The 72,089-nt window shown below is 38.6% G+C and overlaps 1 protein-coding gene across 1 annotated transcript; it reads right to left on the reverse strand.

The window, feature by feature from the left end:
• Positions 1-36,400: 36,400 nt before the first annotated feature.
• LOC131166821 (plant intracellular Ras-group-related LRR protein 6-like) lies at positions 36,401-41,029 on the reverse strand. Its single transcript, XM_058125407.1, has 3 exons — positions 40,441-41,029; positions 38,523-38,692; positions 36,401-37,465 (listed from the first exon to the last, which is right to left on the reverse strand). The coding sequence occupies exons 1-3, from the start codon at positions 40,798-40,800 to the stop codon at positions 36,757-36,759; spliced, it is 1,239 nt and encodes a 412-aa protein (XP_057981390.1). The 5' UTR covers positions 40,801-41,029; the 3' UTR covers positions 36,401-36,756.
• Between the last annotated feature and the right edge of the window lie 31,060 nt (positions 41,030-72,089).

The following is a 72,089-nucleotide window of genomic DNA, read 5'->3' on the forward strand; positions in this document are numbered from 1 at the left end:
ATGTTCCGCGTTTTGTGAAAATGCCGAGTTGGAATAAGGTCGAACGTTGATGATAATCGAAACGTGCCAGCTTATCCCCGAAGGCTTAGATGTGGAAACGGGTCGGTATAATACCGTAGGCGGAAGGTGTGAAATATCACTTTCTATACGAGTTGATCACCGAAGGGTGTGGGTTCACCAGATATCGTATCGGCAACCCATGGGAGCCTGGGGCTACACCATATGTCGAGGACGCCGTGTAATGCAGACCGGCTTCATTGCCGAAGAGTGTGACGACACTGGATATGGATCATGTGTTTGTGAGATATACTAGAACTATATTGTGATTATATTGTAACTACATTGAGAAAATACTAGAATTGTGTTATGTTTTATGTCAAAATAACACTCATACGCCACACACTGATATAACCTGATTCTTCCTTACTGAGAGGTGTCTCACCCCTATCGTACGTACATATTTTCAGGTCCTTCGAGTAGTTGGAACTAGCGTCCTAGTGTTGAGAGCGTGGTTGTCGGTCTAGTTGCGTTTGGTACTAGCATAAGTACTGGATTATGGCTGGGTTGTCGTGTTGAGTTTTGTAGACACCTGGGTTTTGTTTTGTATTGTGGGACCTGGATGTTGGGTTTGTATAGACTTTAGTATAGTATGACATGTTATTATAGTTTGACTATTTTCCGCTGCGTAACTATGGTTGTAAATGTGATTAGGGTGTACGGGAACCCCACGGGGTCAGACCCTTACGTTGTATAGTATCATGTGTGTTTGTATGATACAAGGACATGTTAGGTTACTAAATCACCCCTGGGGCCCATTCTCGGGTTCGGGGCGTGACAAAGTCTCTCCAGATCCATCAGGATCAGATGCTAAACCTCCATAGCTATCGGTGCTGGTCCCACTGATTTCCTACTTAGAGCATCTACTACCACATTCGCTTTCCTTTGGTGGTAACTAATAGTGTAGTCATAATCTTTAATGAGTTCTAGTCACCTTCTTTGCCTCATATTCAGCTCTTTTTGGGTAAAGAAATACTTTAAGTTTTTGTGGTCCGTGAAGATTTCACATTTCCCACCATATAGATAATGCCTTCAAATTTTTAAAGCATAAACCACTGCAGCTAATTCTAAATCATGTATAGGATTTTTCTTCTCATATTCTTTAAGTTGTCTAGATGTTTAGGCAATGACTCTTCCATGCTACATTAACACACATCCAAGACCCTTCAAAGATGCATCACTGTATGTCACAAATCTATCCTCCCCTGATGGAATAGCCAATACCGGTGCTGAAACCAACCCCTGCTTTAACTCTTGGAAGCTCTGCTCACAATCATCAGTCCAATCAAACTTCACATTTTTCCTTGTGAGTCGTGTTAGTGGACCTGATAATCTGGAGAAACCATCTACGAAGCATCAGTAGTAGCCTGCCAAACCCAGAAACCTCCTAACCTTTTGGACATTTCTTGGCCTTACCCAACTAATCACTGCCTTTATCTTGATCGGGTCAACCGATATACCTTCCTTGAAGATCACATGCCCGACAAAAATAACCTACCTTAGCTAGAATTCACATTTATTGAATTTTGCGTAAAACTTTCTTTCTCTCAATATCTGCAACTAGCCTCATATGATGCTCGTGCTCCTCAAAACTTCCCGAGTAGACTAGTATATTATCAATGAAAACCATAACAAACTGGCCCAGGTAATGATGGAACACCCGATTCATTAAATCCATAAATACTCTTGGTGCATTAGTTAACCCAAACGGCATCACCAAAATTTTGTAATGTCCATATCTGGTTCAGAATGCTATTTTCAAAATATCATCTACTCTAACTTTCACCTGATGATAACCCAACCGCAAGTCAATTTTATAGTAGTCCTAGGTCCCTTGGAACTGATCAAATAAATTGTCAATCCTGAGAAGAGGATATCTATTCTTGATTGTCAATTTGTTTATCTCCTTATAATCTATGCACAACCTCATGGTCCCATCTTTCTTTTTCATGAACAAGACTGGGCCCCCCCACGGCGACACACTAGGCCTGATAAATCCTTTATCCAGCTACTCCTGCAACTGATCTTTTAATTCCTTCAATTTGATTGGAGTTATACGGTATGGTGTTTTAGACACTGGTGCCGACCCTGGTAGTAGATCCATGGTAAATTCAATCTCTCGGTCTGGTGGTAAGCCAAGCAATTCTTCTAGAAAAACATATGGAAATTCTCTAACTACTGAAATATCAGTATGTTTTACTTCTTCTTTTGGAAATTCCTTTATGTAGGCAACATATCCCTAGCAACCACCCTGTAGCAGTCTCCTCACCTGAATAGTTGACACTAGCTGTGGCGAGGCACGCACACGTGAACCCACAAATCTATATTTTTGAAAATCACTTCTTTTTTATGACAATCTATGCTGGCGTGATTAGTTGCCAGCCAATCCATACCCAGTATTACTTCTAACCCCTACATATCTAGTATCATGAGATCAGCTGGTAGTACTTTATCCTAAATGTTTATTGGAAAGTTCCGAAGTACCTTCCTATACCTCACCATAGATCTTGTCGGCGTGACTATAGACAGCTCTACATCTAATAAATGTGCTCTACCCAAGTTACTTTAACATACCCCGCCAATATAAAGGAATGGGTGACACCTGTGTCAAACAAAACAATAACTTTATATGATGATACAGTAACTGTACCTATAACAACGTATCCAGTAGTCTCGGCGTCTCCCGGCGTCAATGCATAGACCCTCGTCGGTGTTGTATTCCTCTGCTGGCCTCCACGGGGTGCCTGATAACCACCCCGGTTCGGTCTGGGAGCTAGTGCATAAATTGGAGGTCCCTGACATGATTGAGCCATATAGCCTGGCCTCCCATAATGGTAGCTGACATTCTCCCCCAACCAGCACTCACTTGGATGTCTCCGTCCACATCTGAGGCAGGTGGGATAAGACTGCCCACCCTAAAATCCACTAGGCTCTATCATCTGCCTCTAACTCCCACCGAATCTACCTCATCTCCAAGGGCCTCTGCTGGAACCCGCCTGAAAACTTGAAGGTGCAGCCCTCTTCTTTTGGCTCTGTATCCCAGTCTCTCTTGGAAAACCCTCCTTTGCTATTATGGCCCTGTCAACCAGCTCTAAGAAATCCTATATCCTCAGTACTGCCACCTATCTATAAATGTCTCACTTCAAATTCCTCTCGAACATCCTGACCTTCTTAGCTTCATCTGGAACAATATAAGGGCAAAAATGTGACAACTCAATGAATTTCGTCGCATACTGCTGGATTGTCATCGATCCCTGGGACAAGCTCAAAAACTCCTATACTCTAGCCTCTCTGACTGAGGCAGGATAGTATCTATCAAAGAATATGTCCCTAAATCGGGCCCAGGTCATCGACACTGGAATTAATCTCTGCTCCTCTAGTAATCTAGTGGTCATCCACCATCTATCAGCCTCCCCTATCATCTTGTACGTGGCATAGAGGACCCTCTGCTCATCGATGCAGTGAAGCACCGTCAAAATCTTCTTTATCTCCTGCATCCAGTTCTCCGGACCTGTAGGATCAGCGGCTCCTAAAAATGCTAGTGGGTTCATCTTTGTAAATTTTTCTATTGTACACCCCTGAGCTGTAGATGGACCTCCCTGCTCCTTGGAGCTCCGAGCAATCTCAGTCATAACCTGTTGAGCCACATTGTGTAACACAACATCTGAATCTCCGCCTCTTGCACTAGAAAGCCCTGCTCCATCATCGCCACTAGTGTAAGCACTGCTACCTCCTAGGTCCATCCTGCAATATTACCAAATTATTCTAAGTATCTGCACCTTACAATACTATACAAATAAAATACCCTTGCCTCTTATCACTAATTTGAAGTTTGACCCTACTATATGGAAATAGAAATCGACGATAATTTACTATGATTTTTCTGAAATCGTCACCCCAGGAAAAACATAGAAACCACCCTGAAACTCTACCTCCAAACCGCATAATAGAACCCTAAATTCTTATCCTAATTCCCCAACATTAATTCACTGATACTTTTTTCTATCTTTCTCCAAACTCTATTATAATATTCTGGTATTGTTTTCGGCTATATTCTAGAGTCTATAGAACCTAGCAACCTAGGCTCTGATACCAAATTGTAACAACCCAAAAATTACATCATTTTTTTCATATATATAAATTACTCTAATACCCCTATAATACCTGCTATAACATCTCAGGCCTCAGATGGGCACCACGGTAACCTTGTACACAAATAAACATACCTATGCAACGAAAAACATAAAGTCACACACCCATATTTACAATACCAAAATTCAATGTTTCCAAACCATATATACTTATTTACACATCACCCCAGTTTCATATACTCCAAAAATACATTCCCCTGAACACACTTACCCTTTAAAATAGGGCAGTACAAAAGATCTCTCTATTTGTGAGCCTGATCTACTCACCTAACTGGATCACCTGAAAAATGTTAAACCACTGAGATGAGACAACACTCAGTAAGAGAAAATATGTTATTACTAGTGTGTGGAGACTGAGTTTCATAAATATAATAAGTACAATATCTGAAACTGTATAAGCTGGTAAATCAATATACGGTATAACTCACATTTATCATAGTTTAAAGTATAACTATAAAATCTGAGTTTTCTACTTTTCATACTTCTAGTATTATACTATATTGTTGATATTCTGTAAATCTGTATGCATATACATAACTAAGATTTTACCCTGGAAAAATGTACGTCATGATTTAACCCCTCATGATAAGGTTGTGTAGCCGGTAGGCGGTACTTAAACTTGGTTGGCCTACTAGGTAAGTCAACTATACTCTACGAATCCTCAATCCGACCAAATTGCAACCTCTCCTAAGCTCGGAACTGGTAAGTACCTCGTCAAACCAGCCTCTTCAACCCAGAATATTGGGGAGACTGCAATCTCTCCATAGGCACGGTTGACGGAATCCATATACTATCTGAGATATGTGGTTGCACTCTGATTTGAAAATAACAACGGTACTATGCTTTACTAACTGAACATAACTTGATTCATCAGGGTCTGATACTGTATATATACTATTTCTATAAATATCCTATTTTTTTCATCATGATTCCAGAATAACCATAACAATATAAATTTGATCTGAAAATACTATAATATCTGACAAAAATAACTGTGATAACTGACTGTAATATCTGTCTATCATATCTGACTAAATAATCTGTAATGTATGAGTGTTACGATTTTGGAAAGCATGACATTTTGTAATTACTATAAAATACTTGTCTGTATAATATCTATAAATATCTATCTAGTAAATATTTCTGTCTATATATATACACTGTAAATCATGATATTCTGAACAACTATACAAATTATGTACTAATCAAATATGTACTCAGGCCACACAAATAATAAAACTCGTGTTTTGAAATCCGTAAAAACTGTATAATTAAAACCCTGTACTTTGATACACAAATACTAAAATTTACCTATTAAATTTCTAAATTTACTAGCATAGCATATTTCCCTTACCTGACTGGCTGGGAGGCTCACCTCCAACTTAATCCTCACGCTCATGACGTACTATCCAAAAAATCCTAAAATAATACATATATACATATTTCCAATAAATTAACTATATGTCCCCGAACCTACACACTCGTAAATTTTTTGAATTATAATTTACCCAAACTCCTGAAAATATTCTATGGGTCCTCAACACATACCTGCAGGGTCCCAAAACACTTTATTCCTAAAAATATAATACCCTAATTGTTGACCTTATAGGTCACCCCCTGATTTTGATAATGACAAATACTCTTGTTTTTAATGAATATCTAGTTCATATGCAGGTCCATATTAGCAGATCATTAATGGCACATGAAAGATCAAAGCTTGAAGACAAATTCATACTCTTGATTGTAATATTTCTATAGTGAAATTTATCTGTAATAGTAATTAGGGTATTTGGTTTGTAATAAACACACACACAACACATGCATGGTTTAATCTGTAAGCTCAAACCAAATATGGACCTTAGGAAGACCTTAGGGTGTACCCTTCGGTCGACTGACACCAGACTTTTTCGGTGTCTTCAAATTGGACCCCAAGTGCCCCTAGGACACACACACTTTCACATATATTTGTTAGGCACTTGAATAGGGCTTGTTCGTTTTGATACCGAACCAAAATGCACACATGGTGCACTTTCGGTCGACCAGCCAAACCAGTTCATTTTGGCCTGGTCGACCGAAACTCCTTGGGGTCAAAAGTTTGACCACCTGGTCGACCGAACCAGTTAGTTCAAAAGGCCCTGGTCGACCGAAACCCCCCGGGGTCAAAAGTTTGACCATCTGGTCGACCAACCACTTTTGTACTACAACTACCTGGTCGACCGAAGGGTCCTCAAGAGAATTCCCAGCGGTCTGTTCGACTGAACCAGGTAGTTCAAAATGACCTAGTCGATCGAAACTCAGAAAATTGGGAAATCGCCCTCTCCTGGTTGACCGTGCCCTTAGTTCAATATTTCCCTGGTCGACCGAACCATTTGAGACTTGGTCGACCAAACCATTTCTGGTTGACCGGACCTCTCAGGTTGCCCTGATTTTTTACCGCAGTTAATATTTTTTAACAGGGTTAAAATGCTTTAAACGTCATTAAACTTTTCTAATAATATCCAATAGGTCCCCAACGGTCATATTTTCTCTCATGTCTATATATATGAGTTCATTTGAGAAAATTAGAAGACATTAGCCACTTTGGTTAGGGAAGAATTCTCTGAAAAATAAAAACCCTATACTACTCATCTTCTCACTCAAATCACTCATACTTGCCCTCTATCATTGCCTATATCGTTTGTAAGTTGATTGAGTGTTTTGCTTAAATAGGTTTGCTCTCCTAGTGCTACTAGTTTTGACACGATTTTCTTGAGAGTCAAACCTAAGGATTCTTAGGGGGCTTTTTCCTAATGAGTCTATCGTAAGAAGACCTTGATAGATCTTCCAAGCTTACACCTTCGTTGCAAGATCTTGAGAAGAATGTATCTGTTTTTTGGTTGCAAAAACTTTACAAACACTTCCAAGTATCTATTGCACATTTATCTTGTAAATCATTTGAAGAGATATTTGTTTGTGTGATAGTGGTCTTTGTTGCAATATTTTTTCACTCATATATTATTTGCTGAATACAAAGATTACACATCTTTAGCAAACCAAGCATATACATCATTTAATACCAACATGCTTATCTTGCTGATCGAAATACTTGAAACTTGACATCTTTGTGTGAACTATTATATTGAACATATCTTGTGATACAAAGATTGTTTGTTTGTCACTCTCACGTACGCATTACACATATAGAAAATACCCTTGAGAGTTGAACCACTTAGACCACATTGAGCTTACATATTGAATCATATTGTGGTGTATGTTATTGCGCGCATCTGGGTACATATCTGCTTTACACGAAAGCACAATCACTGTACCATCTGATTGTATACACATTTGTTGTATATCCAGGCACGGGCCTGAAGAGGGAGACTAGCCCTGGAATAGTCCCGGATTGGCTTAGACCCGGTTAGGAAAGTTAGGTGCGTCGTCCTGTTAAGGCGTGTAGGTTGAGGTCAGCCCCGCTAATTAACCTAGTTAAGGCTGAGGTCAGCCCTGTGTTAATTTAACCTTGTTGTAAACGGTGTCGCTCCACCCTTAAGTGAGCTATTAGTGGAATCCTCTGGCTTGCGAGCTAGAAGCAGGGACGTAGGCACAGTTGGTCGAACCCCGATAACATATCGTGTGTTTGTTTATATTCATGCAGTTTATATTTACCGCACATGTATGTTATGAGTGAATGATGTGTATGACTTAATTTCCATGTTATACTTATCTACGCATTTGGAAATTGTATCGATTGACCCTAGGTTGTGTATTTACCGTTGTTGGATAAATTAACCTAGGTGAAAAAATTTTTAATTCCAATTCACCCCCCCCCCTCTTGGGAATACACCAATTTTAACACTAATTTTACTTCACAAAACCCTGGTATATTCTCGTATAATACAGAATCTGACCTCAAATGAACTGGGTAATACTAAAAATACTCAAATAATTCACTCACCCTGGTTTTGGAATGGTTCCCAAACTTTTCAAATTAACATTTCACTCCGGGTATGTTGTAGAGAATCTCCCCAGGATCACCGTGGTAGCTTCTGATCATTGAACCGGTGAAAGATAGAGCCGAATTTCTAGAGAGAAGTCGGAGGAGTCATGTAGAGAGAGAGAGAGAGAGAGAGAAAGAAAGAAAGAGAGTGAGAAAGAGAGAGAAAATGTAAAAATGATTTTCTTTCATTAAAACTCTATTTTTAGAGCTATATATAAAATGTTGTCCATGTGGCCTCGTCGACGAGCCACGTCACCTTGTCAATGAGTCCAAGCAATAGTCTCATCAGCAAGCGCCTACCCCTCGTTGACAAGATTCAGGCCCAAAAAATGGCCCTCTCGGTAATTTTTTGCCGATGAGATGAATTTCCTCACCGACGAACTCAAGAAAGATGCTCGTCGACAAGCGCCCTGCTTTCGTCGATGAGACCCTGTAAGTTCCATTTTAAATTTTTCCTATTTTTCTATTTTCTTTTACTATTTAACTACTATAATTATTCAGGTTTCTACATTATCTGTGATACTCCGTGGAAGAAAGGCTTAAAAAGGATTGATGTTATTACCCATATCAACAAGGTGCACCTTTCTTTTCAAGAGTCTTCCTATAAGAATTCCACGGTTAAGCATGCTTAGCTTGGAGTAATCTTGGGATGGGTGACCTTCTAGGAAGTTTTCTCAGGAAGTGTCCGAGTGAGGACAAAACACACTAAAAAGGACATATTTTGGTCTGTGGGGCTAGTCATTGGTCCGATAAGGCCTGCCCCCTATTATCTACTCCTGGTGGAGGAGGAGAGACACAGTGCTCTCTGGCAGACCCAGGTTGGGGCGTTATAAAATGGTATCAAAGCAATTACCCAACCGGAAATGTGATGAGATTCACATTGCCTAGGTTTGGAAATATGGGTTCGCAATGAGGATATTGCGTTCTGTAAGTGGGGGAGAATGTGATACCCTGTGGAAGAAAGGCTTAAAAAGGATTGACGTTACTTCTCATATCAATAAGATGCACATTTCTTTTTAGGAGCCTTCCTATAAGAACTCCATGGTTAAGCGTGCTTGGCTTGGAGTAATCATGGGATGGGTCCTTCTATGAAGTTTTCTCAGGAAGTGTGTGAGGACAAAACACACTGAAAAGGACACATGTTGGTATGTGGGACCAGTCATTAGTCCGAAAAAGCTCACCCCCTATTGTCTAGTCTAGGTGGAGGAGGAGAGACGCAGTGCTCCCTAACAGACCCAAGTTGGGGCATTACACATACCCTCACAAAGACCAAATGCTCCTAGAAGGTTCCAATGTCATGACCTTTACGTTCCACACTAGAATGATGAAGGTTATAATGAAGATGATTTCCAACCAAGGAGATCATATGGTATGGAAAAATCATGATCCAAATATAGATGTGATGAAAAGAGTAAAAATTGAAGCCCCTATACATGATGGTCAAATGGACCCAAAAATTTTTCAAGACTGGTTGGCTAAAAGGGATTCATACTTTGATTGATATAAGATGAATGACTCACATAAAGTAAGATTTGCAAAGATGAGATTGACTAGACAATCAAAGCTTCATTGGGTGAATGTCGAAAGACAAGAAGCTCGCCTTGGTAATAGACCCATTGAACATTGGGATTTGATGAATGAAAGGTTGAAGGAAAAGTATGTCATAATCTCCTATAAGGAACATCTCATGGATCAACTCTATAGCCTTATGCAAAAAAATTTGAGCGTTATCGAATACATGAGCAAGTTTGATGAACTGTCCATTAGCTATGGTGTGGAAGAAAGTAATAGCCAACAAATTTCCTATTTTAGGATTGACTTGAAACCTGAGTTGAGAAAAGAGTTGTTTCCGCATCATATTGATTCACATGAGCATGCATTCAATTTGGAACATAACTATGAGTAAAGTTCAAAAGGGATGAAAATTTGGAAACACTTCCAATGATACTTACTTAAGAAAGGTTGTAAGAACGTGAACTATGATATACAAGTTTAAATAAATAAGAGAGGGGCAAAGTGGGAATTTAGAATATTTCATCGAAGAACTCAGGATTCGTCAACGAAGCCCATATAAGTCTTGTCGACAAAGTTTAGAGGTTCGTCAACGAGGAGAAGCTGAGAGATTTCGGGAAACCAGTGATATCAAGATTCATTGACGAATCCACCATCTTGTTGATGAGCTATCTATATGACCTCATCGACGAGTAGACCATCTCATCGACAAAGACGCCCGAGTCAAAGGGCTATAAATAGAAGTTCTCTTTACTTCCAAGCTAAGAAACCTAAAAATCTTCTCTCTCTCTCTCTCTCTCTCTCTCTAGAACTCCCCCTACTCTTCATCTCTCTAGATTTCTTTGTCGTTCGTCATGAGAATCATGAATCCAAAGTTAGCACAAGGATCGTGGAAGGATTCTTTACAAGTTCTACAGATCAGATTTTCAGTTCGGCCATTTCTGAGTTTTGGCGTAAAATTGAGGTAAGGCTCAGTTTTCAATTCTGATCCTATAGTTTTGTAGGGAACAGTCTTGTGAGTATATTCTGTACTGTGATTTGTAGATTTTGGAACTCGGTTCGCTGTTTAGGGGCCTTAGAGTTTGGGAATTTCTATTCGGGGAAGAGGTAAGGGGAATTGTGTTTATATCGGTTATTTTTGAAATCAGACTCGGTGGAACTATGGTTCACGGTCCTGTGTGTGTTTTGGCTACTCATTTTGGGGGATCCAATGGGAAAACCTATAGGTTTTTCATTATTACAATTTTGGGAAAAGGGGGGCGACGGGCTGCATCCCTGGTTTTGTTGAAATCGAACGTATATGTTGATTTATACTGTGTTATAGGGATGGTTATGCCTTGACTTGTTTTAAAATGTATGTGTTTGAAAAAACATGATTTTAGATAACCAAATGGGTGTGGTGTGTTTGGTTATATAAGCATACATGTGTGTATGATTGGTTGAAATGCTAGTAGGAACGCGGTTCTGAATTATTCCAGATATTGAGAGTGTCCGGCTCTATATCCGAGGGCGTATGAAATCGCTAGCCATAGATTGGTAGAGTGTCCGGCTCTATATCAAAGGGCGTGAGCGTATTATGGCAGATTAGGCAGAAGGGTATGGATCCACCAGTTTAGCGCTGGTACGATGCCATGGGAGTTGGGGACTAGCCATGTGCCGGTGGCGCCGTGTTACGCGGGTTGGCTACAGGCCAGTGCCATATGTCACGGGCCGGCTTCGGGCCGATGGGTGTGACGACACCAGGATTGCTGATCATGTGTGTGTGTGTGCGTGTATGCCCTATTGTGAAATTAGTACTAGAACTGCATTTAACTGCGTGTATGTTGCATCATGATAACACTCAAATGCCACACACCGATATAACATGTATTCTTCCTTACTGAGATGTGTCTTACCCCTACTGTACGTACATTTTTACAGGTCCTTCGAGTAACCGGAACTAGCGTCCTTGTATCGGGAGCGTAGTGGCGGGTGTACTACGGGTAGTGCTTGGGTAAGTGCTAGGACTTGCATTTTGGTAGGGTTGACGTTTGAGATATGTGGGGCACCTAGTTGTAGGTTGTATGATGGAACCTTGATTCTATCCTTGTATAGACTCTGGTATGGTACTATGCTTATATAGAAAGACCTATTTCTGCTACGTATATTCTTTTGTAGTTGGATGTGTATAGGGTGCCTGGGAACCCCACGAGGTCAAACCCTCATCCTTTGTATTGTATTTGTGGATGGTTTGTATGATACAGGGATAAGTTAGATTACATTTTTACCCCTAGGTCCCATTTTTGGGTTCAGGGCGTGACAACTTGGTATCAGAGCTAACCAAGTTGTTAGGTTTTGTAGACTTGGTTAGGCTTGACTTGGTTAGGCTTAGTTGTGAGTACATACCAGAGTATAGGATGTTGAATATGGGTAAAGTTGGTTAAGGGTTGTTCAGTTACTAGACCGGGATTTGTAAGCGGTATTCCTTGTTTTTCCTAGAGTGACGAATCCAATAAAAGCAGGGCAAACCATTGATGACTTTAGTGTTGGTGTAATAGGACAGACTTGGACCTGGTAGGGAATAGTTAACATAATTAGTTATAGATTATTGTGTTAACTGTATGTGTGTAGGGATACTGATAGATTCCTATTGTATTGTAGAATGGAGCCCAAGGATAATGACATGGGAAGTGGCTCCGAGGAGACTGCGAGTGATGAGTCTCCTTCTGTGCCTCGAGGTTTGACGAGGCAGGTTTTACGGTAAATCGGGCGGAGTGTGAGGACATGTGCGCTCTCCTACTAATGCGGTGTGCACCATTGAGAGGTTCACACGCATGCATCCTCTGACATTCTCTAGAGGACATGACCCAACGATAGTAAAGGATTGGGTGGAGAAGACTGAGAGGATCTTGGAGGTCCTGCACTGCAAGGATAGGCAGTGAGTCATCTATGCTACCTTCTAGCTATTTGGGGAGGCAGGGCATTGGTGGACAGTGGTGAGTCTGCTAAAGAAGTAGAGAGCCGGTCCAGAGGAGATGACGTGGAACCGTTTCAAGGAGGTGTTCTTTGACAGATACTTCCCGGCTTCAATACGTGATGTGAAGGCGGATGAGTTTTCTGCTCTAACTCGGGGGAGTATGACATGGCAGGGGTATGTGGCTTGGTATATAGAGCTATCTCGGTTTGCACCATGTTTGATCTCGAGCGAGTATGAGAATACTTGGAGGTTCGAGAAGGGCTTAAGGAAGGATATCCGTAGATTGGTGGATATGCTCTAGATCCATAAATTTTCAGTGTTTGTGGATAGAGCCACGGTGATTGAGATCGGTATCCAAGAGGATGAGGTGGATCAGGAATCGGGGAAGAGGACAGTACCATTTGGTTCTTAGTCAAGATCTCGTCAGGGATCATGGAAGAAGAGGAACAAGGGCTCGAGTTACCGTCTGAATACTGAGCGCTAGGGTTCTCAAATGAGCCAGACTAGTGGTCGTTGTACCAGATGCCATAGATGGCACGAGGGTGAGTGCCAGTCATTTAGGGGTAACTGCTACAACCGTGGCCAGTCAGGTCACATGTTCCATGATTGTCGTGCACCAAAGCGAGCGTGTCTGCATCTAGTGTGAATCGAGGGGGCAACCAGATACCTTGGGGAATCTTTCAGACGAATACAGCTCCGGCCAGAGTATACTCTCTTACTCCAGCGGATGTTGAGCATGCAGGGAACATAGTGACAGGAACCTTATTATTGCTTTCAAATAAGGCTTATGTTTTGTTTGATTTGGGTGCAACCCATTCTTTTATATTTTTGAATTTTGTTGGACGGTGTGGGGTTGAGACCCAAGTCATGAATGAGGTGTTATCTGTTACTATGCCATCTGGGAGTGTATCTTTCTGTGGGAAGATGTTGGTAGATTGCCCAGTAGTAATTCAGGGGAAGCTGGTACCGAAAAATCTTGTTGTATATGACATGTTGGGGTTCGATGTTATACTGGGGATGGATTGGTTATTCTCTAGTTATGTTGTGATCGACTGTCGTAGAAAGGTGGTAGTTTTCAGACCTCCTAGGGAGCATGAGTACGAATTCGTGGGATCATGTGTGCGTCCGACGCCATAGATTCTATCAACATTACAGGTGAGGAGGCTACCCTTGGACGGATGTCAGGGGTACCTAGCTTGTGTGAAGGAACCACCGTAGGATGAGTTGAGGCTTGAGGACATTCGGGTAGTTAGAGAGTTCCCGGATGTGTTTCCAGATGATTTACTCGGTTTACCTGTGGATTGAGAGGTGGAGTTTGCTATAGAGTTGTTGCTTGGCAAGGCACCGATCTCTAAATCTTCCGTACCAGATGGCTCCAGCATAACTTCGAGAGTTGAAGGAGCAGTTGTAGGAATTATTGGACAAGGGATCCGTTCGACCTAGTGTTTCGCCCTAGGGAGCTCTAATACTGTTTGTGAAGAAGAAAGACGGGTCAATGCGACTGTGCATTGATTACCATGAGATTAATAAAGTGACTGTAAATAATCACTATCATTTACCTCTTATAGATGATCTCTTTGACCAGTTGTAGGGGACGTAGGTCATTTCGAAGATCGACTTATGGTCAAGATATCATCAGGTGGGGGTTAGAGCTGAGAATGTAATGAAGACAGCTTTCTGAACCAGATATGGCCACTACAAGTTTTTGGTCATGCCTTTCGGGTTGACGAATGCCCCGACAGTGTTCATGGATCTGATAAAACAAGGTTTTCCATGAGTACTTGGATCGATTCATGATGGTATTCATTGACAATATTCTAGTATACTAGAGGAGTTCGAAAGAGCATGAGGACCGTTTGAGGTTAGTATTACAGATTTAGCGGAGAAGAAGTTGTATGCTAAACTGAAGAAGTGTGAATTCTGGTTGAGTCAGATTGCATTCTTAGGCCATGTGGTGGCTGGTGATGGTATACCAGTTGATCCTAGTAAGATTGAAGTTATGGTCGACTAGGTGAGGCCGAAGAATGTGCAGGAGGTTCAGAGTTTTCTAGGACTGGCGGGTTACTATCATCGATTCGTGGAGGGGTTTTCTAAACTATCTGGGCCTCTGACTCAATTGACTAGGAAGGGGGTGCAATTTGAGTGGACCAGTGATTGCGAGCAATGTTTTCAGGAGTTGAAGCACCGACTAGTTACTGCTCTGATTTTTACCATTCCTTCGGGGGATGGTGGGTTTGTGATTTATAGCGACGCGTCTCTAAAAGGTCTAGGATGTGTGCTTATGCAGCAGGGTAAGGTAGTAGCATATGCTTCTCAGCAACTGAAAGAGTATGAGAAGAATTATCCTACGCATGATCTAGAGTTGGCTGCTGTTGTATATGCATCGAAGATCTGGCGACACTATTTGTATGGTGTGCAGTGTGAGATCTTCACTGATCAAAAGAGCCTTAGGTATTTCTTCACGCAGAAGGAGTTGAATATGAGGCAGAGACGGTGGCTTGAGTTGATTAAGGACTACGATTCACGATCAGTTATCACCTGGGGAAGGCTAATGTGGTACTTGATGCGTTGAGTCAGAAGTTTGAGCCTGCAGCTATATCGGCAGTTGTAGCTCAGCATCATATAAGACGAGATTTAGGAAGCCTTGGTGTGGAGTTGGTGGTTGGTGATCATCAAGCTTATCTTACTAGTTTGGTGGTCCAGCCGACTTTGTTTGAGCTTATAAAGGCCGCGCAGGCTAATGATGCAGAGTTGGCAGAGGTTATGGAAAGGTATAGTAGGGACTGGTTACAGAGTTTAACATCTCTGACGGAGGTGTGTTGAGGTTTAGGACCAGGCTGTGTGTTCCGAACGATGATGAGATCAGAAGGACGATTATGGAGAAAGCACATCGTTCTTTGTATATGGTACATCCGGGTTGTAAAAAGATGTATTAGGACTTGGGCGAAACCTTCTGGTGGTCTGGTATGAAGAGGCATATTATTCTGTTCATAGAGCAGTGTCTAACGTGTCAGCAAGTGAAAGCTGAACATCAGAGGCCAACAGGGCTGTTGCACTCTTTGCCTATTCCGGTGTGGAAATTGGAGCATATTTTCATGGATTTTGTGACCGGATTGACGCCAGCACTTCACGGGCAGAATGCTATTTGGGTAATCGTGGACAGATTGACGAAATCTACTCATTTTATATCGGTGAAGGTTGGCTATCCTTTGATTAGGCTAACAGATATGTATGTGCATAAGATTGTGAGAATGCCCAGAGTATCGATGTCCATTGTGTCAGATCGGAATCCGAGGTTTACTTCTTGATTCTAGGCGAGCTTACAGGACGCATTGGGGACGAAGCTTACTTTCAGTACAACGTTCCACCCCCAAACTAATGGACAACCGGAGAGGATGATACAAATCATGGAAGATATGTTATGAGCTTGTGTGTTAGATTTCGGTGGTAGCTGGATACAGTTTATGCCACTAGTAGAGTTCGCTTATAATAACAGCTTCCAGACTAGTATCAGGATGGCACCGTTCGAGGCTTTGTATGGTTGGAGGTGTCGATATCCTTTGTGTTGGGATGAGGCTGGTGAATGTCAGGTGTTAGAACCTGAACTCATGCAGTAGGCATCTGAGAAGGTGGGTTTGATCCAGGAGAGGATTAGATCGACTCAGAGTTGGCAAAAGAGTTACGCAAATGTTCGCCGTCGTGATTTAGAGTTCGAGGTGGGAGGTAAGGTACTTCTGTGTATTGCTTCGATGAAAAGTGTGATGAGATTTGGGAGGAAAGGCAAGCTGAGCCCGAGGTATATTGAACCATTCGAGGTACTTGAGCGAGTGGATCCGATAGCCTACAGGATTGCGCTACCCCCAGCACTCTCGAGGGTCCACGATGTGTTTCAGGTATCCATGTTGAGAAGGTACGTGTTGGACCCATTACATGTTATTAACTATGATGAGTTGGAAATTGGGGATACTTTAGCGTATAAGGAGATACCTGTTCAGGTTATGGACCATAAAGTTCAGAAGCTTCGTACCAAAGAGATACCGTTAGTGAAGGTATTGTGGCAAAACCACAAGATTGAGGAAGCTTCTTAGGAACTAGAAACGAAAATATGCCAGAAGTATCCACAGTTGTTTTGAGTACTTGTACGTCATCCTACTATGGGTTAGGATAGGTGGTTGGTCATCGGGAGTGTGTATATTGTGAACTCCTGAGACAGTTATGTTGTAACCAATATATTCCTCTGCCATAAGTGAGGGTGTGTATATATGTGTATGATGGGGCTACGTTGTAGTAGTCCCCAGTTTTCTTTGGAGTTGCATATATGTGTTCATTTGTATATATGACTTTGTGAATGAGAGATGGCAAATTTCGAGAACGAAATTTTTGTAAGGAGGGGAGACTGTAAGAACCCAAACCGTGATATACGAGTTTAAATAAATAAGAGAGGGGCAAAGTGGGAATTTAACATATTTCTTCGACGAAGCCAGGATTCATCGAAGAAACCCATGAAACTCTCGTCGACGAAGTTTAGAGGCTCGTCGACAAGGAGAAGCTGAGAGATTTTGGGAAACCGGTGATATCAAGATTCATTGATGAATCCACCATCTCGTCGACGAGCTGTCTATATGACCTCGTCGATGAGTACACCATCTCGTCAACGAAGACGCCTAAGTCAAAGAGCTATAAATAGAAGTTCTCTTTACTTCTAAGCTAAGAAACCTAAAAATCTTCTCTCTCTCTCTCTCTCTCTCTCTCTCTCTCTCTAGAACTCTCCCTACTCTTCATATCTCTAGATTTCTTCACCGTTCGTCTTGAGAATCGTGAATTCGAAGTTACCATGAGGATCGTGGAAGATAATCTACAAGTTCTACGGATCAGATTTTCAGTTTGGCCATTTCCGAGTTTTGGCGTAAAATTGAGGTAAGGCTCAGTTTTCAATTCTGATCCTGTACTTTTGTAGGGAACAGTCTTGTGAGTATATTCTGTATTGTGATTTGTAGTTTTTGGAACTCGATTTTTTGTTTAGGGGCCTTAGAGTTTGGGAATTTCTATTCGGGGAAGAGGTAAAGGGAATTGTGTTTATATCAGTTATTTTTGAAATTAGACTCGGTGGAACTGTGGTTCACGGTCCTGTGTGTGTATTGGCTACTCATTTTGGGGGATCCAAAGGGAAAAACTATAGGTTTTTCATGATTACAGTTTTGGAAAAAGGGGGCGACGGGCTGCATCCCTAGTTTTGTTGAAATTGAACGTATATGTTGATTTATACTGTGTTATAGGGATGGTCATGCCTTGACTTGTTTTAAATTGTATCTGTTTGAAAAACCATGATTTTAGATTACCAAATGGGTGTGGTATGTTTGGTTATATGAGCATATATGTGTGTGTGATTGGTTGAAATGCTAGTAGGAACGCGATTCCGAATTTTTCCAGATACTGAGAGTGTCTGGCTCTATATCTGAGGGCGTATGAAATCGCTGGCCCTAGATTGGCAGAGTGTCCAGCTCTATATCCAAGGGCGTGAGCTTATTCTGGAAGATCAAGCAAAAGGGTGTGGATCCACTAACTTAGTGCTGGTATGATGCCATGGGAGTCGGGGACTAGCCATGTGCCGGTGGCGCTGTGTTATGCGGGTTGGATACAGGCCAATGCCGTATGTCGTGGGCCGACTTCAGGCCGATGGGTGTGACGACACTGGGATTGCTGATCATGTGTGTGTGTGTATGTGTGTGTGTGTGTGTGCGTGTATGCACTGTTGTGAAATTAGTACTAGAACTGCATTTAACTGCGTGTTTGTTGCATCATGATAACACTCAAATGCCATACACCGATATAACCTGTATTCTTCCTTACTAAGATATGTCTCACACATAGTGTACGTTCATTTTTAGAGGTCCTTCAAGTAACTAGAACTAGCGTCCTTGTGTTGGGAACATAGTGGCCGATGTACTGCGGGTAGCGCTTAGGTAAGTGTTAGGACTTGTATTTTGGTAGGGTTGCCGTTTGAGATATATGGGGCACCCAGTTGTACATTGTATGATGGAACCTTGATTCTGTCCTTGTATAGACTTTGGTATGGTACTATGCTTGTATAGAAAGACCTATTTCCGTTGCATATGTATAGGGTGCCTGGGAACCCCACGGGGTCGGACCCTCATCCTTTGTACTGTATATGTGGATGGTTTGTATGATACAGGGATAGGTTAGATTACATTTTCACCCTTGGGTCCCATTTCCGGGTTCGGGGCATGACAAAGGCCACATCATATGAGAATACTTGTCCCACCAACACGGGTCAAGTGACTTCTAAAGGTACCAATCCCATCGTCCAACAACCATTAGACAAAGGAAAGGCACCCATGAAAGGGTCCTCAAAACAAAATTTTGGAATGATATGTGCTATAAATGTCACAAAAGAGGCAACTTTTCTAAACGCTACTCAACTAGAAATTTGGCAATCAAAAGAGACGATGAAGAGGAAGAATCAGGAGAAGAACAACCCTATATTCCCGAGGAAGTAGCAAGTTAGGATGAGTTGTCAATTGAGGAAAATGAAGATGTTAATCTAAATGTCATGAGATGCGTCATGGTGACTCCTCAAGAATAAGAGGATTCGCGCCACACTTTTATTTTCCATACTTACATCAAGTGTGGAAATAAAAGTCACAAAATGATCATAGATGGTGGTAGCTATATGAATATTGTGTCTAAATTTGCAACTGAAAAGTTGCGTTTGAAAGTTGAGCCACACCCACAACCATATAAGGTAGCTTATGTTGATGCCATTACCATGCTCGTGAGCTGAAGATGCCTAGTCCCCCATTAAGATTGGTGATTATGAAGATGAAATTTAGAGTGATGTCCTTCCTATGGACGTTGCCCATATTTTGTTAGGGAAACTTTGGTTATATGATTTGGATGTCTAGCATAATGGACGTACCAACACTTATTCATTTACGTTTAATGGCAAAAGAATTATTTTGAGTCCACTAGAGCCGAAATGTGAGAAAAAGAAGGAAAGAAAATACAAAAACTAGTGAAGAATCATTGAATATCATAAGTAAAAACTAGTTTTAGCAAGAAAGTCAAGATACAAAGGTAGTGTCGATGGTTGTTACTAAGAAAACTAAAACACCCCTTCATGAGCATGAAACACCACTAGAAGTATCACCTATACTTTCCAAGTTTGAGGATATCATCTCTGAGCCATTTAGTGAGTTACGTACCATGAGAGACATTCAACATGTCATTAATATGGTTTCTTGTTCATCTCTACCTAATTTATCACATCATAGGGTGAACTCGAGAGAACATGAGATGTTGATAAAACAAGTGAATGAAATAAGGGAACGTGACTTTATTCAGGAGAGCATAAGTTAATATGCCTGCCTTGTTTTCCTTACTCCCAAGAGAGATGACACTTGGCACATATGCATCAATAATAAAGCAATCAACAAGATTACTGTCAAGAATAGGTTTCCCAAGACCATTGTTTTTAATAGGGATGTAAAATTTGAGAAGTTTGTAAGTTATTTTTGGAAAACCTTGTGGGCTAGGCACCGAAATCCAGTTTTCTAATGCTTACCACCTCCAAATTGATAGGCAAACTAAGGTAGTTAATAGGAGCTTAGATGACCTATTGAGATGTCTAGTAGGTGAAAACATAGGTTCGTGTGATTTGTGTCTTCCTATGGTTGAATTTGCATTTAATAGTTCAGTGAATAGAACCACAAGATTGAGTCCTTTTCGGGTTGTCACTGGTTACCAACCTAAAAAGCTCATAGATCTTATCCCATTACCCTCACAAGCTAAAGTGAATGAACAAGCTTATGCTTTTGCGAAGCATATACATGATCTACACTCTGAAATAAGAATGAAAATTAACTTGAATAATGAGCATTATAAATTTAGTGCTGATATACATCGCATGTTGCAATAATTTTCAGAGGGTGATATGGTTATGGTCCATATTCGTCCCAAGCGAATTCGTATAGGAAAGGTAAGAAAGTTACATGCTAAAAAATGGGACCTTTCAAAGTTTTAAAGAAAATTAGTTTTAATGCTTAAATGCTTGATATTCCTATTGATTTTGGTATAAGTAGTGTGTTTAATGTTGAAGATCTAACATTTTTTTCTTGAAACGCCATCTTTTATGGAGCCTTTGAATTCTAACCTTGCAGATGATCCCACTCCATTCCCCACTCCTCTTGAACCTGAAACACCAAAGTTACCTTTGCCTCCACCTTTACCCATACCAAAGAATTTTGATGAAATTGAAGAGATCTTGGATGACAAGACAACATTCACACGAGCAGGATCATACCAAAAATTATTGGTCAAATGGAGAGGCAAGCCACGTTTCGAAAGGAGGTGAATTCTTAAAGAAGACCTCCTTCGTCTCAACCCAGAGTTGTACTCATAGTACATCACTTCTCATTCTTCCGAGAATAATTCTTTTGGGTCCGGGAGAGATGATGGGGATTAGCAAGCCTTGATTGTTTCCTTCGCCGATATGGTGACGCATGGACAACCTCCCGATGTCCACTGTTGTTCTTAATTATTTTGTAGGTAAACATGGGATTTTCTTAAGAGCGTCTATTTTGATGAAAGACTTTTGTGTTGAAGACTTTATTATTTTGGATTTGTATTTGTTTGGATATTTTGGATTTTTATTTGCTTGGATATTATATTTTAAGATTATTAGGTGCTTGATGACCCAAATGAAGTATTGAAGCAAGTTTGAGTTCAAGACCCATGTGAGCCCCACACGACTTATGAGCCACACACGACTCCATGAGCCCCACATAGATTTGGGCCTCCCTTTTGGCACATGCTTAAGTTCCATATTTAATTTGTAATATTGCAAGACAATTAAGCTTGCATGTGTGAGTTTAGTAAGTTGTGTGTATTTAATTTTTGTGTCTCCCATGCTTATGCAGGAAGTGCAAGTTGTTTAATTTTTTGTCCTCCCATGCTAGCTTAGTTAGTTAATGTCTTGTCCCCCTCCCTCCACATTAGCTTATATATTTTCCATTGTAAGAACTCAAAAATCAACTTAATTTGAATATTGAATAGAATCCTCTTGTTGAAACTTGTTTAGCTTTGTCCAATCTTTCGATTGTGTAGCGTGAGGCTATGTCGTTCTCTCCGGAGATCAAGTGGTGAGAGACCACTATCTATCCAGCGACTCCATCTCCTTCTCCTCCTCCTCCCTCTTACCCACATGGCCACCACCCAAAATACACCCCCACGACCACTTCCCTTATACACCAACACGGCTATTACATCTACACTATGTTGCTGTGTTCATCTCGGTGATTCAAAACTTGCACAAAGGACTTATGGTTTGGTCTAGCTCGTGTTGAACAATGTCAAGTCATCGAACAAAAATCTCTTGGTAAATTCAGTCCTTACTTGAATCCTTGTTGTATTTTGTGAACCGTTCCATTGCTAGTAGCATAAAATTTCATACTTGAATAACCAATTTGAACCATTAGATTTCAATATTGATACTTGCTAGCTAAAATTAGTTGTATGAATGTTAGCTTGGTAGCTTATAACTTGAAATCTTGATTTTGAAAGTAACATCTTCCGCATAAAACTAGATTCCTTGATCAGTAAACACTTTGGACTTATTTTCTGGACAACATCATACACCTTTTCAAAAATCAAACAACATGTGAAATGAAGCATAACTTATGGTGTTTATTATAACTAATTGAATTCTTAATCCAAAGTGTTTTGAGTGTATGTACTCTTGTGAGGGTTGAATGATAGGACTAGGTCAATCATTCCCATCCTACATCACATTTATTGGACTAGGCCACCTCTCTCACTCGTCTTCTCAATTACCTTCTATCAAATTTCCTGCCTCAAGCGATATGCTAAGAACCTTTTGCTATAGTGTTCCATTTGCTAGTTCAGCACTTTTTTGCTCATTGTCCAAGTGTGTTGTGCATTTTGAGGATCGTCCAGAGGTGGAAGGCGCATTACGTAAGGTTTTGGCCAGCTCATGCACCAAGGTTATAGGGTGACCTTTGGCATCAACTTCATTTTGTGTGTAAAGTTGTTCATTTTGGTTTTTTTGGCCTACTCTTTTCTTACATTGCTCTCTATCAGGTTGATGAGTACTATGGGAAGTGGTAAACCACCAAAGAGGGTCTACATGAGGATGAAGAAAAACTTCAAGCTCTCTAAGGTTATTACTATGACCTGAATGGCAAGCACACTACTTTATACAAGCATGCTGAGAAGCAAGAAGAAGAGTTGCTTCTTCTTCTTCTTAAAGAATAGTTTATCTAACATGTCAAACTAAAAATTCAAAATTAGAATATGAATTTTTTTTTAAATGTTTTTAAAAATATTCAATAATAATATATATTATTTTATTTTTTAATGAATTAAACATAGAATAGGGTACAAAATAGTAAAAAATTTATAATTGTTAGACTTAATTGTGAAATTAATATCATATCATAATGTTATTTTTTATTTTTAAATAATATCAAATTAAAAAATTATTATTTTACTATTTTAGGAATAATTTGAAAATAGCTAAAAATTTGAAAACATAGTATTCAAGTTTTGAAGATGTTTAAAGAATGAACTTGATTTTTATTTAAATATATTTTAAAAAAAATTAAATGAAATCATACTCATTTCATTTGGTTTAAGTTATGATAAATGCCCTCTTGAAATCACTTTATTGGATTATCTTATACCCAAAAATAGGATTACTGTCTCATAAATATATATATATATATATATATATATATATATATATATTGTTAATTTGGATCACATAGTTATATTTATAAGAGTATAAGAGTAGAGTGTTTAGCATAATATGAGTCTTCTAATGTTGTTTAATTTTGTACGACTATCATGATGGGTGGAGGGGACACTCAGTCATTGGTTGTGACTGAAATTCAGTGAGAATCAATTGCAAAAAACAATTAATTTCAATCTGAAAATAAATACAGAGGAATTCAAAACAAGATCTCTTTCACTCACTGATTATTCATCCTCTCTTCACCACACTCTACATTGCACACACACACATCTATTTATAGCAAATTCTAAATCAAAATAATCAATGATTGTGGCTGGTAGGTGAGGTTGGTAGCCGCCAATCAACAGAAGCGGCCGGTTGGTGCGGCAGCCATCGTCAAATTTTGCTGCCACCGTCAAGTTTACTCTTCAACATCCCCCCTTAAACTTGACTCTCCTAGCTTTGTCATTTCGAGCATAGTCTTCAGTCTCGCAAAAATATCATGCCTGAGTGGCTTCGTAAAAATGTCAGCAATCTGATCATGTATTCTGTAAGATATCAACTCCACTTCTTTCTTCCTGTAGCCCTTGGCAACAAGTCATACTTTGTATCTCTGGACTTCTCTTTGAGCGTTCTTCTTGGTCTTGTAGACCCATTTTACACCAATAGTTTTGCGGCCCTTCGGGAGATTTGTCAACTCCCAAGTCTTGTTCTTCCCAATGGATTGAATCTTCTCATCCATCGTTTTTCTCCATTTGTTTTCTTCGTTAGCCTTCTCAAAGGTAATAAAGTCTCTAGTCAGCAACAGGCAGTTTAGAGCAACATACTCTTCCATTAGTTCTATATTTTCATACAAATCAACTAGGTTACGGGCACCTCTAGGCCTCATGTCTGAGATTTCACGCTTAATTTGTGATGAAACTTCATGCCTCTATGATGAATGGTAACTGTGTGGAGGTGTATGCCCTTTGGGAACTTGTGACTCGATAGCCACTTCTCTTGTCTATGTGAGTTCTTCTTCTTCAAGCATTAATTCTGCATCTTTGAAAGTTTTAGCTTGGTTCCACATCCAGGATTCATTTTTTTCAAAAATGACATCCCTGCTATGAATGACTTTCTTGTTGATGGAATTGTAGAGTCTCCCATGGTGCTGTCATCGTATCCAACAAGGATAAATTTCTCTCCTTTACCTTCCAGCTTTTTCCTTCTTGCTTCTGGGATCTTGGCGTGGAGCCAAACACCCTAAGATAACTCACACTGGGCTTGTGAGTACTCCAGGTTTCATGTGGTGTCATTGTATCAAGACTCTTTGTAGGACATCGGTTGAGTAGATAGACTGCACATGACACTACTTCTGCCCAAAAACTCTTTGCATATTCTTATCATTTAACATGCTCCTGACCATGTTAAGGATTGTGTAGTTCTTCCTTTCAGCTACACCGTTCAACTAGGGAGTGTAGATCGGTGTGAACTATTTTTGAATCCCTTGTTGCCTAAGGAATTCTAAGAAAACTTCATCTTTGTACTCTCCTCCTTGTTCTGACAGGAGTGACTTGATGTAATAGCCACTCTATTTCTCCACAAGAGCTTTGAACTCCTTGAACTTGTCGAATACCTCTGACTTCCTTTTCAGGAAGTAGACCCAAGTCTTTCTGCTGTAATCGTCGATGAAGGTGAAGAAGTATCAATTCTGTCCATTTGAAAATGGTCTTAATGGACCACACACATCTGTGTGTATTAGCTGGAGCGGCATGGTAGATCTCTAGTCGGCTTGCTTTCCAAAGCTGTTTCTGTGTTGTTTGCTCAGAACACAACTTTCACATATCACATTTGGGTCGTGGATGTTAGGTAAGCCTTTCACCATCTTCTTACTTCCCAACTGTTTCAAACTTTCAAAATTCAGATGTTCATACCTTAGATGTCATAGCCAGTCTTTGTCTTTGATGATAGCACTCAAACACCTTAGCGTATCATGTAAGAACCCAAAATATGAAAAATGGGTTTAAATATTAAGAGAGGGGCAAAATTGGAAATTTTCGGGTCAAGGGCTATAAAAGGAAATTTCTATTACTTCTTCATTAAGTAAACTCAATCCTATCTCTCTCTCTCTCTCTCTACTCTCTCCTTCTCTCTAGAATTCTTCTCTGATCGTTGACGAAATCAGAAAACGGAAGCTACCATGAGAATCGTGGAAGGATTCTCTACAACTTCTACGAATTGGAATCTCGTTTCGGAGATTTTCGGGTTTTGGTGTAAATCCAAGGTAAGGCTCGGTTTTCAATTCTGATCCAGTAGATTTGTAGATAACTGTCTTGTGAACATATTCTGTACTATGATTTGTAGGTTTTGGAACTTGATTCACTGTTTAGGGACCTTGGAGTTCAGGATTTGCTTACAGGGTTAAGGTAAGGGGAACTATGTTTATATTAGTTATTTTTGAAATCGGACTTGGTGGAACTGTGATCTACGGTCCTATGTGTGTTTTGGCTACTCATTTGGGGGGATCTAATGGGAAAAACTATGGGCTTTTCATTATTACAGTTTTGGGAAAAAGGGGGCGATGGGCTGAATCCTGGGTTTTGTTGAAAACCGAGTATATGTATGATTTATACTGTGATATTGGGATGGTTGTGCCTTGACTTTGTTTAAACTGTATTTGTTTGGAAAACCATGATTAAGATTACCAAATGAGTGTGGTTTGTTTGGTTATATGAGCATGCATGTGTGTGTGATATGTTGAAATGCTAGTAGGAACGCGGTTTCGAAATTGTTCCAGCTATTGAGAGTGTCCGGCTCTATATCTGAGAGTGTGTTATCACCTACCATGTAGGCAAGAGTGTTCGACTCTATATCCAAGGGCGTGAGCCTATTCCGGCAGATCAGGCCGAAGGGTGTGATCCACCAGTTTAGCGCCGGTACGATGCCATAGGAGTTGGGGACTAGCCATGTGTTGGTGGCGCCGTGTTTGCGGGTTGGCTATGGGCCAAAGCCGTATGTCGCAGGTCGGCTTCGGGCCAAAGAATATGACAACACTGAGGATTACTGATCATGTGTATGTATCATGATGGGGCTACGTACAAATGGCCACCGTATGTGCGCGTGTATGCACTGTGTAAATTAGTACTGAAATGCATTTAACTGCATGTATGTTTTTGTCATGATAACACTCAAATGCCACACATCGATATAACATGTGTTCTTCCTTACTGAGAGGTATCTCATCCTTACTATATGTACATTTTTATAGGTCCTTCGGGTAACCAGAACTAGCATCTTAGTGTAGGGAGCGTTGTGGCCGGTGTACTGCGTTAGCGCTTGGGTAAGTGTTAGGACTGTAGTTTTATTGGGTTGCCATTTTGAGTTGTATTTGGGCACCCAGTTTGTACGTTTTGTTAGAGCCATGTTTTGCTCTTGTATAGACTCTGGTATGATACTGCATATGTTGATATAGAAATACTTTTTCCGCTACGTATATGATTATGATTGGATGCGTTTAGGGTGCCTGGGAACCCCACGGGGTTGGACCGTCATCCTTTGTACTATATCTGTGATGATTTGTATGATACAGGGACATGTTAGGTTACTTTCTCACCCCCGAGTCCCATTTCGGGGTTCGGGGTGTGACATATCATGTTGAATGGTGAGCGGAAACATTCAATTCTTTGCCATTTGTACTCGAGTAACGAGCTTACCTTGAGCATCTGTTATCACCATCTACTTATCTTTAAGGCTAATTCGGTAGCCTTTCTCCACGAGCTGTCCAAGACTAAGAATATTAGTCTTCATGGCTGGCACATAGTATACATTGGAGATAAAATCGTGGTCTCCATCCTTCCTCTTCATAAAGACATTTTTCCTCCCTTGAACTCGGACTTTAGAGAGATCACTAAATTATATCTCTCCCTAAACTTTCTCATCAATTTCATTAAACAGGTTCTTTCTTCCAGTTATGTGATTGCTAGCTCCAAAGTCAAGGTACCAAACATTTTGGTCCTGGAGGGTTGAACTGTGTGCCATCAACATCAACGATTCTCCTTCGGCTTTCTCCTTTTCTGCAAAGTTAGCATTTTCATTTATTTCGTGATTTTGGAGATTACCTTTGCACTCATTGCTGTAGTGTCCGTACTTGTGGTAGTTGTAGCACTAAACATTTCTCTTGTCTACATTCGGACGGTTATTGTATCCCCTTCTTCTTCCTTGTCCTTGACCTCGTGGGACATAAATCTGTTAATTTCGTCCTTCTCTAATGGGACCTATTTCGCCTCTGCCACCTCCTCTGGAGTCAAAATTTCCATAATTTCTTCTACGAGATCCTCAACCTCGTCCTCTTCCTTGCTGTGACGTCCCCCCTTTGTCGTATTTATCTATAGTGAGAGACAACTTTGTTTGAAGGGCTTGCTCAAGTGCTTTATCACCACTCCTTTTGTTGACTTTCTACTCATGGGCTTGGAGTGAGCCAACAAGTTCTTCTACAGACATGGTTTCTAAATCTTTTGTTTCTTCCATGGTCATAGCTACATAATCATATTTTGGATCTAGAGATCGCAAAATTTTCTCACAAATTCTATCGTCTTTTAGAGTCTCTCTATTTCTTCTCAATTGATTTGATACTATCATAACTCGTGTATAGTAGTCAGCAATAGATTCAACAGATTTCATTTTTAAAGATTCGAAATCCCCTCGCAATGTTTGAAGACAAATCTTCTTCACTTTGTCTACACCTTTGTGTGTTTGCTGGAGAAAGTCTCATACTTATTTGGATGTCTTGGTGGAGGTGATGATTTTGAACGTGGCCTCATCAAGGCCTTGGTAGATTATGGACTTCGCCTTAAAATCCTTCTTTCGATCGGCTCGCAAGGTCGTTCTTTGAGCATCGGACATAGCTGCTTCGACTTCTTTTGATGGGCTTTCTCTGTACCCATCTTCAACGATGTCTATGATGTCTTGAGCACCTAGAAAGGCTCTCATTTGAATAGACCAGTTGTTATAATTCTCCCGGGTCAACTTTGGAATGACCGGTTGGGTAGCACCGTTCCCCATTAAATTTAATATATAAAAACAGAGAGATGGGGATTGACTTTGGCAAATCTGATGCCACCATGTGTTCAGAAGGTTGCAAAACCTTAGGAACCAGTTTTGGGTTGCAAAGAACCAGTCCAAATATCACTGAACTGAAAAAAAAAAATTTTGGACCGATTTAAAAAAAAAAAAAAATGGTTTGACTTAACGGCCAAAAGACAGCGTTAGTTGTTACTGTTTGAGCCACGTAGCAGCTTCTCGGCGTGCCACATGTCGGTGACTGAACGCAGGTCGGGTCGCACTCGCGGGGCTGGAGCCAAGTTGCTTGATGCAGGTCGCTAAGCCGGGTCGAATCTCACTAGCCGAGTGAGGAAGACGCATGCGGGGCACGTGGAGCGTGTGAAGCTAGTGATCGGAATCCTCGTCGGCGCGTGCGGCACATGGGAAGGACGCTGACTTCGCTCGAGGCGCGTGTGAGCGCGTGTGGAGTCTTCCGGACTCTGTTTGAGACGCGGTTTCACCGTCTGAATCGTCCTAACGCTAATTTCACAATGATAGACTCAATTTTAAATTTTGAACAACTTCAAATCTGGGAAGAAAATTGAATTTCTCCTCTATTCGCCTCTACTTGGCGAATTCCGGTGCACCTGGATGCTCTGATACCACTGATGGGTGGAGGGGACACTCAGTCCCTGGTTGTGACCGAAACTCAGTGAGAATCAATTGCAAAAAATAATTAATTTCAATCTGAAAATAAATACAAAGGAATTCAAAATAAGATCTCTCTCACTCACTGGTTATTCACCCTCACTTCACCACATTGTACGTTGCACACACACACATCTATTTATAGCAAATTCTAAATCAAAATAATCAACGATTGTGGCTGGTAGGTGAGGTTGGTGGTCGCCGATCAACAGAAGCGGCTGGTTGGTGCGGCAGCCGTCGTCAAATTTTGCTGCCACCATCAAGTTTACTCTTCAACATATCAGAGTATGCATGTATCCCAAATCGGTAATGATAATAATATTACTTCTTTAATTCTTACAATGTGCATTTATATGTGATAATAATAAAAAATAATATTAATATAATAATAATTATCATATCATCATAAAAAATAATTGTTGACTTAACTGGAGTTTTCAATCCTATTTTGATGATAACAAAATGAAGGATGCTTTAACATATGATGTTAAGTGATGTGTTTTAGGTAAAAGAACTCTCAAGGTTGATAAGTTGAAGCTCAATGTTAATCTAGTGAAAGCACCTCAGAATATTGAAGGCAATGAATAACAAATGAAGAAGCTTAAGGGCAAGCAAACCCAAAGTCAAAAGTAAACCTCAAAAGGTTGAAGGAGGCTGAAGGATTTAAGAAGACCATAATTAGAAGAACTGTTGTAAGTACTTCAAAACCAAATGTCATTTAGATATGTGAAGCTCTTTTAAAATCAAAAGAAACTAAGAATCACTTTGTTTTAAAGAGCTTAAAACATGTTTTTGAAATTAAAGTAACAAAGGCCTTAACGGAAGGAAAATGTTCAAAATAAAAAGTGAGTTTCTGATAAGCAGTGCACCTGACAGATGACTGTCTATCTATGGACAGATGACTGGCAAGTTAAAGGGTTTAATAAAAGTATTCTGGGTTTAAATTTTAATTATGACAGATGACTGTCATGTCATGGCAGATGACTGTCACGTGGAGCAAATTTTAGATCTCAAAGGGAAGCTTCTTGTTAAAATTTTGAATTTCAAAATTTAATCAACAATTTAATGTTTTTTCAAAGTTTACCTAATTTGATATGGACAACATCTTTCAAAATTTTGAATTTCAAAATTTAATCAACAATTTAATGTTTTTTCAAAGTTTACCTAATTTGATATGGACAACATCTTTCAAAATTTTGAATTTCAAAATTTATCAACAATTTAATGTTTTTTCAAAATTTACCTAATTTGATATGGACAATATCTTTCAAAATTTTGAATTTCAAAATTTAGTCAACAATTTTAATGTTTTTTCAAAGTTTACCAAATTTGATGTGAATGTTGATCTTTCAAAATTTTGAAATTCAAAATTTAGTCAACAAATTAAATGTTTTTTCAAAGTTTACCTAATTTGATGTGGAAGTTGATCTTTTAAGTTGCCTATAAATACCTCTTTGGGTAATGAAAAAACACAAGACTTGAAAACACAAGAAAAGAGAGAAATCAGACAAAATTTGAAATTCATCTTGTGCTGAAATTCTTCTGAATTTCTTCTTTGCTCACATCTTTTGCTGGAGAAGAATTCTACAATTCTGGTAGATTGAAAATATCAAAGTTCGGTTTCGGGTTGCAATTCCATTTCTCTTTTAAACGAACCATTGGTGACTTCTAAAAACTTTAGAGCTTCATATATTCTATTTTTCTTTGGTTTTTTGAAGTACAATTTACATTTCAATTTGTACAACCTGCTCTAAATTTTGGGAGTATTTTTTGTACGCAGAATTTATATTATATTCTTGTAGATTGTGACAATTCCAGGTTTGCTGGATCGTTGGCTAGGCGAGGGATTATCGCTTAGAGAGGTGCTGCTCTAGCCTTCTAAAGGAGTGTATAAAGGTATTGTTCCACCCGGTAAAGGAACAGGTTTAGTGAATCCTTTGGTGGTTTTGCCAAAGGCGAGGACGTAGGCTGTGTTGAAGCCGAACCTCGTAAAATCCTGTGTCTCACTCTCTCTTTCCCTTACTCTTTATTTTCAGCATATTTATATTGCGTCGATGGTTTAAATTTGAAATCATATACACTACGTTTATTTGGAAATCAAACAAACTTAAAGTTTAATTTTGATTTGGGTTGCGGAAACCGAAAGGGAGTACGTTGGTTAAACCATGCTTTGCGGAAACCATACGGGAGTACGTTACTTGGTTAAAACACCTAAAGAAAATTAACTAAGAGTTTATTTGAATTCTGAATTTTGGGAAGAGTGTGGATGTGTGGTTGTAAATCATATAAAAGAAGCAAATTTATTTTAACAAGCATATCATTCAACTATAAGGCTTGATTCATATTTATAAGGCATACATAAACAAATAACCATCCTAATTTCTTACTACTATATATCTTAATTTTGGTTTGGTTGTTTGCCTTCAAATTGTGTTTGGTTAGTTTGGATAGTGTGGTTAATTGAAAGGTTGATTGGTGATTTAGTTGTTTAAGTGCTTGTGTTGTTGATTCTATAAAAGAAACTAAGTTATTGTTTGACAAATTAAACAAACAAGTAAAAGAATTAGATAAACAATAAAAGAAGTTAAGTATTCTTAAAAGGAATTAAAAAGAAAGTTTTTAAATTCCCAATTCACCCCCCTCTTGGGAAGCTATCCTAATTTCAATAATAAATTCAATGTAACTAAAAATATTTATGAGAAATATTAAAATTTAGTGTTTTCATAAAATTATGAAAAAATAAATAAGTATATATTTTTGTTATTTTTATTTTATAAAAATATTTGGGTGTGACTTCTTCCCATTAAAATGTTAATAATTTCTAAATTATGATTTGTCATCTAACATTAACTAAGATTTTAGATGGCAAATCACAATTGAATCAGTATTAGTGATGGTTCGAAATTAGTCGTTAGATCTGCGGTGAGTAATACTTATTAGTGACGAATTAAGGAAACCGTCACTAACAATGAGTATTAGTGACGGATTAAAATCGTCATTAAAAACCTAAGATCGTAACTATAAATTCTACATTTTTTCGGTTCAAAATCGTTACTAAAACTCAAGTATTAGTAACGATTTTAGATGCTCATGGGACCAGATATTAGTGACGGTTTGGAAACTGTTACTAATAATGGACTAGTAGTGATGGTTTGAAAATTGTTACTAATACTTGGATTTATTGACGGTTCCCAAACCATCACTAATAATGGACTATTAGTGACTGTTTTTAAACCATCACAAATACTTTGTCGTGGTGTTATTAGTGATGCTTTCAAACCCTCACTAAAACTTTTAAAAAAAATTAAATTTTTTTTATTTCATTCATTAATTCTTGTAAAAACCTGTAATTACATTTTAGCATACATAAAATCAAACCATTATTACAAAAATATTCATAAATTATTTAAAATTAAAATACAAATTGATCAAAATTCAAATACATACAAATACAAATTCAAATTAAAATACAAAAATTAATTATGTTCAGATAACAAAGAATACAAGAAAAGTCAAAAACTATGCGCATCTAACGTGCCTAGCATCGTCATATATAGTGTTGTGACAGCCACAAACCCTACAAAGTAATACTTATACAAAAAATTAGTATACAATTTTTGAAGATATATGTATACTATAATTAAAAATGATTTGATAGCAAAATTATCGGAGATTTGAACGTAGTTAAAAAAAAAAAATGATACAATTGTAAATAGCTAAGTTTGATTAGTCAAAATTCACCCCACTTGGTTTAGACCTCGTATGCCCGACTTAGACACGTGAGTGTTAAAATCTACTAAGTTTGTTAAGTTTGTTTGTATTCTAACTTTGTTTCTAAGTGGGCAAAAAGCTCACGAGAAAGAGTTTTGGAACACCATCAGCTCCAACATGTCCAGGTCAATGTGACGGACGTGTCAGGACTGACTGCATTCAGTTTGGACCTGGTATGCCCGAATTAAACACATGAGTGCTTAAAATAAATTAAGTTTACTAAGCTCCCCTCTAAGCGCATAATTTTCAATCAGGGATGAGATTATAGGCACCATCAACTCTGACACGTTCAGGTCAATGTGACAGACATGTCGAGACTGACCCCACTCAGTTTAGACCTCGTATGCCCAAATTGGACACCTGGGTGCTTAAAATGGATTAAGTTTACTAAGTTCACTTATAAGCACATAATTTTCAATTGGGGAGGAGGTTTTGGGCACCGTCAGCTCCGGCATGCCCAGCTTAATATAATGGATGTGTTGAGACTGAATCCACTCAGTTTGGGCCTCGTATGCCTGAATTGGACACCTAGGTACTTAAAATGAACTAAATTTACTAAGTTCGTCTTTAAGCGCATAATTTTCAATTGAGAGGTGTTTTTTGGCACTGCCAGCTCCGGCACGTCTAGGTCAATGTGATGGATGTGTCGGGACTAATTCTACTCAGTTTGGACCTCGTATGCCCAAAATAGACACTTGGGGTACTTAAAATGAACTAAGTTTATTAAGTTTGTCTCTGAGTGAATAATTTCAATCGGGGTGGTGTTTTTAGGCACCGTCAGTTCCAGCACGTCTAGGTCAATATGACGAACGTGTCGGGAGTGACCCCACTCAGTTTGGACCTCGTATGCTCCAATTGGACACATGAGTGCTTAAAATGAATTAAGTTTATTAAGTTCGCCTCTAAGTGCATAATTTTCAATCAGGAAGGTGTTTAGTAGACCACACCAACATCCCGGTATATTCTTGATTCTGATCTTAGGGGCAGCATGCTTGAACCCTCGACCATGTGGTAGATAAGGTTCTCACCTTACCACTTGAGTAACCCCAAGGGAGTTTTTGTCTACAAAATTATTTACACTATTTGTGCTATGTATTTTATATATATATATATATATATATATATATATGTATATGTATAGTTCTTTTTTTAGATTCAAACTTTAATATACCTAAAATTAATTTTATAAATGTAATTTTACTTAATTTTGGTGAATTTAACTTTTATTACAAATGTTTTGTATTGCTTTTAAAATTTAGTATTAATAAAAATGGTTATGATATTATACATTAAAATGTATTATCATAATTTTATATTTGGTGATATTGTAATATTAGTACTACTTATACTTCTTTCCAAATAATAAAGGTATAATAGTAATAACATGGTATTAATAGTATAATAGTAATAAGATATTAGTACATAGAATAATAATAATAATAATAATAATAATAATAATAATAATAATGATGATGATGATGTGGGATATTAATGTGTATAATAAAGTACATGCAATATATAATAATGTAATAGTAATAAGATACTAACACTTATAGTGGTAATATGCTAGTGCATATTATAATTATATAATAATAATAAAATATTAACACAGATAATAATAATAATAATAATACAACAACATAAGAAATTTATATAAAAATACTCTTTTGAATCATTTTAAATATTTTTTATAATTTTAGATGAAAAACCTATATCATTTCAAAAATAGAAAAAAAACTGAAAATAGGATACAAAATTCACATTTCATTTTGAAGAAAAATATCATATTTTTTTTAAAATATTAATATAAAAAATCTTGTTTTTTTCAACTTAAATTTTAAAAATAAATTGACAAATACCTTATCTAACATGTCAAACTTAAAAATTCAAAACAAGAACATGAATTTTTAAAATTTTTAAAAATATTCAATAAAAATGCATATTAGTTGGTTTTTTTTATGAATTAAACACAGAGTACGATACGAAAATTATGAAATTTTCTTTTTTAGAATTGTTTGACTTATTTGTGCAAGTAATATGGTATCATAATGTAATTTTTTATTTTAAAATAATCTCAAATTAAAGAACTCTTATTTTACCATTTTAGGAATAATTTGAAAAGAACTAAAAATTTGAAAACATTGTATTCGTGTGGGCATCTCATTTTATATATATACATATGTATAAAATATATGTCCATAGGTAATTTTGTATTTTGGTATGTATTTTTTTTGTTATAATATAACTAATTAAGTAATTTACTATTTTTAAATGTTCAAAAATTATTCAATAAATTTTTAATTTTATAAAAAGAGTTTACCAGACCATAATTATACGAAAAATAATTGAGAATATATTGTACGCTTTGGAGGAATAGGTTGGCTTAGTTATTGAATTGATAGGATTTTTTTATTGTGAGTTGGATTTCACAAATTATACATCGTGGATTTTAGATACTATATGGTCTTTCTCTGATGATTTTTGAAATATTTTTGTATTATCTTTACTTTATGTTTGATATACTAGAATGAAATGAATAGAAAGTAAAATAGAACAAAGATTATATGAATATAAAATTGTAAAAGCCAATTCCTTTGTATTCCATCATTATTGTATATCAAACATGTTCTGAAATAACACATTTTCAAACAATGCACAATGAAATAATAATATTGTTGTAAAGGATCAAATATACACTTGCAACAATCCAAAATGGTGAATGCAGAATATATCCACAATCATAGCAATATAAAGAAAGCAATAATAAGAACAATGACACCAAGAATTACGTAATTCGACAAAGCCTACATCCACAGGAGCAATCGGTACGAGTTTCACTATGAAAATCAAAGATATACACTACAATGGTACACAATGATCTTCTCTCCTTCTCTCACCCTCTATCATCAAAATATGCCCAGAAGGACCTATTTAACAACGCCTCGGAGGCTTCCCTCCGAATCCCTAACCGTCACAATGTTCACTTTCAAAATTCAAATTGTTTCTCGCAACTCAGATGCACTCGTCGACAAGAACAAGACACACGTCGATGATCAGGTGAAATCCACTCGTTGACTAGTCGGCACACTCGTCAACAAGTCTTTGAATCTCTTAAATTCCCTGATTCTTAGTATCTCCTCGTCGACAAGTTAGAAACACTCGTCGACGAGTTCCTGCTGCAGAGCACCAATAACTTCAATCATATGTTTTTCTTCCTTTGTTTATGAGCCCCCACTAAGTATAAGAGTCACACACAAATACAACAAAATAAATCCTTACTTTCCTACCACTTCTCATTTTGTGATTTTTTTTTTTCGTTTTGTTCATTCTTAAGTCGAATCCAATGCTTTGATTAATGGGACTGCAAAGGTATTATCATAGTACCTTAAGCATATAAGTTTTTTCTCTTTTCTTTTTTCGAAAAGAAATTTCTTTTCTCATAACTATTACAATTTAAGTTACGAATAAAGCAAAATATATCAGGAAATTGATCTAGTATGATGCAAGATAAGTCTATTTACATAAGCATATACATCTCTTAGAAGTCAATCCCATGTAATATGTAGATACACAAAATGAACATATATAGCCTTTACAAATCTTTGCACGCTTCTTAAACTTAACTACATATCTTACCACAAAAGAGCATATCTCAACCTCTTATCTTACATAACTATATTTATTGAGATGTGTCTCTTTCTTATTTTTACTTTAAATTTTACATCCACTACTATCCCACATGAACACGACCAAACTAAGCAAACTCAAAAAAATGGGGGAAAAAAGAAAGGAGAGAAGTTCAATTCCAGTACCCCACCTGACTTCGTTCATTCTTTTATTCAGTGTTTATAGATCTGGAGAAGTAAGTCCTTGGCGAGAAGAGGCGGCGCGGCGAGAACATCCCCAAATACTTGGGGGAAGCGAGGCTGTCAATGGCCCTATAGTCGGATGCGATGAACCCTTCCCTCTCCTGCTCATGACCCACCCCTGGCCTGTTCGACAATGTCAGTCCATTAAATGTTTTGTACTTCACTAGTTTCTTCACCCATGATTTCTTCTTGACAGGTGGGCTGCTGCCATTGGTCATCTTCTCACTAAGGTACTCCTTCACGGCATGGAGGCCGTGCTCCACCACCTCCATGGGTGGTGACACCAGGGGGTTACCCTCAACGCTTAGTTTTTGCAGCCTCTTAAGGCAGCCCAGGGAGGTAGGGAGGGAGGTGATGCTGTTGTAGCTAATGTCCAGCTCGAGAAGCGAGATGAGGAGGCCAAGTGAGTATGGAATGGCGTCGAGGTACTGGAAGTTTTGGCTCACGTTGAGGACCTCGAGGTTGAGAAGGTTCTCTAGGTCTTGGGGAAGGGAACGGAGGCAGTTGAGACGGGCATCTAAAATGCGCAGGGAAGTGAGGTGGCTAAGGGAGAATGGGAGACAAGCTAGCTTATTTGAGTTCACCGACAGTTTCTTGAGGCTGTGGAGCTCGAATCCCATGGTATCCGGCAACATCGTCAGTTTGTTAAAGTTGGCGTTTAGTTCTTCAAGAGACCTATACATAAAGATGTAATATATAGTTACAACGTATGAAAGACCCATAATCTACGACTAATCAGACAAAAAAACTGTTAAAAACCAAAATCAATGATTTCAAGATGTAAATGTTTCCAATTTTAATTTAAATTTTGGGATGTAATGGGATGAATTCAGAAAAATAAATAAAAACTTTTGTTATGCAACCCAATTAACATTTTGAAAAAATTTAAAAGTTTTATACTAATTAATTATAAATTTTAAAACATTGAGACTGAGGCTTTCTAATTTTTATAAAACCTTAATGTTGAAATGAAAAAAAAAATAAAGAAATAAATTCCTTATCATAATAAATTATAATTAGCTGTCACCAGCTATCTCTGATCAAATTATACATATATCTAGCACAGCCTTTAGGATTTTATTGAAAGGAGCAACAATAAATGTAAAGAGCAAGCAGAATTTAAAGCAGGGAGGGGATGACGAGAGGGGGGCTGCTCTCCGTAGTCCGTACAGGTTCCATTGACTTTGCTTATATTTTTATCCACTCGTTTACAATGAAGTATGAACTGCATCTACTCTTTTAGAATGTGCGTTGTACCGTCACATATAAAATAATCCTACACATCATGACATTAAGCCAGCTTACGCGTCTTAAAGATGGAGAGAGCTGACCAGGTATAATGGGCGTGCGTTGGAAGGCAGACCCCAGAATTAAATCAGGTTCACTGAACCTGTTCTTATTTTATTTTATTTGTTCATTTTGGGTTGATAATTGGCCCGGCCCTCAAGACTAATTCCATAAGATGTTGACCTCATTAATGAATATCATCACTGCAGTGAATCAGAGCAGACCCCAGCGTTCCTTGTACAATAAAACCTAATACTTTTCCTTTTTTCTTTTTCCTTGCAATTTTAAAATTTACTTCCAACACCCTCCATGTTTGGTAAAATTAAAAATATAATTAAACTAAATAAATTTCAAAGGCGTAAGGCACAGAGACATGATTTAATTAATTAATAAAGTAGATGAAATAGAAATGAGAAGCACTAAGGATGAGAGAAAGAAAGAGTACCTGCAATTTTCAATGGTTTTAGGGAGGGACTGGATGAAGTTGCCAGAGATGTTTAGAACTTTGAGTTTCGACAAGCAGCCGAGGGAGTTGGGAATGGATTTAAGCTGATTGGAATGCACGTCCAGGACAACCACGTTCAGCAACCTCGCTATTAGGGACTCCGGTATTCCCTGCACCCATGCATACATCCACCCACCCTCTTAGCTCTTACTCAATATTATGCACTAATTAATTACATCCACTGAAGCTATAATTTCGATAGACAATATAATGTTGTCGATCAAGTAAAAAAATAATCTGAGGCATTATGGTCTAAAATCTGCAAGCAATATGTATGGTAGCTAGTGGATATAGAAAAATGAGATGAAATAAAATAAAATAAACTTATAGTTATTTCTGCTCTACTATCATTCTCAAAATAAAATAAAATATAGTGAGAAATTTAAAAACACAGTAATTCATAAATTTTATGAATTTGCATAAATATTTGAACAGTCAAGTAAAATTTAATTCGTAATGAATGAAAGGGTTAATGTCATAACTGGAAAATCACTTAAAATGTGCTGCTTTTTGGCTTTTAAAGTTTCAAAATTTCAATTTTAAAAACTTTCAAAACCTTTTTACTGAACGTGTTTAATTAAACTTTTTAGATGTGAAAAAAGAGAATGCGCATGAATTAAGCAAATGGGTAGGATTTAACAAGATGGTTTGACTGAAATTGGATTATGCTATCACTATATATCGTAGAAGAAAGAACTGGAAATTAGGTTTTGACTGGATGGAAGGAAAGAAAACCTTATGATGTGATATTTAATTAGGACCAGCCCTGATATATACTCCTATTGTTGAAGACAATGACAGGTCGCACTCACCAAAAGTCAAGCAACTCCGGTTGATTTATGCAACCTGTTCGACTTTCATGCAATTCCATTTTTATTATTTATCTTCAGAGAAAATGAAGGATAAAGAAAATGGTACTGTGGAAATTAAATCTCTTGAGAGAGAGAGAGAGAGAGAGAGAGAGAGAGAGAGAGAGGATTTATCACTGGTTTGGCTTGCATCTAATTATGGCACTAATATTTAATTTTAATCAAATTAATCTAAGCTGAGGATAGTGAAACACCACCATGACAATTATTGGATGACTGATACCAATCGGTAGAAGATCGCATGGGGTATATTATTGTGGATGAGAAACGGAGGGAGAGTAGAATCCCTTAAATAGTGGGAGAGATTAATTTGGAAAGAAAAAGAGATGAACTTAATCAGTTAAAATAAAATATTAATTTAGGAAAACAATTTTAATAATATTTTTCTTTATTATAAACATATATATATATATATAGTCTCTTTTCCTTTTATTTATGTCGAATTATTTAAATGATATGTGAGATAAATCATAAATGGCTCTCGTTGAGTTAATTTTTTTTCTTTCATTAAAAAGAAACAAGCATTATTATTATTTATTTATTTATTCCTTCTTTTTCATTGTTTGGGCGATGGCTTTTTGAATTTTTAAAATATTAAGAATACGAAAACTTTTAAACATACAGACATAATTTTACTTTTCAAGAACCAAAAACATGCCTGAAAGTCGCAAAGAAAAGCCCAGAAATATGAAAGCGTTTTTTTTATGTCTGATTTTCTCAGTCGTTGAAAAAAAAAAACAAAAAAACAAAAGAAGAAACTAGGTAGTGACAAATAATGAAACGAAAGCAAAACAAACCCCAACACTCCCCCTCCTAGATAAGAGGCCCATTTCTTTAAGCGTAAACCATGATTACATGTTGTTGTTATATATGTAGGATCGAGAGAGTTTCTTCCATTCTATTTCAACAGATAATCCGCGATGAAAAAGAAATCATGTAAATTAACCATGCAAGTTGTAAGAGAGAGAGAGAGAGAGAGAGTAATTAACCTGGAGATTGTTATTGGAAAGGTCCAACTTGCAAATATTGCCCAAGTTGAGGGAGGGAGTGGGGAGGGTCTCCAAGGACATGCCGCTCAAATCAATGATTTCCAGCCTTTCCTCCTCTATTGGCCTTGATCTCCTGTCCACATGCCCATGCACATGCCCCTTCTTCCTCATCATCATCACCTGATGCTGCGACGCCGTATGCTGCTGCTGCTGCTGTTGCTGATGATGATGATGACGATGATTATGATGTTGATATTGTTGTTGATGGTGGTGATGATGATGATGATGATGATGAGGGTGATCCATCGTTCTCATCGCCCCCTCCTGCTGCTGCGGCTGCTGCTCCTGCTGTTCATACATCCTTCTTCCAAATACTACACAATTTAAAAAAAAAAAAAAAAAACACCCGCACAAATCGATTCACAGATAGAGATAGAGATAGAGGAGAGACAGAGAGAGTCGGGGTAAAAACAAAGGTAGCACGGGAGAATATCTGGTGTACCTAAAGAAAGAGAGAATATCTGGTGTGCGTGTGTGTCTGAGAGAGAGAGAGAGAGAGAGAGAGAGAGAGAGAGGATACTAAGGGCAGAGGTAGCACGGGAGAGAGAAGAAAGAATATATGGTGTGAGAGAGAGAGAGAGAGGGGAATGGGAGGACGTAAGGATGGAGACAAGGAACCCAACACGTGTAGAAGAGGCAGTACGTTTAGTACGGGACCGCATGCTAGGTTCAGAGCGGGGCCCCAGCAACCCACCGCAATTTTCTATTTGTTCTATTAATTAATCGAATAAATTAAATTGGACGAAGTCAACTCTACTTCTCCCCTCCGCCCGGCTGGCTGCCCTCATTAGTATTATTAGACTTCTTTTTTTAACAAAATTGATATTTGAAATTTTTGAGGCATCATTGTATTTTTTTTTTTAAATCTTAAAAGAGATTAATGTTTTTTATCCTAATTACTGTGTTAGTATTTTTGCTAAAAAAATATTCAGTTCTGATTCCCTTCTCCACCCTTCTTTTTTAACGTTTAAATTCATATATAGAGAATGCGAAAAAATTCTTTTTGCCACATTAAGAAAATCAAATATGATGTCAAGTTACATGATTTGTTAAAATTTATTGATGCTACAGTTTGGAAACATGAATTTTAGATTTTGAATTTAAATTTGGATGGGTTTGAATAAAACTCAAGATATTTTACTTCATATTTCTTTCAACCCAAAGCTTCTTTCATATGAGAAAATATTCGATACATGAGGTGAGTATTGTGAATGAGTAATTAGATTTATCACTCGTGATATTTTCTTATGAATAATAAAACTTAAGAATGTGCGTTGGGTATGTAAGTATTGCACATGAGCTCTCACGTCGTGTTTTTACCTTGTTGGTTCTTCAATTCATATTTGGAAAAGTAAATTGATTAATTAGTCGTGATATTTTCTTATGATGACTTTCTTTTAATAAATAACAAAGCTTAAGAAATGTCTGTTGGTGTATAATTAGCGCACGTGGACTCTCACATCTTCAATTCCTCATCATCATTATCTTTCTCTTTTAGGTGTACAATGCGCTCCCTCATTAGTCAAAAAAGAATCATTTATGTCCAACGTTCATCTTTTGTATCAAACCAATTAATTAGGCGCCAAACCCACTAATGTTCTTTTGACTTCTCCAAATATCCTTGAAATTTATAAACTTGACACTTTTTCTCTTCAATTTTTGAGAATTATCAAAATATTTCTTGATATTTTAATTCATTACTAAGAATAATATTTCGTTAGTTGATTGTTAGTCAATAGTTAAACAATTTTAAAAAATATATATATTATTATCAAATTACCCTTTTACTCTTTCATTCTATTAACAATATATATATATATATATATATAGGTAGGTTATTAATTTCTATTAAATACTCATTGTTCCACTTGCATATATATATTCCATTCTCATAATAAATTAATATGCAAGTGGAACAATGAGTATTTAATAGACATTAATAACCTACCAATTTTTAAAATACATATATATTCTAAAAAATATTATACATAATATATCCTGTCTTTAAAAAAACCTATTGTTGCCTAAGATTTTCAATTGATGAAACTATTAAAGATTTCATATTTCATAATCAATTAACCATATAAATTTTTTTAATATATATTCTAAAAATATTATACATAAAAATAACCTATCTTTATAAAAAAAAAAACTATTGTTCCCTAATATTTTTCAATTGATGAAACTATCAAAGATGTTCATATTTCATTATCAATGAACCATAAAAATCCATCAATTAACATCCATTGTCATCATTAATATTTTTCAATTAGATTTATTAGCCTTACACTATGTGATTTCTTGTAATAAGATGTTCTTTCTTCAATTTGTTTGCTTCACGTACAATCTATTTCTACATCCTTCACCTATTTTTTTTATTTTTATTTTTTTTTGTAATCACTTCTTAATTTGACTTCATTATTGATTTCTTTCGTTTATACTTAATATTTTATTTTAATTAACTATTAGTGACTTATTTTATAATTTTTATTTTTTGAAAAATCCTAAGAAAATGCAAGATATTAAATTGTACTATTTTATTGAGTATTTATCATTATGCTTAAGTTTTAATTTATTAAGGTAATAGAATGTGCATATTTTATATTATTTATTAGTCTTAATTTTTTTTTCTTCTTTTGTCTTGTGATGGAAATGATCTTAGTCAATAGTTTTACATGACTGATAATGAAATATGAATATTTTAAGTGACTAAAAAAGAATTGCAAGTGCCAATATTTTTTAAAGAAAAAAGTCATGTTATTTTATAACTAATATTTTTCAAAAAATATTATAGTGAGTAATTGAACTTGATCCTTATTTTACTATATAAAATGATTATATGTTACCGTTTTAATTACATAGATGCTACACTTATCTCCTAACTATAACACATTTATTTATTCACTACTTTCTATATTGTAGGCACCTAATTTTGTTCGAGCCTATCTTTCTACCCCTATTAAGGGGCTAATGAGTCCTATTTCTTTAAATAAGGTGGTCTCAACCATTTTCACTACTTCTTCCTTGCATTTGGTATTATCTTCTTTTCTACTAAATTAGTTCTTTTTGATTGAATATAAACTTTCAAAACTTCCTTATGTGCATTCGATTAAGTTTTAAGAGATTAGAAAATGAAAGAAATGTCCTTTCTTCAATACTAAAGTACAAAAAAAAAAAAATCTTCGCTTCTAATTTTCTCTACTTCCCTATGCATTAGTGGTTTCTCACCTTCTTTCCATACTCAGCCTCCTCAAAGCTTCATTTTCTTCATTCATCCTCCCATTTTGCCAAAAATAAAAAACGGAGCGACTATGCACTACAAAAAATTAAAACCTTTGGTGATGGTTGAAATCGTCACTAATAATAGCAAACCACTACTAATACTTATTAGTGATGGCTTAGTGACAGTTTTATATTGGTAACTAAAACGACGGCGATAATTAACTATTAGTGATGGTTTTGGAAACCATCACTAATAATGGAGTATTAGTGATAGTCTTATTCCATTACTAAAAGTCTAAGACTGTCACTGTAACTGGCACAATTTCTCTCGATTGGCTGAAAATCGTCACTAAAAGTCATACTATTAGTGATGGATTTTCAAACTGTCATTAAAATTCATACTATTAGTGACGCTTTTGAAAACTGTCACTAAAAGTCATATTATTAGTGACGATTTCAAAACCGTCACTAAAAAGCTACTATTAGGGACGGTTTGGGCATCTGTCGCTAATAGTATGACTTTTAGTGACAATTTCAAAATCATCACTAAAAGTTTAAAATAATTATTTTTTTTTAAATCAACTATTAATCCATGTAAAACCTGTAGTTAATTTTCTGCTCACATAATATTGTACCAGAATTAATGAAAAATTCATAAATTGTTCATAAAACTTCATATATACATAACAAATTGTTTAGAAATATCATATATACATGATATACTAAGATAAAAAAAAAAAAAATTGCATCTGACTGTAGTCCTCAGCATCATCCTCATTTTCTTGTGATAGCTCGCAGACCCTATAAAGTAATAATTATACAAAAAAATTAGCTTACAATTTTTAAATATGTACGTACTATAAGTAAAAATGATTTGATAGCAAAAATGATCGAATATAGATAAAAAAAAAACATAATACAATTTTAAATAGCTAAGTTTGATCGGTCGGAATTGACCCCATTCGCTAGCTACCTCGTATACCCGACTTGTACACCTAAGTGCTTAAATCAATTAAATTTGCTAGGTTAGTTTTTAAGCACATAATTTTCAATCGATGAGGAGTTTTTAGGTACCATCAATTCTGGCACATCGAGTTCAATGTCATGGACATGTCGGGACTGACCCCACTCAGTTAGGCAGTAAGTCCCATTTTGATGATTTTGGAGGGTGATAAGTCCAGAATGACCTACGAAATTGTGGAATAAAATAACTAGTTCTAGGTCTCCTTATGGCTAGTGTCTCAGGTACTCTTTGTCATCCCAACATGACTCATGACTAATAAGGAGACCTAGAACTAGTTATTTTATTCCACAATTCTGTAGGTCATTCTGGACTTATCACCCTCCAAAATCATCAAAACGGGACTTAAAACATAAATATTCCCTACCTGTAGAGACCTAGAAAATGATAATAATACAAATAATTAAGAAAAAGAGGAAAGTTGGGTTGGTGCAAGCCAAACCATCGACGGTTTGGAGGAGCTCAATGAAACTGTCAACAGTTTCGAGTAACCAAGGGGCAGTAACGGTAAAACGGTAAAAAATCGATTTGGTTAAAGATAAAATCGTCGACAATTTTAGGGAAACCGTCAACAGTTTCATCCAGGTACAACCATCTATAAATAGCCCCAAGCTCATTTTTCTTGGAAAAAAAAAATTAAAACACTCTCTCACTCTCTTTCTCTCTCTCTCTCTCTCTCTCTCTCTCTCTCTCTCTCTCTCTCTCTCTCTCTCTCTTCATTTTCTCTTCTGTTTTAAGCCTGAATGACATTTTGGGATCCCAACATCGATTCCTCGCAATTTAATCAGAGCGGTTTTGCAATTTAGGCATTTTAAGCACCACTCCAAAGTTAGGGTAAAAAAGATGAATTATACTAGTTATTTTTAAAGTTTAACCAATTATGGGAGGTGTATGCGCCTAGGAAATGTTAATATGGTTATCATTCTGGGGTTGAGCTGATTAAACTAAGGTATATGAATTCAGGGTTTTGTGCGAACACCACAGGTTAGGATCCCTGCAAACATTTCTTCAAGAATCAGGTCAGGGGAATAAATTATGTCAGTTATTTTAAGAAATTCAACTGGTTAAATTATAATTTGTGAATCCTGGAATACTGTATATGGTTTTCTGAATAATTTTATGGGTATGAAAATTATGGTTTATTTATTAAATGTGTATTTGGTTGAGAAAACCCTAGGAAAAGTTATATCTTATCTTTCAGCAAAATCTATATTTACCAGGGAAATTATTATCTTAAGAATTGGTACTCAAATTGTGTGGCATAAGAAATGACGAAACGATTATGATTAGAATACTTTAAGATGATATACTATAGATTATGAATTTTATATTGAGTTCAGAAAATACTATGTACATGATTTTATACTAATTTCATAATGATATGGATATGATGAAAATATGATATGACAGCTTTATGTAGTAATATGACATAACATATTTATGCTAAGTTATGAAATGACGGCTTTAAGCTAAGTATGATATGTTATGTCAGTTTGATACCTAGACATATATGATATGATAGTGAAAACATAATTTATATAGATTTATGAAATGATGATTATGAAATGAGATCATGTTTATAGATATATTATATAAATTGTACTATATGATATCAGAACCCTGATGGATTAAGTGTGTTATGAGCACAGTACCGTAGCTAGCTAGCAAGATCAGACAGCGTAATCCCCCTGTGTGCCGACATGTGAAGTGTTGAGAAGAGTAGGATGGGCGGACCAGGTTGGGTGTATAGCCAACAATGGTGCCACACTTTCATAAAGTGTCGATGTCGGAGCCAATTAGCCCTGAAGTGTTGAGAAGTGTAGGATACCGACTGTGCATCGACCCGAGAAGTGTTGAGAAGTATAGGATGGCCGGACCAGTTTGGGTGGCCAATTGTGCGTAGTTATGTTATATTTGATTTAGCCTAATAGGCTAGTCATGGTTAAGTCCAGCCCTCGGGCCGCACAACCCGATCATGCAGGGTTAATTCATGATGTTATGATAGAACCATCAAGGGAAAGAAAAGGAAGTATCTTATATATATACAGGTGTGATTATGTACCTTGAAATGTACAGGTGTGAGTTATGATTATTATACAGATGCTTTCCAGTTACAGTTTAATTAATAACTTTGTTTAAGCATGTAAAACTAGCCTAGAGCTATAGGACAAGACATAGAAAGTATTATTTATAGTAAGTGCTAGTGAGAATGGTTATGTATATAGTGATATTTTTTATACATTAGGGGGTCGTATTGTAATATTATTTTTGGAGAGTAACTTATGTAATTATGACAACAATGGTGCTCTGGTATTGTATCTGGGATATTATGTGTATGATTTTGTTGCATGATAGAAATATGTAATGAACAGATCAACCGGTACCCACTTAAGGTTCGGGATATTGTAGCATGGCATCAGAGTTTAATATATTGAAATATATATATAGTAGTATAATTTTTGGGTCGTTACAGTTTGGTATCAGAGTCTAGGTTGCTAGGTTCTATACACTTTAGCAGATAGTGGATAACAATATCAGAGTATAGGAATGGATTTTGATGAGGGTAAGAAATGAGTAGATTAGGATTTTAGTAAGTCTTTGTTGGAGTTAAGATGAGAATTTAGGGTTTTGTCTCACTGCCGGTAAGCAGGAATTACGTGACGATTTTTGTGATTTTTTTGGAATGACGATTTCAAGAAAGTCATGGTAAACTATCGTCAGTTTTGTTTCTGAGTGGCAAGACTGAACCTTAAATTGGGAATAAGGACGTTAAGTTGATTGGGTGAACGAGGATATCTTGTGGTTCTTAGCTAGATTAATGTATTAGTTGTGTTATGAAGTTAGGATTCTCAGACTATTTTATTCTATTTGCAAGATGGATCCTGGGAGTAGCAATGCACATGCTGGTTAGTGGTAAAGATGCGGGGCCTTCCAGTATAAGGCAGCGATGATTCTGATGCAATATTACGCAGTGTCGCCCAACAAGTTATGGTAGAAATGGTGAGGAATTCAGGGGATCATGGCTACCCACCAACTCACCAGAGTTGCACAATCGAGTAGTTCACTCTTATAAATCCCCGTCATTTTCAAGAGGAGCCGACCCATTCGTGGCAGAGAACTGGGTCTAGGAGATTGAAGAGACATTGGTAGTTCTCCCTTGCACCAAGGAGCAAAAAGTGTCTTTTGCTACTTGTAATATGACAAGGGAAGCTAAACGCTAGTGGAGATCACTGAGGCTGCTGGAGGAGTAGAGGCTGGTACCCATAACTTTGACCTAGAACCACTTTAAGGAAATATTCTTCGAACGGTACTTCCCCACTACTACTAGGAATGCTAAAGTAGCGGAATTTCTGAATTTGACCCGGGGGAACTTGACTGTTCAACAATGCGTAGCTAGATTTGTAGAGTTGTTCCGATTTGCCCCATACATGGTGCCAGATGAGGAGAAGAAGGTGAGGAGATTTAAAGAATTCCTGAGACAGAGTATCTATGAGAAAGTGGTGGCATTCCAGGTCCAGACCTTCTCAAAGTTAGTAGATAAAACCACAATGATAGAGTCTAGCCTATAGAGAGGTGCTGGGGTGCAAAGTCAGAGGAAGAGGCACACGCCTCCTGAAATCCGAGCAGGTACCAGCAAGTGTTCGTGGAGGAGAGATAGAAATAATGGAGAACAGAGACAAGAGGTGAGGGTTTGAGTGTACCCTAATTGCCCTAGATGTAATAAGAATCATGTTAAGGAATGTCGAGCTGGGACGAACAACTACTATCAGTGCGGTAGACCTGGACACGTGGCACGAGACTGTCGCGTGCCGTCCAATAATATGTATGCTCCTAGACAATTATGGGGAAACGACCAAGCACCCTAAGGCGGCCAGCAAAGGAATACAGCGTAGGCATGGGTTTATGCCTTGACACCAGGAGACGCAGAGGGGGCCGGTGATATCGTGACAAGTATTGTTTCTATGTTTTCAATTAAAGCTATTGTTTTTTTTTTTTTTTTATTCAAGAGGAACACACTCGTTTTTTTCTTGGGAGTATATTAGGTTGTGTGGGATAGAAGCCCAGCTACTAGATGCCGAATTATCTATGACCACATCAATAGGAGTAGTAGTGGTGTGTAGGAAAGTTCTTAAAGGCTATCCAATGGATATTCGGGGAAGAATGTTACTAACTGATCTCGTAGTACTTGATATGCACATATTCGATGTGATTTTGGGGATGGACTGGCTAGCCGCCAACTATGCAAGTATCGATTGTCATCAGAAAGAGGTAGTATTCAAACCTCCTAGGGAGCATGAGTATATATTTGTGGGGTCGTGCATACGCGCCTCAACATAGCTATTGTCAAATGTTAACCCCATAGGTCATACCCTATTTTGATCATGACAAATACTCAGGTATTTAATGGTTGCCAAGTTTTTGTGCAGGTTCTTATTGGAAAATACTCATATAATGGCATGCAGCAACCTGAAGTGAAGCCTGGAGAACTTGAAGATTTTATTTCATATTGTAAAGTCAATTAATGTAATATGGGTCTGTAATAGTAACTAGAAATATAGTCTATAATAATCTATGCATGTCATGCATGTAGGTTTCTATAAACTCAACAAGACCATAGTATGATAGGGTACTGAATGTCATTAGGGAACCCTTCGGTAGACCGACGCCGGATTTTTGAGACTATCTCAAAATAACCTCAGCAAGACCTAGTATAACTCTAGGTCCCAACACTCTCACATATATCATACAAAATACAAGAGTGTTAAAAATATGCTTAAATTGAATACTTCTAAGGAATTTGAGAAAGCTCAGGCGACCAAACCCCAGGAGTTCAAAACTTCTCGGGTGCCCAAACTGTATAAGAGTCAACCGTTGACTTGTGCTTTTGGGCGACTGAACCATTTTGTGCACGTTGTCCTCGGGCACTCGAACCCTTCGAAAAGGATATTTAACCAACTCGGGCGACCGAACTATTTAGTTCAAATTGAGCCTCGAGTGATCGAACACACAAGTTCGGGCTACTAAACCTATGACCAGGCACCCAAATTTACGAAGAAATATTTCTGACTTTGTTTTGGGCCACCGAACTGAAACTTGGGCTGCTGAATCTATTTAAATACCTTTATGACTGTCTCTGTTCGAGCAACTGAACCATAGTTCAGCCACCCGAACCTCGCCGGGTTAAAAATATTTTAACCGAGGTAAATTTGACTTAATTTGGGTTAATAGTGCATAAGCATTTTTGAACTTTTCTAATAATACCCAATAGGTCCCAAACGGTTACATTTTTTACCTAGCCTATAAATATAGGTTCATTTGTGTGGATTAGAAAGAGATTAAGAAAAATCATTAGCCAAAATTCTCTCAAACCCAAAATCCCATTTTTTCTTGTTATACTTCCAAACACTCTTATACCCTCATTCCATTGATTAATTTTAGCTTTGTGAGAGTTCTTACTTGGGTTATTGTTTAGTAGTATTGCTCATACTCCCATTGCTTTGCTTGATTGTTTGATATTATTTTTGGGGAGTCAAGCAAGAGTTTTCCCACAAATTTTTATTTGATAAATCTAGTGTTGGAAAAACTCATTAGCTTAAAGATCTTTACATTGTCATTATAAAGATTCCTATAGCTTGATTTTAATGTGCAAAAACATTTTCTACAAGCTATAATATTTTTCAAGCAACTCTTGAGCATATTACATTGAAAAAAATATTTTTGAGTTGTTCTGAATATTTGAAGTGTCTTTGAAACCCTGATTATTATTGAGATTTGATGTACACTGTATCAAAGAAATAACTTGATTAGAAAACTCTTGAGCATATTGACGATCATATCTTGTTGAGTGTAGTTTGCACAAAAATACACATCACTGAGCTTACATTTACCTACATTGTTGATGTGTATGTGATTGTGCGTATTGGGTATGTATCTACTTTACATGAAAGCATAATCACTGTACCATTTGAGTGAACAAATTGTTGTATTTATAGGCGTGGCCTAAGGGAGCGGTAATCCAGCCCAGTAAGGATTGTGTAAAGGTTGGGGTCAGCCCTATGAATTTGACCTAAGGCCTTCTCCAGCCAGCAAGGAGAATTTGTAAAGGTTAAGGTCAGCCCTGTGCTAATTGACTTGGTTGTAGTAGGTGTCACTCCACCCGTTAAATGAGCATTAGTGGAATCCTTGTACTGGTGTGGCCAAGGCGGGGATGTAGGCACAGTTGGTCGAACCCCGATAACATATCGTTTGTGCACTTTACTTTTCTGTAATTTATTTTTTGCACGTGTATGTTATTTTATGAATGTCACGCATGATTTAATTTCTACATATTATCTGCGCGTTTGGGTTTATATGTATATAGAAAGACCCTAGGTTGTGAAATACTATCATTGGTGTAGCTAAACCTAGGAGTAAATTTTAAATACCCAATTCACCCCCCTCTTGGGAATACACCAAAGCTAACATCAACTATTCAAGCGAGGAGGCTACTTTTGGTCAGATGTCAGGGGTATTTAGTTTGTATAAAGGAAGTGCTAAAAGAAGAATTGAAACTTGCAGATATTCCAGTAGTTAGGGTGTTCTCAGATGTCTTTCCAGAGGATTTACCTAGAGTGCCTCCTGATCGTGAAATTGAATTTGTCGTTGACTTACTTCCAGGGATGGCACCTAGACCAATTTGTGGTGGTTTTCATTGATAATATCGTGGTCTATTCAAAGAGTTCTGAGGAACACGAAAATCATTTGAGGATAGTGTTACAGTAATTGAGAGAAAGGAAGTTATATGCTAAACTCTGAAAATGGGAATTTTGGCCGGAGAAAATTACATTCCTTAGACATGTGATATCCAGGGATGGTATCTCTATAGATTCGAGCAAAATAGAGGCAATAGTGAATTAGGCGAAACTGAGAAATGTTTAAGAGATTAAAAGTTTTTTAGGTCTGGCAGGGTACTACCAGCAGTTTGTGGAAGGATTTTCTAAATCATTGGGTCCTCTAACACAATTGATGAGGAAGAATGCAAAGTTCGAGTGGACCTATGATTGTGAGCAGAGTTTCCAAGAACTGAAACAACGACTCGTCGCTACTCCAGTTTGACCATTCCATCTGAAAATGATGGTTCTGTGAATTATAGTGACGTGTCTCAGAAAGATCTGGGGTGTGTTCTGATGCAACAAGGAAAAGTTATGGCATACGCTTCTCGGCAACTTAAGGAATATGAGAAGAACTACCCTACGCATGATTTAGAGTTGACTGCAGTGGTGTATGCATTGAAAATTTGGAGGCATTATCTGTATAGAGGAAAGTGTGAAATATTCATAGATCATAAAAGTTTAAAGTATTTCTTCACATAGAAGGAGTTGAATATGAGATAGAGGAGGCTGGAATTGATTAAAGGTTACGACTGTACCATTAGTTACCACCCTAGGAAGGCTAATGGGGTAGCTAATGCCTTAAGTCCGAAGTGAGTGAGTGCCTCAGTATCAGCAATGGTGGCACAACATCATATTAGAATGGATTTAGAAAGACTTGGTGTAGGGATGGTAGAGGGTAATCACTAGGCATTTATTGCTAATCTGATACTTCAACCCACTTTACTAAAGAGGATTAAAATCGCTCAGATGCAAGATGTAGAATTGGTAAAGATTGAGGATAAAGTGCATAGTAGACAGGGAGCAAATTTTAATATCTCAGATGATGGAACTTCGAGAATTTGCACCAGGTTACGTGTACCTAATGACGTTGAGATTAAAAGGACTATATTGGAAGAGGCATATCATTCCCTGTATATGGTACATCCTGAGAGTACGAAAATGTATAAAGATTTGTGGAAATCTTTCTGGTGGAGTAATATGAAAGAGAAATTTCCCGATATGTAAAGCAGTGTTTGACATATCAGCAAGTAAAGGCTAAGCATCAGAGGCCAGCAAGATAATTGCAACCACTCCATATTCCTGAGTGGAAGTGGGAGCATATCTCCATGGACTTTGTCACAGGATTGCCACCAGCACAACATGGGCAAAATGTCATATGGGTAGTTGTGGACCATTTTATGAAGACTGCTTATTTTCTTCCAATTAGGGCTAACTACTCTATGAATAGGTTGGATGAGTTATATATCCAAGAGATAGTTAGATTCCATGGAATACCAATGTCCATCGTATTATATCGGGACCCACGATTCATGGTTCAGTTCTGGAAGAGCTTACAAAGGACCATTCAGATATTAGAAGCATGTTGCGAGCTTGTATACTAGATTTTGGGGGCATCTTGATTCAATATATGCCACTGGTGGAGTTTTATCACAATAATAATTACTAGACCAGTATTGAGATGGTGCCGTATGAAGCATTATATGGTCGGAGGTGTCGAACTCCACTATATTGGGATGAAGTGGGTGAAAGACAGATTTTGTGTAAGAACTCGAACCGTGATATATGGGTTTAAATAATTAAGGGAGGGGTAAAATTGGAATTTGAGCAAGCTTCATCGACGAAGCTAGATCTCGTCAACGAAGGCCTTGTATTTCTCGTTGACGAAGTTCAGAGGCTCGTCGATGAGGAGAAGCCGAGAGGTTTCAGGAAATCGGGAATCTCAGACTCATCGATGAGATCACTGTTTTGTCGACGAGCTATCTATATGACCTCGTCGACGAGAACACCATTTTGTCGATGAGGGCGGCCGAGTCAAGGGCTATAAATATCAGTTTCCTTTGCTTAAACACTAAGAAATCTCAAGTATCTTCTCTCTCTCTCTCTCTCTCTCTCTCTAGAACTCATCATACTCTTCCTCTCTCTAAATTTCTTCGTCATTTATTGTCTAATTTGACGATTCGAAGTTACCACGAGGATCAATGAAGGATCCTCTACAAGTTCTGTGGATTGAAAACTCGTTTCGAATATTTTCGGGTTTCGGCATAAAATCGAGGTAAGGCTCAATTTTTAATTATGATCCAGTAGTTTTATAGAGAACAGTGTTGTGAGTATATTTTGTACTATTGGTTGTAAGTTTTGGAATTCGGTTCACTGTTTAGGGGCCTTAGAGTTTGGGATTTGCCATTTGGGGGAAAGGTAAGAGAAATCTGTTTATGTCGGTTATTTTTTAAATCGGACTCAGTAGAACTATGGTTCACAATCCTGTGTGTGTTTTGACTACTCATTTGGGGGGATCTAACATAAAAAACTATAAGTTTTTCATGATTACAGTTTTGGGAAAAAGGGGACGACGAGCTGCATCCCTGGTTTTGTTGAAAATCGAATGTATATGGTGATTTATGTTGTGGCATAAGGATGGTCATGCCTTGACTTGTTTAAACTATATGTGTTTGGAAAAACCATGATTTTAGATTACCAAATGGGTGTGGTTTGTTTGGTTGTATGAGCATGCATGTGTTGTATTTTGGTTGAAATACGAGTAGGAACATGGTTCCAAATTTGTTCCAAGTACTGAGAGTGTCCGGCTCTATATCCGTGGGCATATGAAATCGCTAGGCCATGTTTGGCAAGAGTATCTGGCTCTATATCCGAGTGCCTGAGCCTTACCAGCTGATCACCAAAGGGTGTGGATCCACCAATTAGCATCAATACGATGCCATGGGAGTTTAGGACTAGCCATGTGTCGGTGGCGCCGTGTTTCATGGGTTGGCTATAGGCTAACGCCAAATATCGCGGGTCGGTTTCAAGCTGAAGGGTGTGACGACACCAGGATGCTTAATCATAAGTGTGCGCATGTATGCACTGTTGTGAAATTAGTATTGGAACTGTATTTAACTGTATATGTGTTGTGTCATGATAACATTCAAATGTCACACACCAATATAACATGCATTCTTCCTTATTGAGAGGTGTCTCACCCCTACGGTAGATACATATTTTTCAGGTCCTTCAAGTAACTGGAACTAACGTCCTTGTGTCGGGAGCGTAGTGACCAGTGTACTGCAGGTAGCTTTTGGGTAAGTGCTAGGACTTGTGTTTTGTGGGTTATCATTTTAAGATATATTGGACACCCGGTTGTACATTGTATGATAAAGCCCTGTTTCTGCTCTTGTATAGACTCTGGTATGGTACCATGCTTGTATAGAAAGACCTTATTTCCACTGTGTATCTTTGGATGTGTATAGGGTGCATGGTAACCCCATAGGGTCGGACCCTTATTTAGTGTACTGTATCTTGTATGATTTGTATGATATAGGGACTGGTTAGATTACATTTTCACCCCTAGGTCCCATTTTTGGGTTTAGGGCATGACAACTTGGTATCAAAGCTAACCAGGTTGTTAGGTCTTGTAGACTTGGTCAGGCTTAACTGTGTGTACATACTAGAGTATAGGATGTTGGATGTGGGTAGAGTTGGTTGAGGGTTGTTCCATTGCTATACCAGGACTTTCGACATATTCCGTGTTTTTCCTGGAATGACGATTTCAGTAAAAGCAGGGCAGACCATTGATGATATTCGTGTCAGTGTGATAGGACAAACTGAGACCTGGCAGGTTGTAGCTAACATGATTAGGGATAGATCATTGTATTAACTACACATGTTGCAAGGATACAAATAGATTCCTATTATGTTTCAGAATGGAGCCCAAGGATAATGACTAGGGAAGTGGCTCCGAGGAAACTGTGAGTGATAAGTCTCCTTCTATGCCTCGAGGTTTGATGAGGCAAGTTTTTCGGGAAATTGGGCGGAGTGTGAGGAGACGCGAATGCTTTCCTACTGCTGCAGGGTACACCATTGAGAGGTTCACACGCGTGCATCCCCCAATGTTCTCTAAGGGACATAACCCAACGATAGCAGAGGACTGGGTGGAGAAGACTAAGAAGATCTTAGAGGTCCTGCGCTGCACGGATAGGCAGCAAGTCCTTTATGCTACCTTCCAGTTATCTGGGGAGGCGGGTCGATGGTGGACTGCAGTGAATCTACTAGTGAAGCAGAGGGGCAGTTCTGAGGAGATGTCATGGAGCCATTTCAAGGAGGTGTTCTTTGATAGATACTTCCCAGCTTCTGTACGTGATGCGAAGGCGGATGAGTTTTTTGCTCTGACTTAGGAGAGTATGACGATGCATGGGTATACAGCTCGGTATATAGAGCTACCCGGTTTGCGCCATGTTTGATCTTGAGCGAGTATGAGAAGACTTGAAGATTCAAGAAGGGCCTGAGGAAGGACATCCACAGATTAGTGGGTATGCTTTAGATTCGTGAATTCTCGGTTTTGGTGGATAAAGCCACGGTGATTAAGACCGATATTCAGGAGGACGAGGTGGATCATAAGCTAAAGAAGAGGCCAGTACCTTCTGGTTCTCAGTTTGATCTCGTCAGGGATCATGGAAGAAGAAGAGCAAGGGCTAGGGTTACCGTCATGATATTGAGCGCTAGGATTCTCAAGCGAGCCAGTTTAATGATCATTGTACCAGATGCCACAGATGGCACGAGGGCGAGTGCTGGTCATTTGGGGTAACTGCTACAATTGTGGCCAAGCAAGTCACATGTTTTGTGATTGCCATGCACCGAAGCAAGACGTGCCTGCATCTAGTGTGAACCAGGGGATCAATCAGATACCTCGGGGAACCATTAAGGCGAATACAGCTCCAGCCAGAGTATTTTCTCTTACTCCAGTGGATACTGAACATGTAGGGAATGTAGTGAGAGGTACCTTATTATTATTTTCAAATAAGGCTTCTATTTTGTTTGATTTGGGTGCAACCCATTCTTTTGTATCTATGAGTTTTATTGAATAATGTGGGGTTGAGACCCAAGTTATGAACGAGGTATTATCTGTTGCTACACCATCTGGGAGTGTATCAGTCTCTATAAGGATATTGGAAGACTGCCTAGTGGTAATCCAGGGGAAGCTACTACTAGCGAATCTTGTGGTATACGACATGTCGGGGTTCGATGTTATACTAAGGATGGATTGGTTGTTCTCCAATTATGCTGTGATCGACTATCATAGGAAGGTGGTAGTGTTCGTACCTCCTAGGGAGCAAGAGTATGAATTCATGGGATCATGCGTGCGTTCGACGCCACAGGTTCTATCGACACCATAGGCAAGGAGGTTACTCTTGGACGAATGTCAGGGTACCTAGCTTGTGTGAAAGAATCTCCGCGGGATGAGTTGAGACTCGAGGATATTCGGGTAGTGAGCGAGTTCCCGAATGTGTTTCCAAATGATTTACCCGGTTTACCTCTAGATCGTGAGGTGGAGTTTGCTATAGAGTTGCTACCTGGAAAGGCACCGATCTCTAAAGCTCCATACTGAATGGATCCAGTAGAACTTTTGGAGCTAAAGGAGCAGTTGTAGGAATTACTGGACAGGGATTTCATTCGACCTAGTGTTTCACCCTAGGGAGCTCTAGTATTGTTTGTGAAGAAGAAGGACGGGTCAATGTGTATGTGCATTGATTACCATAAGATTAAGAAGGTGACTGTGAAGAATCGCTATCCTTTACCTCGTATCGATGATCTTTTTGACCAGTTGTAGGGGACGCGGATCTTTTCGAAGATTGACCTACGGTCAGGGTATCATCAGGTGAGGTTCAGATTTGAGGATGTTGCGAAGACGGCTTTCCGAACCAAATACGACCACTATGAGTTCTTGTTAATGCCTTTTGGGTTGACAAATGCTCTAGAGGTGTTCATGGATTTAATGAACCGAATTTTCCATGAGTACCTAGATTGATTCGTGGTGGTATTCATTGACGATATTCTGGTATACTCGAGGAGTTCAGAAGAGCATAAGAACCATCTGAGGTTAGTATTACAGGTTCTTCGGGAGAAGAAGCTATATGCTAAACTAAAGAAGTGTGAATTCTGGTTGGATCAGGTTGCATTCTTAGGCCATGTGGTGACTGGTGATGGTATATCAGTAGATCCTAGCAAGATTCAAGCCGTGGTCAACAGGGTTAGGCCGAAGAAGGTGTAGGAGGTTCAAAATTTTCTAGGACTAACGGGTTATTATTGTCAGTTCATGGAAGGGTTTTCTAAACTATCTGGGCCTCTGACTCGATTGACCAGGAAGGGGGTGAAGTTTGAGTGGACCAGTGACTGCGAGCAATTTTTTCAGGAGTTGAAGCACCGGCTGGTTACTGCTCCAGTTTTGACCATTCCTTCGGGGGATAGAAGTTTTGTGATTTATAGCGACGTGTCTCTGAAAGGTTTGGGATGTGTACTTATGCAACAGGATAAGGTAGTAGCATATACTTGTCAGCAACTGAAAGATTACGAGAAGAATTACCCTATGCATGATTTGGAGTTGGCTGTTGTTGTATATGCACTGAAGATCTGGCGACACTATCTATATGGTGTGCAGTGTGAGATCTTCCTTGATTATAAAAGCCTCAGATACTTTTTCACGCAGAATGAGTTGAATATAAGGTAGAGACGATGGCTTGAGTTGATCAAGGACTACGATTGCACTATCAGCTATCACCGGGGAAAAGCTAATGTGGCGACCGATGCATTGAGTCGAAAGTCGGATCATGTGGCAGTGTCTACAGTCATAGCTCAACTTCACATCAGACAGGATTTGGGGAGCTCAGACGTATAGTTTGTGTGTGGAGATCATTGACTCACTCGAAAAATGAGCAGCTTGAAAGCTATCCCAAGTATAGGAGTTCTGTCGTGTAATATTAAGCCCAAGGGCTAGATCGTCTCCTCAGGGAATGCGTTTTAATCTCAGATTTTACTTTCTTCCAATCGAAATTAAAAAGGTACTGAACTCAATTCAGATTCGGGTTTTCAAGATTGTGGAGACTTAAATGAAACACAAATTAAAGTCCTAAAACTATCACGCACGGAATTAAATAACAATAATGAAAACCCTAGTCTACTTAAGGAAACACTAGATCATACTAACTAAAAATGGAAACTTTAAAAATGAAATTAAAATAACAATAATGAAAACCCTAGCCTACTTAAGGAAACACTAGGACACGCGTTAATTAAAAATGGCAACCTAGAACATGGAATTAAAAACACACAATGGAAACTAAACTAGACACATACTAAAAAAAAACCGAACCTACTAAAAATCGAACCTTTAGCACAATTAAGAGATCAAATCAAGACTCACAATTTAAATGCAAACATGAATTCAACGAAAATTTAAAAAACGTAAACAATAACGGAACACAATAAAAACACAACCTTTACTAATCATAGACCCTAACTAAATCGAATTTCGACAAAAAAATATCTGAATTTAATTAAGAATGCTAAATTAAAATAACTATCAATTAGATAAACAAAGAGATTAATTTAACAATAATGAAATACCCAACATTACTCAACTTAAACAAAAAGAAAGAAAACTCCAATAACATTAAAAAAAAAAAAAACTAAACTTTCTTCAATATTCCAAGATTCAAAGAAAAGTAAATAAAAGAAAGAAAGAAAGGAAAAGAGAGAGAGAAAGAGAGAGAAACAAATCCATGGAGCCGTGGCAGCAGCTGCGGCTGTGTGTGGGTTGGTTCGCGGCTGTGGCATGGAGTAAGGAACAGCGGGAGAGTGGCTCACGGATCTGCTGGTGCTGTTGGCGGCCGCCGGAGAGAGCAACAAAGTGCAGTAGGAGCTTTTTGTGCTACGGAAACAATGGGCAAAAGAGGTTTGAGCGAGAGAGAGAGAGGGATAAAGGGAAGGAGAACAGAGAATAGAGAAAAGAGAAAGAGAGCAAAGCAGAATTTAAAAGAACAAAAAAAAAACAAACTAAAGAAGAAGAAGAAGAAGAAGAAGAAGAAGGGGAAGAGGAGAATGGGGAGCCTTGGGGGCTGCCTACACAAGAAGAGGAAAAGAAGGGTTAAATAGGATAGGGGGGAAAGCCCTAGACCCGGATAGGAGACTCGACCCGGCAACTTGACCTAATTGGAGTTGACCCGAATTGCTATATTTTTTCATTTTTTCCATTCTCTGTTTATCGTAAATCTGACTCTTCTTAAGCCCGTATCTCACAAAACTCAAAACACAAAAGTTGTAGATAATCCTTTCCTCTTTCTTCATAAATTTGAATCATCTCAATCGAAACTCAAACGGAAAAGTTATGCATAAAATACAAACAGGTGTTGGTTTTGGTTCCCGGGAATTTTCCTGCAACAAAAAATTACCAAAACTTCATAAATAGTGCAATAAAGTTTAAGAATGATGATTTTGGCACTTTATTAAAATATTGGACAATTTTGGACATTTAATTAAAAATATAAACCGTAAAACTCGGGTTAAACGTCCAATTACGCAGTTTCGGTGCGTAATCAATCATCAGGCTTTCCTTACTAGTTTGGTGGTCCAACCGACTTTATTTGAGCATATAAAGGTCGCACAAACTAGTGATGCAGAGTTGGAAGAGGTTATGGAAAAGGTACAATAGGGATTAGCTACAGAGTTGAACATCTCTGAGGAAGGTGTGTTGAGGTTTGGGACCAGGCTATGTGTTCTGAATGACGATGAGATCAGAAGAACGATTCTGGAGGAAGCGCATTGCTCATTATATACGGTACATCCTGGTAGTACAAAAATGTATCAAGATTTGCACGAGACCTTCTGGTGGAGTGGTATGAAGAGGTAGATTGCTCAATTCATAGAGCAGTGTCTGACGTGTTAGCAGGTGAAAGCTAAACATCAGAGACTGCCAGGGCTATTGTAACCTTTGCTTATTCCTATATGGAAATGGGAACATATTTCCATGGACTTTATGACCGGATTGCCACCAGCACTTCACGGGCAGAATGCTATCTGGGTAATCGTGGATAGGTTGATGAAATCTGCCCATTTCATATCGATGAAGGTTAGCTACCCTTTAAGTAGGCTAGTGTATATGTACGTGCATGAGATAGTTAGGATGCATGGAGTACCATTGTCCATTGTGTCAGATCGAGCCCCAAGGTTTACTTCTCGATTCTGGATGAGCTTGCAGGAGGCACTGGGGACGAAGCTTACTTTCAGTACAGAGTTCCACCCCCAGACTGATGGGCAATCGAAGAAGACGATACAGATCTTGGAAGATATGTTATGAGCTTGTGTGTTAGATTTTGGTGGTAGCTGGATACAGTTTATGCCACTAGTAAAGTTCGCTTATAATAACAGCTTCTAGGCTAGTATTGGGATGGCACCATTTGAAGCTTTGTATGGTCAGAGGTGTCGATCTCCTCTATATTGGAGTGAGGTTGGTGAATGTCAGGTGTTTGGACCTGAACTTGTGCAGTAGGCATCTGAGAAGGTGGGTTTAATCCGGGAAAGGATTAAATCAGCTCAGAGTCAGTAGAAGAGTTACGCAGATGTTCGCCGCTATGAGTTAGAGTTCGAGGTGGGGGGGGTAAGGTATTTCCAAGAACTGCTCCGATGAAAGGGGTGATGAGATTTGGGAGGAAGGGTAAGTTGAGCCCGAGGTACATCTGACCATTCGAGGTTCTTGAGCGAGTAGGTCCGGTAGCCTACAAGATTGCACTACCCCCCAGCACTCTCGAGGGTCCATAATGTGTTTCACGTATCCATGTTGAGGAGATACGTGCTAGATCCATCATATGTTATCAGTTATGATGATTTGGAAATTGGGAATACTTTAGCATATTAGGAGATACCTATTCAGGTTATGGACCGTAAAGTTCAAAAGCTTTGCTCTAAAGGGATACTGTTAGTGAAGGTATTGTGGCGAAACCACAAGGTTGAGGAAGCTTCTTAGGAACTAGAAACGGAAATACGCCAGAAGTATCCACAGTTGTTTTGAGTGCGTGTACATTATCCTACTTTGGGTTGGGATAGGTGGTTAGTCATCGGGAGTGTGTATTGTGAACTCCTGAGACAGTTTATGTTGTAACCACGGTATTCCTCTGCCATAAGTGAGGGTGTGTATGTATGTGTTATGATGGGGCTGCGCTGTAGTAGTCGCTAGTTTTTCTCTAGAGTTGAGTGTATGTTTGAGTATTTGATTGTATATATGAGTTCATGTATGAGAGATTGCAAATTTTGAGGATGAAATTTTTGTAAGGAGGGGAGGTTGTAAGAACCTGAACCATGATATATAAGTTTAAATAATTAAGAGAGGGGTAAAATTGGAATTTGAGCAGGCTTCATCAGCGAAGCCAGATCTCGTTGACGAAGTTCAGAGGCTTGTCAATGAGGAGAAGCCGAGAGGTTTCGGGAAGCCGGGAATCTTAGGCTCATCGATGAGATCACCGTTTCATCGATGAGCTGTTTATATGACCTCATCGATGAGGACACCATTTCATCGACGAAGGCGGCTTAGTCAAAGGCTATAAATATTAGTTTCCTTTGTTAACACAAAAAGAAATCTCAAATATCTTCTCTCTCTCTCTCTCTCTAGAACTCATCCTACTCTTCCTCTCTCTAGATTTCTTCACCGTTTATTGTTTGATTCGATGATCCAAAGTTACCAGCAGGATCAGTGAAGGATTCTCTACAAGTTCTACAGATCGAAAACACGTTTCAGAGATTTTCAGGTTTCGGTGTAAAATCGAGGTAAGGCTCAATTTTCAATTCTGATCCAGTAGTTTTGTAAAGAACAGTGTTATGAGTATATGCTATACTATTGGTTGTAAGTTTTGGATCTCGGTTCGCTGTTTAGGGGCCTTAGAGTTTGGGATTTGCCATTTGGGGGAAAGGTAAGGGGAATCTGTTTGTGTCAGTTATTTTCGAAATCAGACTCGGTAGAACTGTAGTTCACGGTCCTTTGTTTGTTTTGGCTACTCATTGGGGGGATCTAACGGGAAAAACTATGGGTTTTTCATGATTACAGTTTTGGGAAAAATGGGGCGATGGGCTGCATCCCTCGTTTTGTTGAAAACCAAATGTATATGGTGATTTATACTGTATCATAGCGATGGTCGTGCCTTGACTTGTTTAAACTGTATGTGTTTGGAAAACCATGATTTTAGATTACCAAATGGGTGTGGTTTGTTTGGTTATATGAGCATGCATGTGTTATATTTTGGTTGAAATGCAAGTAGGAACGTGGTTCCGAATTTGTTCCAGGTACTGAGAGTGTTCGACTCTATATCCATGAGCATATGAAATCACTAGACCATGTTTGGCAAGAGTATCCGGCTCTATATCCGAGAGCGTGAGCCTTACCGGCTGATCACTGGAGGGTGTGGATCCACCAGTTAGCATTGGTACGATGCCATGGGAGTCTAGGACTAGCCATGTGCCGGTGGCGCCATGTTTTGCAAGTTGGCAACGGGCCAACGCCGAATATCGCGGGATGGCTTCAGGCAGAAGGGAGTGATGACATCGGGATTGCTTGATCATGTGTGTGTGCGTGTATGCACTGTTGTGAAATTAGTGCTAGAACTGCATTTAACTTTATATGTGTTGCATCATGAAAACACTCAAATGCCACACACCGATATAACCTGCATTCTTCCTTACTGAGAGGTGTCTCACCCCTATTGTACGTACATATTTTTCAGGTCCTTTGAGTAACCGAAACTAGCATCCTTGTGTCGGGAGCGTAGTAGTCGGTGTACTGCGGGTAGCGCTTAGGTAAGTGCTAGGACTTGTGTTTTACAGGTTGTCGTTTTGAGATATGTTGGACACTCTGTTGTACGTTGTATGATAGAACCCTATTTCTACTCTTGTATAGACTCTGGTATGGTACCATGCTTGTATAGAAAGACCTTATTTCCACTGCATATCTTTGGATGTGTATAGAGTGTCTGGTAACCTCATGGGGTCATACCCTCATTCATTGTATTGTACCTTGGATGATTTGTATAATACGGGGACATGTTAGATTACATTTTCACCCTTGGGTCCCATTTTCCGGTTCGGGGCGTGACATTTTGGGGCCAAGATTTGTACAACGGACCTTTGAGAAAATCAAGCTTATCTAAGAAAGAATTAAAACATCTTAGAGTTGACAAAAAAGCTATGCAAACACTTGCTGGAGGAAGCTGGAGTTTGATGTAGGAGATCATGTGTTATTAAGAATTGCACCAATGAAAGGAGTGATGATATTTGGTAAGAAGGGTAAGTTAAGCTCTAGGTATATTGGGCCATTCAAGATATTAGAAAGAATCGGTCCAATTGCCTGCATGTTAGCGTTACTCCCAGCATTATCTAGAATCCACAACGTATTTCATGTGTTTATGTTAAATAAATAAGTCTCAAATCCATCATATATGATAATTTATGAGTCATTGGAGCTTAGGGACACTTTATCTTGTGAAGAGATGTCAGTTCATATCGTAGACCAGAAAGAATAGAAATTGTACACCAAAAAGATTCTACTGGTAAAAGTGTTTTGGCATAATCATGCAGTTAAGGAAGTCTCATGGGAACTAGAGGAAGAAATGCACTAGAGGTACCCATACTTGTTCAATAGGGCCTAGAGTTAGATAGATAATGTAATAGTTCAGGTAAGTGTTTGTTTGTATGTAAGCAGGTTTTGTGCAGATTAACCAATTGGAAGTAATTAACTGTAGATTTTCATGCAATGGTTTTATATTTTGTATGGTTTTAGGAGAGTTTTTATGGTTAATTGTAATCTCCTAGAACCCTCTATTGTAACCACGGTATTCCTCCATCATAAATGAGGATAATTAATAAAATTTCAGCGATTTTCTCCAAATGTTAGCATAAGTGCTAAATAGCAAATTTCGCGAACAAAATTCTTATAAGGAGGGGAGGATATAGAGACCCAAAAAATGATAATTGTAACGACCTAAATAATAATGGTATTTAAATAATAAAAGAAAGGGAAATGGAAGCTGGAAACAGAAGGAGGCAGTCGACGACATTGCATTTTGGAAAGGATAAATCTCGAGGAAATTATTCAGCTCATCGTCAACGAGGGTACAACAGGAGCTCTTTGACAAGGCTAGAATTCGTCGACGAGAAGATACCAAGAGAGATTTTGGGCAGTTTGAATTTTTTCGACGAGGAGTGAGTTTCATTGACGAATTTTCTACAAGACTCGTCGATGAGGTGACATGACTCGTCGACGAATTCCACAGTATAAATAGGGATTAAACGAAATTTTTAGTCATTTTTCCTGCGCAGAATTTCCCACTCTCTCTCCCTACGGTTCTTCCCCCTTCTCTCTTCGCTTTTGGGCCGGATTTCCACTGGTTCGACGATCTGAAGCCACAACAACGCTCCTGAGAAAGTTCTCTGCAAGTATACCGTAGTAGATCGTTGGTGGGGCTGAAGTGGAAACCATCCCAAATCCAGGGTAAGGGTTTCTACTCAATATTTGGATTTTTGACAGTTGTCATAAGTGTTATATGCGTAGAAATACTGAACTTTAGTTCTAGGGAATCTTGTTTTCAGGGTGTTGAGTTGGGAACCCTACGGGTGCATGACAGATTTTCTTAGGGGCTTTTCAAGAATCAGGTAAGGAGATGAACTAAGCTAGTTCTTTTAAGATAATGTATGTATATATAGCATTTGATTTCGGGAAAAATAAATTTGTCTATTTATATGGTTTATATTTGGGAAAATATTGTTGAAAATGATCGTATGTTGAATATGCAGAAAAATATGTTAGTGTGGCATGAATAGAAAATGTTATGAAATACTATTTTCTGGAAATGTGATTATGATACGAATTTTTATAATGGAAAACCGGTGTGCAGGCCGAGATTTTTATATGTTTTGCCGGCGTACGGGTCGTGTTATGTGTGTGATTTTCCATTGCATGAGTTGAGCTATGCATATGATTTGCCAGCGTACGAGCTGAGCTATGGATGTGATTTTCCAGCATACGGGCTGTGCTATGTATATGATTTGCCGGCGTACAAGCTGAGCTATAGTAAAATGTGTAATACCGACGTACGGGCTGATGATTTTCATGATATACATATATATATGCAAAATAATATGATTGATTTGATAATTAATGATATGAAATATCCATGTATCACAGTTTCAGTATATGTTATATGATATCAGAACCTGGTTGGCTTGGTCTAGGCTAGCACTTGCACGGTACCGTTGCTATGTGTCCATGGTCTTCGTGATCATGATATTTGTGTTAACGCCGTTGTACGGAGTGGTGTGAGATTAGATGGTCGATGTGGTTTTTAAGAAGTGTGTGAGCGCCCCTAGTGTACAGACCAAGTCTGGCAGACCCATCAAACTTATAGACTAAACTTTTGACTTGGTAGTGGTCAGCCAACCATTGTCAGGTCCCGCTTTCGGGCAATACAACCCAGTCATGTGGGGGTAATACATGACAACAGCCAGCTAACCTACGAGAAATGTTTTTGTATTATTATTATATGAGATGAAATATGTTTATGAAAATGCAGTATATTCTACCATATTTTGGTGATATATATGTTTTCTCAGGTTTGACAAAACAGTTACTGAATATGTTCTGTATGGTGTATGTATAACACGGAATACTTATGTTGCCACACACTGGTATTAGTTTATTTCCCTTACTGAGAAGTGTCTCACCCCAAAATTTTATAAACTTTTTAGGAGCCCCAGATAGGAGTGCAGGAAAAGCCCCGCTGATCTAGAGCTATTGTCTACCCTTCTTGAAGGGTAAGTTTTAGTAGGAACAGTTGGATTTTTGTGGGAAATGTCCCTAGATTTTTTTTTTGGGATGTAAATACTGAAATATAGTGGATATAGTGACTCTAGTATTTATAGTGATGTGATGGATGTTTTGTATTTATAATATTGTGATTATATGTTTCCAGTTACTTAGGCTTTCGTTATGTGTTTTGATGTATCCCTGGTACCCACGGGTCTAGGTGGACTATGATCTGCTGATCTAGGATATGTGATATTGTATTTATTATAATATGAAAAAAAAATGTGTGGAAATTAAGCAGGCCGTCACAGTTTGGTATCAGAGCCTAGATTGTTAGGTTCTGTAGACTTAAGAATGCAGCAGAAATAATACCAGAGTTTAGGAAATGATTTGAGGTTTTGTTTAATAGTCTAGAGGCAGGACTTCTATGGTAGTTTCTGTGTTTTTCCTGGGGTGACGATTTCAAAAGAACTATAGTAAGCTATTGTCGGGTTGTATTCCTAGAATGTAGGACTGGGGAGTAGAAATGAGTTGGAAATGTTGAAATAAGTGGTGAGGATAGGTGGGTAAATTATAAGGATAGAATTTCTAAGTTGTGTTTGTTGTTTCCAGGATGGATGTAGGAGGAAGTAGTGCCCATGCAAGTGGCAATGATGGAGCAGGACCATCAGGTGCAGCTGGGACTGACTCTGACGTTGTATTACGTAGCGTGGCTCAGCAGGTTATGGCTGAGATCGCTAGGAGCTCGAGGGAGCAAAGTGGTCCATATGCAGGCCATGGGTGCACCATAGAGAAGTTTATGAAGATGAATCCTCTGATGTTATCAGGTGGGGTTGATCCTATAGCCACTAAGAACTGGATGTAGGAGACCGAGAAGATCTTAGCCGTGTTACAGTGTACTGAGGAACAAAGAGTCCTCTTCGCCACCTATAGATTAACAGGAGAGGCCGAGAGGTGGTGGACTGTGGTGAAACTATTGGAGTAGCAGAGGGTGACTCTGATAGCCATGACATGGGACCGGTTTAAAGAATTGTTCTTTGATAGATATTTTCCAACTACCGTCAAGGAGGCTAAAGTAGAAGAATTCATAAGTCTAAAGCACGGACAGCTATCCGTTCAGCAGTATGCACTACATTTCATCGAGCTCTCTCGTTTCGCCCCGTATATTGTTCCTGATGAAGTGAAGAAGGCGAGACAGTTTGAGAGAGGCTTGAGGTGGAGCATGTTCAAGCAGGTGGTGGTGCTACGGATCTAGGACTTTGCTGAGTTAGTCGACAGGGCAGCTTTGGTAGAGATTGGTGAGCGTCTAGATGTAGAGAAGCAGGGACAGAGGAAGAGATCTACATCTATCGGCTACCAGAAGGGTCATAGACCGCGCCAGTGGAGGAGAGGTAACCATGGCAGAGGGCGAAGATAGGAGACGGGAGGATGCGAGGTGCAGGCAGGGCAGGGTCCTCCAGTCTGTTAGACTTGTGGTAGAAGGCACTGGGGAGAGTGTCGAGCTGGTGGTATGGTGTGCTATCGCTGTGGTAAATCGGGGCATATGGTGCGAGATTGCCCTACCCCACCAGATGTAGTTCCAGCTCCCAGACCATACCGAGGAGGTTATCAGGTGCCACGTGGGGGGCAGCAGAGGAATATAGCTCCAGCCAGGGTGTTTACTCTGACGTCGGGTAAGGCTGAGACATCAGGTGACGTGGTGACAGGTATGGTTATTATGTTTTCTTTTAAAGTTATTGCATTGTTTGATTCGGGAGCTACACACTCGTTCGTGTCTTCGGGGTGTGTTAAATTATGTGGGTCTGAAACACAATCATTAGATGTTGAATTGTTGGTATCTACATCGACTGGGTCAGCAGTAAGGTGTAGTAGGGTGCTCCGAGGTTGTCCAGTTGATATTCAAGGAAAGATTTTGTCTGCTAATTTGATAGTGCTAGACATGCACGGGTTTGATGTTATTTTTGGCATGGATTAGCTAGCAGCTAATTTTGCCAGCATAGATTACCGAGCACGAGAAGTGATATTCAGATTTTCGAGGGAAGCAGAATTCAAGTTCGTAGGGTCACGAGTGCAATCCCCGCCTCAGCTAGTTTCAACTACCCAGGCCAGAAGACTACTACTAAGTGGTTGTCAGGGGTTTGTGGCTACTGTGAAGGAGATGTCAGGGAATGAATTGAAACTTGCTAGCATGCTTGTAGTAAAGGAATTCATAGATGTTTTTCCAGACGAGTTACCAGGCTTGCCACCTGATCGTGAGGTAGATTTCCCTATTGATCTTCCGGTACAACACCGATTTCTAAAGTACCTTATTGGATGGTGCCAGTAGAATTGGCAGAATTGAAAAATCAGTTGCAAGATCTGCTTAATAAGGGCTTCATACGACCCAATGTATCTCTGTGGGGAGCTCTAGTTTTATTTGTGAAGAAGAAAGACAGGACTATGAGGATATGCATAGATTATAGGGAGATTAATAAAGTGACAATCAAGAATAAGTATCTTCTACCCCGTATTGACGATTTGTTTGACCAGTTCCAGGGTACACGGGTGTATTTGAAGATTAACCTCAGATTTGGCTACCATCAGGTAAAAGTGAAAGCAGAAGATGTCTCGAAGACGACCTTCAGGACCAAGTACGGGCATTACAAGTTTCTTGTTCGAATGCTCCTGCGGTATTTATGGACTTGATGAATAGAGTCTTCCGCCAATACCTAGAACAGTTTGTTGTTGTTTTTATTGATGAAGTATTGGTCTATTCGAGGAGCTATGAGGAGCATAAGATGCACTTGAGGCAGGTTTTGCAGACACTTCGGGAAAAGAAGTTGTATGCCAAGTTCAGTAAATGTGAATTCTGGCTTGAGAAGGTCGTGTTCTTGGGGCGTGTTGTATTGGGAGACAGTATTTCTGTGCATCCTAGTAAGATTGAGGTAGTAGTGAATTGGGCTTGACCGAGAAATATCTAGGAGATTAGAGTTTCTTGGGGTTGGCTGGCTTTCGTTGAGGGATTCTCAACTTTGTCAAGACCTTTGACACGACTGACGAGGAAGAATGTCAGATTTGAGTGGGACGACAGCTGTAAGCAGAGTTTTCAAGAACTGAAGCAAAGATTAGTCACAACACTAGTGTTGGTTATCCCATCAGGGGGTGAGGGGTATGTCATTTACAGTGATGCGTCCTTGAAGGGACTTGACTGTGTATTGATACAGCATGGCAGGGTAGTAGCGTATGCATCCAAGCAGTTGAAAGAATATGAAAAGAACTACCCTACACATGATCTTGAATTGGCTGTAGTGGTACATGCATTGAAAATTTGGAGGCATTACCTGTACGGTGAGCAGTGTGAGATTTTCTCCAACCACAAGAGTTTAAAGTATTTCTTCACATAGAAAGAACTGAATATGAGGCAGAGAAGGTGGTTGGAACTGATTAAAGATTTTGATTGTACCATCAGTTATCACCCAGGGAAAGCAAACGTGGTAGCTAATGCGTTGAGCAGGAAATCCAGGGAACCAGTGTTGGTGGCTATGGAGATCCAGTATCCGATCATGATGGATCTAGAGAGACTCGGCATAGAGTTGGTAGAGAGTGATCCTCCAGTGTGTATTGCCAGCCTTGTAGTACAGCCTACTTTACAAGAAAGAATAAAAATCGCTCAAAAGGAAGACCTAGAATTAGCAGAGGTGATGGATAGAGTGCAGAATGGTCAGGGGGAGGAATTCAATATTACAGATGACGGAACTTTGCAGTTCCGTTCCTGATTATGCATTCCTGCTGATACTGAGATCAGGAAGACTATTTTAGAGGAGGCTCACAGATCTTTGTATACAGTTCATCCTAATTGTACAAAGATGTACAGAGATCTGCTGGAGTCGTACTAGTGGAGTGGTATGAAGAGAGAGATCGCCGAGTATGTAGCCCAGTGTTTGACGTGCTAGCAGGTAAAGACTGAGTACCAGAGGCTGAAAGGGTAGTTGCAGCCATTATTTATCCTAGAGTGAAGTGGAATCATATATTTATGGACTTCGTGTCAAGATTGCCGATGACATTACATGGCCAAAATGCCATTTGGGTGATTGTTGACCGTTTGACTAAGACTGCCCACTTTATATCTATCAAGATCAGCTATCCCCTTAGCCATTCAGCGGAGATTTATGTCCAGGAGATAGTTCATTCTCATGGGATGCCAGTATCAATTGTGTTAGATCGAGACCCGCGTTTTATGTCACGATTTTGGAAAAATCTACAGGAAGCTTTAGGGTCTCAGCTAACTTTCAGCACGACATTCCATCATCAGTCAGACGGGCAGACTGAGAGGACGATACAGATACTAGAAGATATGCTCCAAGCGTGTGTATTAGACTTTGGGGGTAGTTGGACTCAGTTCATGCCACTAGTAGAATTTGCGTATAATAACAGTTATCAGACCAGCATTGGCATGACACCGTTTGAGGCTCTATACGGTTGGAGATGTCATTCTCCTTTGTTTTGGGATGAAGTGAGTAAGCGGCGAGTAGTGGGGTCAGAGCTTGTGCAGCAAACGTGTGATAAGGTTCGGATTATTAGAGACAGGATCGGTGTAGCTCAGAGCCGACAGAAAAGTTATGTTAATAATCGTTGCAGGAATCTAGAATTTGATGTGGGTAATCACGTGTTTTTGAAGATAGCTCCGATGAAAGGGGTTATGCGATTTGGGAAGAAGGGTAAACTTAGTCCTAGGTTTATTGGTCTATTTGAGATTCTAGATAAAGTGGGACCGGTAACCTACAGGCTAGCTTTACCACCTGTGTTATCCAGGATCCACGATGTACTCCATATTGCTATGTTGAGGAAATATGTCTCAGATCCTTTTCATATCATCAATTATAATGAATTAGAGGTTAGTGATTCACTGGTGTATGAGGAGGTACTAGTATAGATTATGAATAGGAAAGTACAAGAGCTATGTAACAAGAAGATTCCTTAGGTTAAAGTTTTGTGGAGGAATCATGCAATTGAAGATGCTTCTTGGGAATCCGAGGAGCAGATGAGGCAAAGGTATCCGCATTTATTCCAAGAAGTTTGATTGGATAAAATGTAAGTAGTTAGGTAGTATTTCTTTTGTAGGTACATGTAATGATTTCATTAGTGTAGTATTTTAGTTTTGGGAGAATTTTTCTTTGTATATGTAATCTCCTAAGACTCAGAATGTAACCACAGTATTCCTCTGCCATAAGTGAGGGTAAGTAATAAAATAAATAGACCCCTTTTCTTGTTAAAGGACGACGAGTTATGTGAATTGTAAATTTCGAGGACAAAATTTTATAAGGAGGGGATAATGTAACAACCCAAAGAATAATGGTATTTAAATAATAAAAGAAAGGGAAATGGAAGCTAGAAACAGAAGGAGGTAGTCAACGACATTGCATTTTGGAAAGGATAAATCCCGAGGAAATTATTCAACTCCTTATCGACGAGGGTACAACAGGAGCTCGTCGACGAGGCTAGAATTCGTTGATGAGAAGATATCGAGAGAGATTTTGAGCAATCTGAATTTCGTCGACGAGGAATGAGTTTTGTCGATGAATTTTCTACAAGACTCATTGACGAGGTGACGTGGCTCGTCGACGAATCCTGTAGTATAAATAGGGATTAAACAAAATTTTCAATCATTTTTCTTGCGCAGAATTTCCCACACTCTCTCCCTACGGTTCTTCCCCCTTCTCTCTTTGATTTCGGGCTGGATTTCTGCTGGTTCGACTATCTAAAGTCACAACGATGCTCTTGGGAAAGTTCTCTACAAGTCTACCGGAGCGGATCGTCAGTGGAGCTGAGGTGGAAATCATCCTAAATCTAGGGTAAGGGTTTTTACTCAATATTTGGATTTTTG

This window comes from Malania oleifera, chromosome 10, assembly GCF_029873635.1.
Source record: "Malania oleifera isolate guangnan ecotype guangnan chromosome 10, ASM2987363v1, whole genome shotgun sequence".
Lineage (NCBI taxonomy): Eukaryota > Viridiplantae > Streptophyta > Magnoliopsida > Santalales > Ximeniaceae > Malania > Malania oleifera.

Excerpts from the sequence above, each read along its gene's own strand:
- LOC131166821 (XM_058125407.1), bottom strand. The coding sequence starts at position 40,800 with ATGTATGAACAGCAGGAGCAGCAGCCGCAGCAGCAGGAGGGGGCGATG. Across the intron at positions 38,693-40,440 it reads TTTCCAATAACAATCTCCAG|GGAATACCGGAGTCCCTAAT; the intron begins GTTAATTACTCT and ends GCATGGGTGCAG. Across the intron at positions 37,466-38,522 it reads AAAACCATTGAAAATTGCAG|GTCTCTTGAAGAACTAAACG; the intron begins GTACTCTTTCTT and ends CTTTATGTATAG.